Below are 72,089 nucleotides of genomic sequence, written 5' to 3' on the forward strand. Positions count from 1 at the left end.
CGGGGGCGGCGCGCTCCAGCCGGCATGGCCGCCGCCGCCGGCTTTGTGTGCCGCGCGCGGGCTCGGGACGCCCGAGCCTCTCCCGGCCCGCGGGGCCGCTGCTGACCCGCCCCGGCTCCAGCGCCGCGCCCGCCGGGCCGGCCCCGCCTCCCCCTTGCGCCTCCCCGCCCCCTCCTCCAGCCGCCGGGCGGGCGGGCCGCAGCCGCCCTCCGCTCGCCCGCTCCTCGCCGCGCGCCCGCCCGCCCTCGCTCCCCAGCCGGCCTGCCTGCCTGCCTGCCGTGCCGGCGGCGGCGGCGCGCTCCAGCCGCCCCGATGCCCGAGCCAGGCCCCAGGATGAACGGCTTCTCGCTGGGCGAGCTGTGCTGGCTCTTCTGCTGCCCGCCCTGCCCGAGCCGCATCGCCGCCAAGCTGGCCTTCCTGCCGCCCGAGCCCACCTACACGGTGCTGGCGCCGGAGCAGCGCGGCCCCGGCGCGCCCGCTCCGGCCTCGGCCGCTTCCACCTCCTCCGCCTCCGCCGCGGCCCAGCCGGCGCCGCAGCAGCCCGAGGAGGGGGGCGCGGGGCCCGGCGCGTGCAGCCTGCACCTGAGCGAGCGCGCCGACTGGCAGTACTCGCAGCGCGAGCTGGACGCCGTCGAGGTCTTCTTCTCGCGCACCGCCCGGGACAACCGGCTAGGCTGCATGTTCGTGCGCTGCGCGCCCTCCAGCCGCTACACGCTGCTCTTCTCGCACGGCAACGCGGTGGACCTGGGCCAGATGTGCAGCTTCTACATCGGCCTGGGCTCGCGCATCAACTGCAACATCTTCTCCTACGACTACTCCGGCTACGGCGTCAGCTCCGGCAAGCCCTCCGAGAAGAACCTCTACGCCGACATCGACGCCGCGTGGCAGGCGCTGCGCACCCGGTGAGCCCGGCGAGGATCGCCAGGCCTGGCCGGCCGCTGCTAGGGGGCCGGGCTGGCATCCCCTGGGGGCCTCTGGGGCGGCCTGAGGGGAGAGGGACCCTCCTTCGGGGCTGTGGGCGAACGGAGATTTCCCCCCCCCCCCACGCACACACACACACACCCCTCCGCGGCCGTGGTGGCTTCTCTTTTCTTTTCCATCCCTGGCTTTCTTTCACCCCCTTCAAGAACCCCGCCACCCTCTGGTTCCTGGAGAGTTCAGATTCTCAGGGTTTTGCCTGCTTTGGCACGCCTGGGTGCCCCCGATCTCCCCGGCTGGGTCTTTTGTGGTTCTGAGCACCACAAGTGGCAGTGTGGGCATGCTTAAATACCGGGCAGAGACAACTTGGTTCGCGTTGAGTTTGTGTGAGCCGGCGGCCGGAGGCTGGAGGGCCTCAGGGTGAAGTGACCTTGGGCAAGGCGCATGAGCTCAAACCTCTTGTTTCCTTCCTTGTAAAGTCAGGGGGCGCGGCGGGACGGCTTCCAAAATACGTTCCGGTTGTAAAGTGCTCAGCGGGGCCACGTCTGGGCGGCCTTGGAGGGAGCTGGAAGGTCGGGTGGTGTGAAGTTGGACTTCTGGGGCTGAGTAGCTGGCAAGGCGGTCAGGAAGTTTAGCTGGTGGTGGTGAACCTGGAATCTTTATCAGAAACTTAGTTAAAAAAACACAACAACAACAACCCCAAGAGGAGTTCGAATCTTGTGCTTAAACGGCTTGGGGAATCTCTTGACCTTGAATTAGCATTCACAAGAGGACTAGGAAGTGTTTACTGAGAGAGTCTTTTATGTGCAAGGCACAAACTGGGGGCTTGGTTTTGGGGCTAGACATGGTAAGACCAGCAAACCAAACTTGGGTTTTAGTCTCTAGTTACCCAAAAGTCACGTAAGTGGGCAAGTGACGTCCACCTGTTTGTGCTCCAGTCTGGGTATCTGTGACTTCACCCCAGCCATCTAGTAGCAGGATGGTGAAAACACCTGAGGTCATGTCTTCTCTGACATCGGATTGCTTCAGATGAAAGAGCCCCCAGAATAGGTATAATTGGCACTGTTAAGCTACTGACAGGTGTAGTCTTTATCTAAAATGTGTTTGCCTGGCACTTGCAGACTGCCAGCGTTAGTGATTTTTGTCCTCATTCTTGTTCATGCATATGTTCATAAATTATTCTGTGCCTTTCTGGGAAAATGGCCTATCCAACAGGAAAATACTTAGCATTTCATACGTTGCTTATTCACATTATTCTCTGCAAGTCTTGAAGGACTTCGTTTGGATGAAGCTTTCTGAAAGTGGTTTAGGCTGAGGTTGTACAATTCTTGAGACCCCCATGGACTGTAGCCCACCAGGCACCTCTGTCTATGAGAGTATCCAGGCAAGAATACTGGAGTGAGTGGGTAGCCATTTTCTTCTCCAGAGGATCTGCCTAATCCAGGGATTAAATCTTTGTCTCCTGCACTGGCAGGTGGATTCTTTACTGCTGAGCCACCAGGGAAGCCCCCGAGTCAGAATCTACAAGTAGTTAAAAAGTCACCTGTTTCAGTAAAGAGTTTCACATATTATGCTTGTCACACATGATCTAGTAGCTGCTGTTGGTCAAGGTATTAAAATTAAGGGTTGGCATTAGATCTTCTTAAAGTGAAACATAATCCCACCTTGAGTAGGTTATTTGATGAAATTTCTGTAGAACACTGTTCCTATATGTAAGTGTCTAGATTGGAATGAAATATTTTTCAGACATGAGGCAAATCCTTTGCCCTGAATACGCAGGTGTGTCTGTGTTACAAGATACATGAGACATAATTATTTCCCGGAGACATGTGTCATATGTAATTTAATTATGGGCATGGCTTTGAGTAAGGTTAAATTTTGAATTGTGTGATGGGGTGATGTTAGTGGTAAAGAACCTGCCTGCCAGTGCAGGAGACATAAGAGATGTACGTTCAATCCCTGTGTCGCTGGAGGAGGGCGTGGTAACCCACTCCAGTGTTCTTTCCTGGAGAATCCCATGGACAGAGGAGCCTGGTGGGCTATGGTCCATAGGGTCCCAAAGAATCAAACACAACCGAAGTAATTTAGTACACACAGACACACAGCACAAAGCTGAGCACATAGCTCACCTTTGCTCGGAATTTAGTTTTATGCCAGAACTCACATCAAGGTTGATTTACTCACCTGTTAAATAGTTTAGAACTTAAAGGCTAAATGACAGTCTTAGGATTTGAAGAAACCTTACACACCTTGTGCTTTTCAAACTTTTTTGATTGTGACCCCACAAGAAGGAACACATTTTACGTTTTGCATCTAGATCCATCACACATACACGGTTCAGTTCAGTCGCTCAGTCGTGATCGACTCTTTGTGACCCCATGGATCGCAGCATGCCAGGCCTCCCTGTCCATCACCATCTCCCGGAGTTCACCCAAACTCTTGTCCATCAAGTCCGTGATGCCATCCAGCCATCTCATCCTCGGTTGTCCCCTTCTCCTCCTGCCCCCAATCCCTCCCAACATCAGAGTCTTTTCCAATGAATCAACTCTTCGCATGAAGTGGACAAAGTATTGGAGTTTCAGCTTTAGCATCATTCCTTCCAAAGAACACCCGGGACTGATCTCCTTCAGAATGGACTGGTTGGATGTCCTTGCAGTCCAAGGGACTCTCAAGTCTTCTCCAACACCACAGTTCAAAAGCATCAATTCTTCTGCGCTCTATATATCTGAAGCAAATGTCTCGCAAAGCAGTAGTTTTGCCTGTGAGCACTATACATGTAGACTATGTTTTGTTTTCTTTTTCTTTTTCTAAGAAGAAAAAGAATGCAGGCTGGAAAGGACTAAGTTAATTTACCTTCTCATTTATGGACACTGTCCTTTTGCACCCTCATTTGACAGAGGTTCAGGGAAGATCAAGAAGGTCTCCTGACTGCTAGTTTAGGACTGTTTCCACATTACCATGCAGTCTGATTTATCAGATTTCTCTAGAGGTGCATATACATGTCTCAGTTATTTTAATAGGCTAGGAGTTACTTGACTCTGAAGCTAAGCAGTCCCTGAACAGCCTTTCCCCTTGGTCTGCTGTCTGTAGATTTCTGTTCTACTTTGCCTGGAAGATGCCCTCTTCTCCACCCATTTATGACTGTTCAGGTCATGGCCCCAGCAGCAGTACCTCCCACCACATATACCCATTGTTCTGTGGCTGATTAGCTCAGATCCCCTTTTCTTTCTTAAAATGTTACTTATTTATTTTATTTTTGGCTGTGCTGGGTCTTTGTTGCTGTGTGGGCCTTTCTCTAGTTGTGGTGCGCGGGCTTCTCATTGTGATGGCTTCTCTTGCTGCAGCTCCTAGGCTCTTGAGCACAGGCTCAGTAGTTGTGGCACATGGGCTTAGTTGCTCCACGTCATATGGGATCTTCCTGGATCAGAGACTGAACCAGTGTCTCCTGCATTGGCAGGCAGATTCTTTGTCAATGAGCCAGCAGGGAAGCCCCTCAGGTCCCCTTTTCTACTCCCAGTCTTCATGCCTGCCTTGGGGAACTTTCTGTTTCCTGATCCGATGAACCAGGCTGCTCAGAACTCTGATTGGAAAGCCAACCCCATCCTAAATCATTTCCATCTCTGCACTTAGGTTGTTCCCCCAGGAGGACTGTAAGGCCTTCGGGTGCTCGCCTGGCCTTTTGTGTGGGTCCTTTTCCTGTGCCCCTAGTTCTCCATCCCAACTGGATCCTGATTGGGTTCGTGAGCCCCTGGTGTTCCTGCACAGGTGGTACTGTTCCTTCATCTGCACTAATCACGCTGTGTTGCTGTTTCTTGTTGTTTAACTGCATCTCACTGAGTTGGAAGTTCCCTGAGGGCAAAGACTTCCTGTCTTCTGTATTCCCAACAACAGGCAAAGTGCCTTAAGATAATAGGAACTCATTAAATATTTGTTTAGTGGTTTGCACATATGGGCACCCCATAAATAAATAGATTCAAATTTTCCTAATTTTCTTAAAATAAGTTGCATCTATTTTACCTCTAGGATCTGATATCCATGGGCATAATCATAGGCAAAGAAAGGGGTTACAATGTATTGGCTCAAAAAAAAAAAAAATTGTATTGGCTCAAGATCTGATCCACTTTGTATCCACTGTCTCTCGTGCTTGCAACCTTGAAGCATGTCTGTTGAACAACAGAGTAACAGTAACCCTTTTGTATTTCTCTGCATCCTTTCTCCATGCTGATTGGCCAAAATGTTTGCTTGGGTTTTTCAAGATATTATGGAAAAATCTGAACAAACTTTGTGGCCCACCCTCTCTGCATGCTCTAGCCATGGGTCCAGTCCTTCATGGAGGACGTCAAACGCAGTCACTGCTTGGTGTTTCCATAGGTAAAGGTAGCACGTCCCCTAAGTAAGTAGGCAAGTCATCTAAAGGAAGGGTTTGCGGAGGAAGTAAACCTGAAGGCAAGGAAGGTGGCTCATTGCTAGTTGGGCAAGAGGTGATTATTTTAAGCATTTGAAGAATGACTGAAACGTGTGCAGAAGAGAGGTTGGATTTGAAAGGAGGGTATAGACTGAGCTTAGAAGAAAGAAGCTGATGTCTTATACGGTTTGACTGCTATAGCAAAGTACCGTGGAGTGAGTGGCTTAAAAGCAACACAAATTTATCAGTGCTGGAGGCTGAAAGTCTTGAGATCAGGGTGTCAGCATGGTCAGGCTCTGGCAAGAACCCTTTTTCTGGTTGCTAGCTTCTCGTTATGTCCTCACAAGGTGGAAGAGCCAAGGGAATTTTCTTGGGCTGGTTTATAAGGACTTCCCTGGGGGCTCAGTGGTGAAGAATCTGCCTGCAATGCAGGAGACCCGGGTTCGATCCCTGCCTGGGTCGGGAAGATCCCTGCAGAAGAGAATGGCAACCAATTCTAGTATTCTTGCTTGGAGAATTCCATGGACTGAGGAGCCTGGCAGGCTACAGTCCATGGGGTCACAAAGAGTCAGACACGACTGAGGAACTAACACTTTTACTTTTCATAAGGGCACTGATCCCATTCATATGGATTTTACCCTCAAGACCTAGTCACCTTTCAAAAGCCCCACGTCCCAAAACATCACCCTGTGGGTTAGGTTTCAACAGGTAAATTTTGGGCATGGGACACGTGCTTACACTCACATACACATAGACACTGTTCAGCCTACGGGCAGTTGGTATTGGAACAGTGAGAGAGACAGTGGAGAATCTAAGCATGGTGGAGGCCTTGAAGGTGGGGACATGTTTTACATTTGAGTTACTGATGCCCTTTACAAGCATGCTGTGTAGCCAAGCAATTGAGGGAGTGAATTGGAGTCACTTTTAGAAGTATCTGTAGAAAGGACACTATGAAAATCATTGTAAGCTTATTGGAGCGCAGTGTTGTAATCTGGGTTGAGGGGAAGGGGAGTGATTAATCTGTGCAGGAAAAGCTGCCTGTTGGTTAAAGTGGGATTAAGTAGGCGAATTAAGTCTCCTCAACACACATCCTTTTTGGATGTGAGCAGCTTTAGGCTGCAGAATTGGAGCTTGTGATTCAAGAAGGAGTGAATCAAAATCAAGCTGATTTGAAGGTGTAAACCCAAACAAGCAAATAACTCAAGGAATGAGGTGTAATGTAAGTAAAGTGGGGAGAATTTTAGCTGAAACATTTTCATCTAGAGAAACAGGAAAGTAGGGGCATTTGTGAGTCAATTTGTTGTTAGTGTTTACCATCACCATCTACAGAAGTTGCTTCATGCAAAAACTGTGGAGGAGAGAGGCATTTGGTAACATTGTCAGAGAAAGCAACACTGAGAGAGGAAGGTAAATAAGAATTTTCAGGGAATTGCCTGGTGGCTCAGTGGTCAGGACTCTGTGCTTTCACTGCAGGGGCCCAGGTTTCACCCCTGGTCACGGAACTAAGATATCGCAAGCAGAGATGCTGGGGGAAGAAAGGACTTACAGTGTCTAGGTACAAAAGTATTAGTTGCTCAGTTGTGTCCTACTCTTTGCAACCCCATGGACCAGGCTCCACTGTCTATGGAATTCTCCAGGCAAGAATACTGGAGTGGGTTGCCATTACCTTCTCCAGGGGATCTTCCTGACCCAGGGATCGAACTTGGGGCCCCTGCGTTACAGGTGGATTCTTTATGGTCTAAACTGTGACAAGTTACAAAAGACTATTTCCCTTCACTCATTCCTTCTTTCAACGAATGAGCCATTAACCATCAAACACACATACATTGATACTATGGTTAATGTGAAACTTTCTTTTTTGTGTGAGATGGATTAGATTTTAGAGAAACTTTAAATGTGTAGCCATGTGTTGCCCTTTTATAAATTTTCCCTTTGTGATTTAAAGGATCCATATAATTGGAAAATCTCTTGTCTTGGGAAGACTATAATGGATACCCTCAGGTTGTGGGATCTTGAAAAGCACCTGATATTGGTTGTGGATGTTGTTTACATTTATGAGTCAGGATGGATTTCTCTTGGGAAGAGCCAAACAGTGACTAGTTTCCCAAGCAGGTTAAAGTTAATGACCTAACTTCTTTGTTCTCAGTTTTCTCAGAGGGAATTCCATGGTACCATGAAAGGAAGAATGCTCGTGTTTCTACCTTAGTTTCATTGATTAGGGACAAAGTAAACAGAATGTTCTGTGAATGGTGTGATGCGTGAATGCACAGTGGTCTTCCTAGAATGGAAATAGAATAGCAGCTTGACATTCAAGGTAATCAGTGTGCAAATATCCCACTGATAAAAATGTAGCTCTTAAGAGCAGACCTGTTGAGACTGACACAGGCGCAGTGTGTTTCTGTGGCTCGTTGTGGCTCCACTGCCCTCCTCCAGCGCTCTTGGACTGCACCTGGTTCTTCAGTCTGCCCTCCCCGATCCGTCATTGCTGGGTTTATCTCTAGCACAGCCAGATTCTGAGCGGTCGCCCTAATCTTACTAAACCTCACTTTCCCATGGTTTACTTATTTCTTTGGCTGTGCTGGGTTTTGGCTGTGGCATGCAGGATCTTTGTTGTAACCTGTGCGATCTTAGTTCCCTGACTAGGGATCAAACCCAGGCCTCCTGTATTGGGAACTCAGAGTCTTAGCCAGTGACCACAGGGAATTCCCTCCAATGGTTCTGTTTTTCGAGGGGTCTTACTTTCTGCTTGTAAGCCAAGTATCAAAGATCTGACAAGCGTTTTCAGTTTTTGTGTTAATGGTCAATTACTCCTTAATGGGCTTCCTCTTCTGAGCATACTTGTTTTTATTTAGGGCAATATTGGAGGCTCAATGTTATCTAAAATTCAATCTGAAAACTCTACTGGTACAATGGAATATTCATGGAAGGCCTTCCCCGCACCCCCCTTTTTTTCCCTTGAAGTCATTTGAGTGATACTCTTCTGAGGTCACTTAGAGCAAATCCTTAACATCACTCCCAACCTTCTGCTACTGCCTGCCTTTCTGTTGCTCTCTCCAAATTAATAACTACTCTACTCACATGAGGGCTTCCCAGGTAGCTCAGTGGTAAAGAACCTGCCTGCAGTGCGGGAGACCCAGGTTCAATCCCTGGGCCAGGAAGATCCCCTGGAGAAGGAAATGTCAACCCACTCCAGTATTCTTGCCTGGGAAATCCTATGGACAGAGGAGTCTGGCAGGCTACACTCCATGGGGCCTTGAAGGAGTCAGACATGACTTAGCAACTAAACAACAACAACTATGCATATTAATAACCCCATGTAAGACTCCAGAATGTGCCTTCAGGGATTGCACTGTTCATGGTGGTGGCAGATTTACTCTGTCGGATTTTGCTTAACCTATTTTGAGGCCATAATTCTGCTCCACTTCAAGAAGCCTTGGGTACAAGAATCTGAAGTCTCAACACAGCTGTACTTAGGAGATCATTATTTGTGTATTAGAATGATTCCCCCCGCCCCACTGCCCTAGATTGCTTTAAATAATAGGCTTGCTGATTCGTAAAAACTTTAATTTGCAAAACTGAGATGAACACAAAACCTTTTGAACTAGGGAAATTAGTTTTAATTCCAACAGTCCCTCTAATCCGTGTTGTCACCTTGCACAGGGAGGCACTCCACACTCCTGAGCTTTACATTGCATTGTTTTCAAAACAAGGCTCAACTACAGTACGTTCCCTACATAGGAACCTTTAAGCTGGGAACTTTCAAAGATGCGAGCACGCGTTCCATCAACCTCAGGCATGAATGCCCTCTCAGCTTGCCCTCCGTCTCCTATTGCTGATGACCCTTCAGCTCTACCATCTCCCACTTCCTCTCTGTCTCTCGATGCCAGCCCTCTTGTGCGGCTGGTGTACTCTACTCCTGTACTTCCCAAGGTACTGTACTGTAAGATTTAAACGTCTTGTTTTTTGTGTTTGTGTGTGTATCATTTGTGTGAAGAGTATCAAACCTATGACAGTACAGTACTATATAACCGATTGTGTTAGTTGGGTACCTAGGCTAACTTTGTTGGACTTAGGAATGCTTTCCAGAAATGGAACTTGTTCATATGTAGGGGACATACTGTACATGTCTTCTGAGGTGCCTTCTTTAAGGCTGTGTTTCGTGATTTTTAAGGGAGAGTACCTAATGTTTCTGAATTTGCTTCTCTTGACTACACTGAGAAACGTGGTGGACTCTGTCTCTCCAGTGAATCTCAAGCCTGGCTGCATCTCCGCAGCCCTAGGTAGATATTTTTCGTGTGTATGTGTGTGTGTATCTAGACATATGCATGTATGTGTGTCTGTGTGTGTACATGTATAAGGGAACATGAATTCACATGTGTGTGCATATGTGTATGCTTGCATGCAGCCTCGATTGAGTTGCACTCGCCTAGAGACTGTAGTTAAGGATTGGACTCTTTTCAACTCCATGGATTGTAGCCCACCAGGATCCTGTGTCCATGGGATTTCCCAAGCAAGAATACTGGAGGGATTGCAGTTTCCTTCTTGAGCTCTTATTGACTCACGGATCGAACCTGGGTCTCCTGCATTGCAGGCAGATTCTTTGCTGTCCCAGCCATCAGGGAAGCCCTCATTGGTTAAGACTCGAAGAAAAATGAATGCTAGGGAAGATTTTTTTTAATACACTTATACAGTTGGTTTTAGTCAAAGGTCTTTGGTGGCCAGGAATCCACTCTTGTGGACCATGTGAGGGCACACAGCCACGCTCATACTTGCAGGATTCGTGAGCCTCATGGGGACTGAAGCTGGGGGCTCGGAAGCCATCAAGACCCTGGATTCTCACCCTCTCAGCTTCCTCTTTCTGAGCTGGCGTCTCCCATCTCCTCTCTGTGTACCTGCTCCTTCTTTCTACAGCAAACCTCTTCATGCTCCTGATTGCTGCAGATCACCTCACCCCCGCCCCCTTCTCCTTCCCTCAATCTTTCCCAGCATCAGAGACATTTACATGTATAAGGGAAATCTCCATTTGTAAGGGTGTCTTCCAGGCTGCTCCTGGAAGTTGGGAGCAGGTGACCTTCATCATGAATGCAGAGCTCTCATTGGTGCAGAAGGTGATAACTTAATTTGCATTACAACCTCACCTTTGTTTTCTCTGCTTTGCCTCGTGACCTCCCAGAGAGTATCCCACCACCCTCTTCTTTTGCTTTAGCTGAAGAAGGCATTTAAGGTGAGGGCTTCCACTGTTTCAGAGCTACTCAGTTTTCCTAGGTCTTTCCCAGATACACGTGTTATTAAACTTGTTTGCTTTTCTCCTGTTAATCTTTTATCAGTTTAATTATTAGACCAGCTAAAGGAGATCAGTCCTGGGTGTTCATTGGAAGGACTGACACTGAAGCTGAAACTCCAGTACTTTGGCCACCTCATGAGAAGAGTTGCCTCATTGGAAAAGACCCTGATGCTGGGAGGGATTGAGGGCAGGAAGAGAAGGGGACAACAGAGGATGAGATGGCTGGATGGCATCACTGACTCGGTGCACATGAATTTGAGTGAACTCCGGGAGTTGGTGATGGACTGAGAGGCCTGGCGTGCTGCAATTCATGGGGTCGCAAAGTGTTGGACATGACTGAGCAACTGAACTGAGAGAACCTAGAAAGGAAGAAGAGAAAACTTTCCTGCGCCTACAATGATAACAATAATAATAACAGTGACCTTATGTCACATACTCTAGCAGTGTTTTCCACACAGTCAGAGCACGGCGGACAGGGTGTTTTTGTGGTTTAAGACTCAATGAGCATGAGTTTGAGCAAATTCCTGGAGATAGTGAAGGACAGGAAAGCCTGGTGTGCTGCAGTCCTTGGGGTCGCAAAGAGTCGGACACGACTGAGCAACTGAACAGCAGCAACAAGATCCTTAAGAGCGCTGATCACCGGATGCTCAGATCGTGCTGTAGACCACATGCTTTTGCATAGTTGTAGTTTAGTCGCTGAGTCATGTCCAACTCTTTAGGACCCCATGGAGTACAGCACGTGGATCGCCGTTTCCTTCTCCAGGGATCTTTCCCACCCAGGGATTGAACTTGGTCTCTTGTTTCTCCTGCATTGCAGTCCTGTTCTTTACCACTGAGACACCAGGGGAGCTCAGACAGGACACTTAGATCAGGTGTTAAGGAAATTACTCCCTCCCCCATCTCCAGAGATGTAAATAATACCCCAGTCAGGGGAGCTTGGTGTGTGTACCTATAAAAGAGCTGTAAAGGAGTGTTAGTTTTATTTGTGACAAAGGGGGAAGAGCCTCTCTGAATTTCTTCCTCTAAGCTCGAGGACTCTAAATATCAAGCTCTGGCTCTGGAGCGTGGTGTGTGTTAGTATTTTAAATCAGATAGCACTTCATCTACTGAGGTGTTTATATCCCTAAAGGAGATCTTAAAAAGAGAGGAAACCTTACCTGTAATCTAATACCTCACAATTACTTTGCCAACCCTTTCTCTGCTCTCTTCCCTCACCCTGCTGTTTCCAGGCTTAGCTCTCAGTATCGGAACTTGCATTCTGGGTGAAACAAGATATTTCCTCTCTCTCCAGCACTCAGGACATTCTGGTTGCTCTTTATTACTGGGACGACCTTTGATAGATTGTTGTTGTTCAGTCACTAAGTCTTGTCCTTCTCTGTGACCCCATGAACTGCAGCAAGCCTAGCTTCCCTGTGCTTCACCATCTCCTGGAGTTTGCTCCAACTCTTGTCCATTGAGTCAATGATGCCATCCAACCATCTCATCCTCTGTGTCCCCTTCTCCTCCGGCCCTCAATCTTTCCCAGCATCAGGGTCTTTTCCAATGGATTGGCTCTTCACATCAGGTGGCCAAAGTATTGGAGCTTCAACATCAGTCCTTCCAATGAATAGTCAGGGTTGATTTCCTTTAGGATTGACTGGTTTGATCTTCATGCTGTCCAAGGGACTCTCAAGAGCCTTCTCCAGCACCATAATTCAAATGCATCAATTTTTTGGTGATCAGTCTTCTTTGTGGTCCAAGTCTCACATCCATACATGACCCCTGGAAAAACTGTAGCTTTTACTACTTTTGTTGGCAAAGTGATGTCTCTGCTTTTTAATATGTTGTCTAATATCAATATATAGAGTTACCTTTATTTCCAAAAGTTGGTCTAAGGACCTGAATGCACAGATTTCCTTCTGAAATATGAATGCTCCCATGATGCCTGTACCAGAGATCTCATATTGAGTTTTCAAGTCTCTGTGAAATGGAGCTCATTGATAACTTCCACAATATTGATTTACTTCAGAGTGTTAAAACCATGGCACCATGGTGAAACTGGAAACCTGTTTCCAGAAAGCCTCGGTCATTCGCTTTCAGTGCTCAGACTAACAGTTAACTGTCGCGTGTCATTGATTTGCTGGGTCGCTGAGAAGAGTCAGTCACCTCAAGATTACTTGTTAACCAAGCACTGCCTAAATCCTCGGATGGAAAAGGAACACAAAGAACCTCCGATGCTGATTATTAGTTTGTTCCTTTAGTTTATGTTTTTATATCTAAATTTTTTTTTTTTTCTTTTTTGGCCATGATGCTTGGCGTCTAGGATCTTAGTTCCCTGACTTGCGATCCAGCCATAGTCTCTTGCATTTGAAGTACAGAGTCTTAACCACTGGACCACCAGAGAAATCCTCAGTTTACATTTTTAAATGGACAGTTACATTGGAGGAAAAATGCACAGCAAGCCTTTATTCAGAGTATATTCACAAAGAGGGAGTTTGCAGATGATAATTATAACTGCTGGCTAACACCTCCATTATTATGGTTGGTAATCACATGAGAATTCTAACTTACCCAAAACTGTTCTTAGTGATTGTCGTGGACAGAACCAGACCATATGCAGTGATAATTATATTGACTGTGAAGGTCTGTGATACCAGAACAAGATTCTTATACGTTGGTTTAATTAGAGCAACTGGATTTATCCCTGTTGTCATAAATAATGCAAGGATATTTCAAGATCTCTGAATTTTGGAATTCAGAAGTAGGTTGAATTTTTGGTTGCTATGTTATTTAATGATTACTGCTGTCTTAACATTCATACCATTTAAGTATACATATATATATATATATATATATATATATATATATATAAAGCCTTTCATGTGTTAATCATGTCTAAACATTTTATATAACAAGGCCATACAAAATAATTTTTAAACTAACCTGGAGTCATATTTAATTGGGATATATTAGTTTTTTCCTACTAAAAACATCAAGAAAATTCTAGAAAGGTATGTTAAGAACATATGAAGCTAGAATATAATTGCAAAAGAGAAAGTAAGATAGTTTGAGCTGTCATCTAACTGCAGAGGGTTCCCCATCTCTGTCTCCTTCCCTAAAGTCCTGGGGTTCTGGCTGCTTTAGGTCTGCACCCACTGGGCAGTCCTGCGGGACCTCCGACTCATCATATTGTAATTACAGCTCTTCTGGGCTCTGACCTCTCAGCATACTTTGTTTACCTAGCTCCCAGTTGCAAAGTCCCCACTGGTTCCTTCCTCCCTCTCTGTTCATCACCCACAGCTATCTGTCCTTTTTTCTCTTGCTGTCTTGCCCCTGCAGTACTTTAGATATGTGATGATGGGGGCTTGGACCAGAGCGGTAACAGCAGAGGTGGAGGGACGAGCTCAGATATGGATGTTTCTTTAAAGGCAGAAGCAGCAGTATATGCTGGTGCCTGGCTGATGCCACTAGAACAGTTGATTAAGGTTGGGGGGGGCGCGGTGTGAGTAAGTGGTTCAGGACTGGGGGGAGGGGGAGGTCAGGAGTCTAGCATTGGATCCAGTGAGTCTGAGGGGCCTATCAGACTTCTTTTTTAAGAAATAATTTTATTTATACATTTATTTTCATTTCTGGCTGTGCTGGGTCTTTGTGGCTGCATGGGCTTTTTTCTAGTTGTGGTGAGCAGGGGCTGCTCTCTAGTTGCTGTGCACAGACTTCTCTTGTTACGGAGCAGAGACTCTAGGACCCGTGAGCTCAGTAGTTGTGGCTCCCAGGCTCTAGAGCACAGGCTCAGTAGTTGTGGCGCACAGGCTTAGTTCCTCATGGCATGTGGGATCTTCCCTGATCTGGGATGGAACACGTGTCTCCTGCATTGGCAGACAGATTCTTTACCACTGCGCCACCAGGGAAGCCCCGCGCATCAGACTTCTCAGTGGAGATGAAGAGCAGACAGTTGGGTCTAAGTCCAGTTCAGAAACGAAGTCTGGACGGCAGATACATTTGGGAATCATCCCTTCAAAGAGGGAAAGCAGTTAAACCAAAAACAAACTTGGGAGAACTGGCATTGTCCCTGGGGTAGCCCGGCCTCTGCCCACCTCCTTGCCAAGGTCACCTCGTAACAGCCTATTTAGTCCTTTCATCTGGTTTTGCCAGGCCCCTGAACAAACCCAGCATGGGAGGGTCAGATGTTCCGGTGGGTGACTAGTCTCCACAGGAGACTTGGGCTTCCCTGGTGGCTCAGATGGTAAAGAATCTTCCCACAGTGCAGGGGACGTGGGTTTGATCCCACAGTCATGGGGTCGCAGAAGAGTCAGACATGACGGAGCGGCTAACAGTCTCCCCAGGAGACATCACCGTGGCGTCAAGCTGTGTATGTTCTGCTTGCTTGAGTTGTGGCTCTTTGGTCACTTCCTGTCCCTGGGGAGTGATCACTGAGCTTGCCTGCCATCTCTTCTGAGGAACTGGGAGAGCAGCTTGATGGCTCCGAGCTTGCCGAGCTCCCCTAGCAGCCTGCAGGAGGCTCTGCTTGCCCCTCTGTTCTGCGGTCCTCCCAGGGGCCCATCATTACCGTCTGCTTCCAGGCTTCTCCTGGACATCTTCTGCAAACCCTGATGCTGACTCAGATGGACCCGAGTTTACACACCTTGTGTGAAATGTGAGAGTATCATAGTCACTTTAGCAGGATTAAGTATGGTGAAGATGATAGTTTTAATTTGCATAATCCCTCTGCCAATCTATTTCCATTTATTTTCTCTCTTAACTGAAAATGGAACAAAGGTTTCTTTTTTAAAATAAACATTTATTTGTTTATTTGGTTGTGTCGGTTCTTAGTTGTGGAGCTCAGGTTTCAGAGCGTATGGCTTCAGTAGTTGCAGTACTAAGGCTTAGTTGCCCCATGGCATGTGGGATCTTAGTTCCCTGACCAGGGATCAAACCTGTGTCCCCTGTGTTGGGAGGCAGATTCTCAATCACTGGTCCACCAGGAAAGTCCTCGAGACAAAAGTTTCTTGGGGACATTTATAGACATCTTTAACTTCTAAATTCCATCCTTGTATTATTTTTGAGTCATTCTCCCATCCTCTCTTTGACTAAAGGATTGCAAGGCTAATTAATTCACACCCCAGACAACTGGAATCTAAATCTTTCAGGACTTGTCTCTTCCATGAGCACCTCTTTTCTGAAAAGTGCTGCTTGGAATAAAAGACTGTATGTTTATGGGAGAAAAACATGTCTTGACTTTTCTGTGTCTTTATCTGGTATGCCCTTGTCAGGCCAGCACAGGCTGTTCATAATCCACCCCACCCCACTCCCACTGACTGGTCTCCTCTGCACAACCTTGCCAACCAGGCAGCCAGCCCTCTCTCTGCTCCCAGAACTCTGATTATACGTCTGTTCTAGCTCTCATCACTGGGTGTTTGGTTTGTTCTGTCTGACTCCTGCAAGAATGTAATCTCCTTGGGACTTCCCTGGCAGTCCAATGGCTAGAACTCCACACTAACAGTGCAAGGAGTGTGGGTTCCATCCCTGGTCTGGGAAATAAGATCCTGTAAGATGTGGCAAAAAAAAAAAGGAAGAAAGGAGGGAAGGAATGGAGGGAGGGAGGGAGAAAGGAAGAAAGAAAAGAATGTGATCTTTTTGAGGATACGGTCAGACTGACTCTTTTGCTTGCACAGAGACCCCAGTACAACAGTCCTTGTGTTGTACCAAAGACCACTGAGTGTCATCAAAGCAGTGAGGAGAATGATTGGGTGCAGGAGGGGGCGATGGGTGGGCCGTGTTTTTACTGAGGCCTCTTTCTTTGCAAGTTTAAGATTCAGAGTCTTAATCTCCTTTGCTTGCACCACCGGTTATCTGTGGCTGCCCCAGCTTTCCCTGGAGAAGGGCATGGCAAGCCACTCCGGTATTCTTGCCTGGAGAATCCCATGGACAGAGCAGCCTGGTGGGCTACAGTCCTTGGGGTTGCAGAAGGTCAGACACGACTGAATGATGAACACACACAGCTTCCTGTTGAGGTCTCTCTACTGAATGGTGTGTGAATGTCTACCCCAGTCAGGACGGGGAGAGGGGCAACTCAGACCCTGGGGACTGAGGTTCTCCCCACAGCCCACTGTCCCCTCCTTCACATGACTGGCCCTCCTTCTGGAAGACAAAGCTGCCTGCAGGGACCACCCCAAGAAGGGTAACAGGAGTACTTGGAAGTGATGGGGGACGTTTGCCTGTCTTGTTGATGGGCCAGGAGTGGATGCCAGTCTACCTGCTGTCAAAGTGCATGCCCCCAGTCCTCCACACATGTACTGATGACCAGCTGATGTTTTTGAAAGACTTGGAGAAGGTGGTTGTGGCTGCTAATGTTGAGGAATCTGCATCTTTTTCATCTCGGCTGACAATTAAGAGAAAGCAGAATGGGAGAAAAATGTCCGTCCAATTCCGCTGACTCCCTCCCTGTTGTCTTCATTTCCGCAGGTCCTTGAGACTTCTACACCAGCTATTTTCTTCCCCCTTGCCATTTTTTAAGAAAACTTTATTATGATTGTTGTTGTTTGGTCACCAAGTTGTGTCTGACTCTTTGCCACCCCATGGACTGCAGCATACCATGCTTCCTTGTCCTTCACTATCTCATGGAATTTGCTCAGATTCATGTCCATTGAGTCAGTGATGCCATCCAACCATCTCATCCTCTGCTGCCCTCTTCTCCTATTGTCTTCAGTCTTTCTCGGCATCAGAGTCTTTTCCAATGAGTGGGCTCTTGGTACAAGTGCCCAAAGTATTGGAGCTTCAGCATCAGTCCTTCCAATGAATAGTCAGGGTTGATTTCCTTTAGGATTGACTAAATCAATTTGATCTCCTTGCAGTCCAAGGGACTCTGAGGAGTCTTCTCTTTATTATGATATACAAGGCAAATAAAATATTAAACACCATGTCTTTCTCACCCACCTTCAACTGCTATCAACATTCTGCCATTCTTATAGCATCTGTACACTTCAACCCACGCTCCATCTTTACTCTTTTGTCATTATTTTATAATAGGTCTCTCTCTTTTTTTTAAAGGAAAAGTCTGCATCTTTGAAATGCACAAATCTTAGCTGTCTGCCTCCCAGTAACATCCTCGTGCTGTCTGCATTAGCCTGTGATGAGCTAGCTGCAGACACGAGCTTTTTCTGGTGTGCTCTGGTATTGTACCATCTTTGAAGCATGGATTGCCATGTGAGAATAAATTTAAGGAAGGTATTAAATAGATTTAATACCAAATATTTATCAAAGGAAAGGGTTTGGAGTCTTGACCCTTGGTTTCAACACCAGTGTTGTAAAGATAGAAAAGTTGAGGACCCCAGAATGTGTTCCATTTATCTAGAAATAGTAGGTTACAGTTAATATATATATCTTTTTCCTTTTTTGGCCACACCATGTATCTTGTGGGATCTCAGTTTTCAAATAAGAGACTGAACCCAGGCCGTGGCAGTGAAAGCCAGGAATCCTAACCACTAGGCCACCAGAGAACCCCTTAAGGTACAGTTAAAAGATCACTGATCTGGAGCTAAGAGATGGTGGCTTCTAGGCCACCATTGAGATATCCAGTTCCATGGCCTGGAAAGTCAGGTAATGTCTTTGGGCCTCACTTTTTCTCCAGTTATAAGAAGGTGGTTTGCATTAAATGACAATTTTGGTTTAACCATCATTCCTGGGTTGTCTGTGTTGTGCTAAGCACATTTCACTCAATACATTATTTTAATAATCAACATATCTATAAGGTGGAAACAGTTATCTCCACTTGCAGGAGATCCAGATTCAATCGCTGGGTCAGGAAGGTCCCTAGGAGAAGAAAATGGCAACCCACTCCGGTATTCTTGCCTAGAGAATCCCGTGGACAGAGGAGCCTCGCAGCCTACAGTCCATGGGGTGGCAAAGATTTGGACATGACTAAGCGACCAACACACAACAAGATTTGAAAACTGAGGACCAGCAGGCAGGAATGACTCGTCCCGGGACACATGAAGACACAGGTCACACAGAGACACAGGGTCACACAGGGTCACACGGAGATGAGCCAAGATTGTGGACCCTGTCATCTTGACCCTGGACCCTGGGGCTCTGGTTCAGAAATCACAGTATTCTCTATTACTCCTTTACCCAGGTGATGGGGTGGGGTGAGCATCATCCAAGATGCTCAAGACTTGTACTTTGGGATGTGCAAAGGAAATACCAGAACTTATATTTCTGCTTGCTATTTATTTATTCTTAATTTTTATTGGAGTATAGTTGCTTTACAATGTTGTATTAGTTTCTACTGAACAGCGAGTATGCACATATCTCTGTTTTTGGATTTCCTTCCCGTTTAGGTCACCACAGGGTACTGAGTAGAGTTCCCTGTGCTATAGAGTAGGTTCTCATCAGTCATCTATTTTAGACACAGTAGTATATTTTTGTTGGGTTTCCTTATGTTAATCCCAGTCTCCCAATTCATCCCACCTCTCTTTTCCCGCCTTGGTGTCCATACGATTGTTCTCTATGTCTGTGTCTCTGTTTCTGCTTTGCAAATAAGGTCATCTATACCATTTTGTTAGATTCCTGCTATTTTTCAGTGTATGTTTTTGTTTTAAATGTTCATAAGATTTTATAGTGTTTTAAAACAAGTATATATAAGCTTTTATACATCTACACACGTACACTAGGAATACATGTTCTCATTTTTAGGAAAAAGGATGTATGATGAAAAGCGTGGACAGCAGTGCTCTAGATTAATATGGTTGCTTAGTAGTTTTTGGATCTCTTTTCTCAGAATTGTAGGATCTGAGCATGATGAGAAGTTAACATTTTTAGAAGTGACAGTCCTTGGGCACGCTGAGCGTCTGATGTGTGTCAGGTGTTTGGCTAGACACTTGGTACAGTCTTGCCTTGTCACCAGATCTTCTACTTCTACAGTCCCAGAAAGTCTTTAGTTGGCATTTAAAACATGACTGAATACCCTCAGAGAAGTGACTTGCTTCTCCCCGCACACACACCCCCCCCCCCACATAGAATTCAGTGCTTTTGTCTAACGGTATTCTGAAAACAAAACAAACAAAAAAGCCTCCTGAACCTTTGGAAATCAAATGAAAGAAAGAATAGAAATGATTTCTTTCCTATTGAGATGTCCACTCAGGTTCTTCTCAGCACTTGGATTGGATGGTCCTCACGAATTCGCCTTTGTTGTATGGATCCTGCTAAAGTGAAGGTGGCTGAGGATGAGGAAACAGAACCCTTGATAACTCTTGGGAAGCTCCATGATGCAGAGCAAGGACAGAGCAGCCCAGCAGCCTGGGTTTGAAACCTACCTGTGCGTTTCTTCATGACTTGGTCTCCTCTTCTGTAAAATGGAGAAATGATAGTTGTACATGCAGTCGTGTTTGTTATGAGTAGTAAATCAGTAAACGTAAAGTGCTTGTATGTAAGTTTGTTCATATGGATTTTTAAAAATCTGAAAGAGGGAAAGAAAAGGAAAAAGTTTATATCAATAGTAGATATCCTTTATTTTAAAGATTTGAAAAATAGCTTACTGTATTTCTAAAGGGTTTTGTAATCTCCAAAGTACTATCACAGACACAGTCTTTGTTCCTGAGAATAGCTGTATGAGAAAGGCAGGAGAGACACTGTTATCACTACTTGATACAAAGATAGAAGGAAGTGGAGGAGGAGAAAATGACTTACATCACCTGGTGTGGCTGTTAAGTAGCAAGGGCTCGGTTTCAGTATATTTCTTTTGACTTTAAAAATGTTCTAAGGGCTCCCTCTTCAATTTGTTGCCATTAGGAATTACTTCCATGGTTGTTTTCTAATGATTTTGTCAGCTGTGTGCAAATATTCCAGCCACATAGTCTTCTCATGTTTGATGCCACCCTCTTTTAAAGACATATATTTTTTAATGTGACCATTTTTTAAAAGTCATTATTGAATTTGTTACAATAGTGCTTCTGTTTCATGTTTTTTTTTTTTTTCTGTCTGCAAGGTATGTGGGATCTTTGGACCCTGACTAGGTATCGAACTGCACCCCTTGCGTTGGAAAGAGAAGTCTTAACCACTGGACTGCCTGGGAAGTTCCACCCCTGCCTCCCTCCCTTTTTAAAGCACTATTGAGCTTTCTTTCTCATCCTTCTCTTTAATTTCATTCTTCAAATTGGTTCTAAGGAGCCATTATGACCTATTTTAAATAATAGAACAGTGTTTTATTCCCGAGCGTTTTAAAGTTGAACCAGTTTTTCCAATGGAATGGCAGAAATTCTCTTTTTAGATGGAAAGTGAAAATCCTTAAAAACTCATCTGAGATTTATGGACCTGGCCTGGAGGGATAACTACCAAGTGGGGTTCTTATCCTCAGGAGCTTGAATTATCATTGCAGATGGTTTCCTGGAGTCACGTCCCCTGCTCTCCCCCAAGGATATAGGGTGTTTATCACAACCAGCTGCTCAAGAGCCTACTACTTGGCAGTTTTTAACAAGGGTTTACTGACTTAAGCCCAGACTGGATCTGGACAAGTTTCTGTCTCAACAACAAGTATTAGTAAGATAAGTCCTCTGACCCTATTGGAAATCTCTCTGCTTTATGAGTTCTTATCAGGCTCTAGCTCCCTTATAATTTCTTGGAAATGAGAGGGTCTCTGACCCTAGGAGAGGCTCTTGGAGTAGAAGAGTTATATCCACAGCCTTATAGATTTCTTGGCAGAATGGATCCCTGGTGTAAGACAGCATTCATAAGGAAAATCATTTTCAGTCCTTTCCTTCTCCTCCCATGCCACTAAAGTTTAGTCTTCTTGAATTATGGCCAGAGATATTAGACAGCCTGATCATTTCTCTGGTAAACTGTGCTATGTTCTATAAGTCCATTACATTTCTGTGTGTGTGTGTGTGTGTGTGTGTGTGTGTGTGTTAGTTAGTTGCCCAGCTGTGTCCAACTCTGTGACCCCATGGACTGTAGCCCATCAAGCTCCTCTGTCCATGGGATTCTCCAGGCAAGAATACTGGAATGAGTTGCCATTGCCTTCTCAGTGAAGGGAATCTTCCTGACCCAGGGATCAAACCCAGGTCTCCTACATGGCAGGCACATTCTTCATAATCTGAGCCACCAGGTAGACCCGTAGGGTATACAGTCTGATAGATGATCCTTGGAAGGGACATGAGAACTGGAACGATCTGGTGTATCCCTGATGCCAGTTCATGATGCAGGAAGACACTTTGACTTGTTCAAAGCAAAAAAAGGAAAAGGCAATGCAGGTTTCCAGAAGCTGGGTGTATTTAAAGGTCCAGTATTTCTGAGATTTTGCCACTCTTGGTTTTGTTGTTAAAATCTTCTTTAAAATTACAGTTAAGCCGCTTGCATATATGAATGAGTCTTGTTTCAAGAGTGCATTTCTAAGTTCAGTTTGCTTGTAAGTCCAACAAAGTTAGCTTAGGTACCCAAGTAACACAATCGGCTATGTAGTATTGTACTTTAATAGGTTTATAATACTTTCGCAGCATCTTTGAAAGTTTGCAACTTGAAGGTTCGTATGTAGGGGACTTACTGTATTTTATTCCCTATTTTATTGGCATAGGAAAAGAACGGGCAGTTGGGCTCATGTCTAAAATCTAGAAGTCTGGGAGCTACTCAATTGTCTAATTCATACTTCCTTAAGGAAGTTATTTTAATTTCTATCATCAAGTACAAAATTTGATTCATCATAAAGTTCTTAGTATACTTTTATGATCTGCTATCAATTAATTCATCTGTTTAATGTTTGTTTTAGTAATAAGTATCCCAAAGCTTTACCTTAAAGGGTAAAAGCCAGGGAAATGACAGCAATTTACCTCTAACCATCTGGTCCCTGTCTCGCTGCCCACCCTTGCCCCTCCTGCCAGCAACCTGCAATTCCCAGGTAGCCAACAATCTGAATCCTGAATTTATCTTTGCCGGTAGTAATCCGTATTTTTATGTTTGAATGAATACCTTAATCAATATTTGCATATCAACAGTGGAATCCTTCCAAGAAGAAAAGCTTTTCTTCTGTTAAGCGCCGCTCTTTTTAACTTTTCTCCCCTTGGTCCCAATTCATTCATTCTTTCTTTCGTTAATGCTTTTTTTGTTGTGGTAAAAGTCACATAATGTAAAACATACTGTTGTAACTATATTTACCTGTACAGTGGCACTAAATACATTCACATTGTTGTGTAACTCTCACCATCATCCATCTGCTACATTTGCACTTTTCTAAATGGAAACTCTGACCTCATTAAACACTAACTCCCCATCTTCCCTCCCATGTCATTCCCACCCCCAGCCCCTGGCATTCCACCAGTGTACGTTCTGACTATGAATCTGACCGTTCTTGGTACCTCATGTAAGTGGAATCGAACAGTATTTGTTTTCACCTATTGTATACTGGAACACATTTTTAAGATTGCCTTAATATTTGTCCTACAAACAGATTATGCCCCCTCCCCCCGGCCCCGTGCTCTACTGTATATTCTCATTAGTTATCTACTTTATACGTCAGTAGTATATACATGTCAGTCCCAGTCTCTCCATTCATCCTACCCGGTCCTTTGCTCTCTCAGTGTCCATACGTTTGTTCTCTATGTCTGTGTCTCTATTTCTTCTTCACAAATAGGTTCATCTCTACCGTTTTTCTAAATTCCACATTTAAGCACTAATACCAATATTTGTTTTTCTCTTTCTGACTTACTTCACTCTGTATGACAGACTTTAGGACCATCCATGACTCCTCCTTCTTCCCTCCCTCACTCCTTATTTCCTTCTTTTTCTTTATATTTTAATTTTTTTGGCTGCGTGGCATGCAGGATCCTAGTTCCCTGACCAGGGCTTGAACCCGTGTCCCCTGCATTGGAAACGTGGAGTTTTAACTAGTGGACTACCAGAGACGTCGTTTGGTCCCAGTTCTTGCTTGTCATTCCACCCAACATCTGTCAGGTTCTTGGGCACCACTATCAGGTAAGCTCAAGGAGGGCACTGATGGCACCTCCTTCGGATCTGAGTCGCCTGCAGCACCTAACACAGGTGGAGCCTCTCAGTGTCAGCTGAGTTACATTCTTCTTGTAGTTGCTCTGCTCTTTAGCAGGCTAAGTATCCCCAGTTCCTAGGAGCATGCTTTTTGTGAGCTGGTTCCGGATTCCTCACCATCTGGGTCATCCTCTCTGAATGCACTCCTGTTTAGTGACTTTTGAGACAGACCTTGAGTTATAAGAACAGCCCATTAGATGTGGTTTGACATCTAAAGGGAAAGTATCCTGGTACTGTCCCTCCCAGGACCAGACTCATTGGGTGATATGATCTTAACTATGAACAGACAGCCCACTGTTCATACATGTGCTCTTCTGAAAATATTGGATTAAGTTCAGTGATGGTCTTTGTTATATGGAAGTTTTCATTCTTTGAAAGTTCATTTTTAAAAATTATATTCCCCAATTATATCTCTATTTCCAGATAGTCTTTAAAATGACATTTATTTCTAGCTTTTCATGTATGCTCTTTAAGTGTTCTTTTTTCCTTTACAATTGAACATACACTCTCAGTCAGAAGCCAGTGGGCATTTGATGAATGGAAAAAAAAAAAATCCAAGCTTTTGTCCATCAGATACTTTTCATCCTTGCCTCAACCGTATTGTTCATGATACTTCATAATTATTAATGTTAGCTCTTTTCATTTTTTCCATTTCCACTCATTTGATGAAATATAAGCAAAATATACTTAAGCAGAGGTTTGAAAAATCCTTATTTGCTAGCTGACCCCTTTTTCCTCAGAGCTGCTGCTGCTAAGTCACTTCAGTCGTGTCCGACTCTATGTGACCCCATAGACGGCAGCCCACCAGACTCCCCCGTCCCTGGGATTCTAAGTTGAATCCAAGTAGGAAGCCCCACCCTCTTCCCTTGCCTGGGTTCCTGAAGAGCTTAAGATGCCCTCGAACAGAGTCCCTAAATGGTTGCAATGAAATATGCAGCCGATTTCAACAATGGTGCTGAATATGGTTGCTGCTGTCCTTAATGGACCGCCAGCTGGTAGCATCACCATCTAGGATACAGATGTCTACATGGGTGGTCTGGCAGGAAGGTGGCTTAGATTAGGAAGGTGACACTGTTCCTGAACTGATCAGAGCCTTTAGGAGCGTTCTCCACAGGGACTTCCTGGCTCTGCTGGTTCAGGCTCCCCTTCCCAATGCAGGGGGCACAGGTTCAACCCCTGGTTGGGAAACTAAGATCCCAGTTGCACAACTCTTTGCAACCCTATGCACTGTAGCCCACTTGGCTCCTCTGTCCATGGAATTCTCCAGGCAAGAATACTGGAGTGGGTTGCCATTTTCTCCTCCAATGCTTTGTGGTGTGGCCAAACTTTTAAAAATAAGAAGTTGTCGCCACAGCCCCCTGAGAATTTTTGCCTCATTTCAATCTTTTGATCAAATTTAAGACCCTCCCCTCAATTTTTTTTTTCCACCTCACGTGTAAACCAGATCAGGTGTCTAGTTTTTAGTTTCTTTTCCTTAAACCACCTTTGAAGATTTAAAAAATACTTATATTCCTTTCTTTTCTGTAAGTGTAAGCCCCATGCTTTACCCCTCAGTATCTCCTTGCCATTGACCTTGTTAATATTCAGTCTTGACTTTTAGATCCAATTCTTACATGCAACGGCTGCAAATTAGCATCCAGTGGCTCAGAGGATGGCGGCACAGGGCCAGTAAAGTGTCGTCATTGTGCTTCAGAAATGTAGCTGATTTGGGAAGGGCAGAGTGAGGTACAGGAGGGATGGAATCACTTTGAGAACCAGTATGAATAATGTCTGTGTTTCATCTCTTTAAACCACACTCCTCATTTATTTTAAAGAAAATGCCAGTGGGTGTTCATGGAGAGGATACCACAGTAAATAACGTAGGATATCTCATCAGGCACCAAGCTATGCCAGCATGCTGGGGAGAAAACTTAGTAATGCATGGCCCTAGTGGCGAACGACATTTTAATGACAGAATTTAATATTTTTATTCAATAAAATGCATATAATAATACACCGAGAGATTATGACAGAAAGTGATAGTAACCCCTCTTCTTCCTTACCCCCAGCACCCTAGAGTAACTCTAGATAGTATTTATTGACTTTCTGTGGATAAACATGGGGGATTTTTTTTTAGTTATCCAGTCCTGATGACGTTTTATTTTTAAATTGTTATTATTTATTTATTTTTGGTTGTGCTGGGTCTTAGTTGCTGCTCGGGCTTTTGTCTAGCTGTGGCGAGTGGAAGCTACTCGCTAGTTGCCGTGCACAGGCTTCTCATTACAGTGACCTCTTTTGTTGCGGAGCACGGGCCCTAGGTGTGCGGGCTTCCGTTGTTGCAGCTCTCAGGTTCTGGAGCACAGGCTTGATCGTTGTAGCTCATGGGCTCAGTTGCCCCAAGGCATGTGGGATCTTCCCAGATCAGGAATCAAGCTCCTGTGTCCTGCGTTGACAGGTAAATTCTTTACCAGTGAGCCACCGAAGAAGCCCCTAATGACTTCTTACTATTTTTAGTGTCTGATAGTTACTTTTGTTTCTTCGTGGGCCATGTTCATGATCTGAAATTCATAAATTTAAAGTTTATGTCCAGCTCCATCCACTTTAGTCAGTGTCTGAACTCCATTCACCTTCCTCTACCTTCAGTTCCCACAGGAAGTCCTGTCAGTTCCTGCAGTCTCAAGGTTGTCCATTGTTCTCTCTGAATGTGGCTTCTGTTATGCCAGTCTCTTGGATTTTATTTTTTCTTTTGTTGCTCATGGGAGCCCTCTCTTTGTCTAGTTTGGTGTCCCGGGAGGTCTCTTCAGTTTTATTTTCTAACCTATGAGTTAAACTTTCTAGTTCAGCTATCACTTTTTTTTCTCTTTGACTTTCCCTTTTCCATAGCATACTGTTTTTGTTTTATGAGTATATTTCCTCAGATTTGTATCTCTTTTTTTTTTCTTTTAGTATGTTTTTGAAGCCTTAAATGCTGGTCCCTTACTTGCCTGTTCCTCTGAGGACACATTTGGGTGTCTTTTCTTTTTGCTGTGCTATGTACATGTGGGGTCTTAGTTCCCTGACCCAGAATCAAACCTGTGTCCCTTGCAGTGGAAGCATGGAGCCCTACCCCCTGGACCACCAGAGAAGTCCCAGCAGTTGGGTCTTTTGTGCTGCTTGCGTTCCTTCTATTTTGGTAGTTTAGTTTCGTGGTCAAGAGCTTGGTCTGTGGCTCAAACTCAGGTTGAGGCTGGGCTTTAGCCTACCAATACAAGAGACATGGGTTCAATTCCTGGGCCAAGAAGATCCCCTGGAGGAGGGAATGGCGACCCACTCCAGTGTTCTTGCCTGGGCAATCCCATGGACAGAGGAGCCTGGCAGGCTACACTCTATGGTGTAGCAAGAGTCGAATGAAGCTGAGCGTGTGTCCACCAACCCCCTAGCCCACCCACACACAGTCAAGGGGAGAGAATAGAGAAACACACTTTTACTTTGCCAATTTTTATGGCAGTTCTCATTATTAGCCCTTTAAATCTTGTACCAAGTAGTGTTTCCTTGTTAGCCTAGTTACATAACCACTGTTACTATGTTTTTATACCCTGGTTTCTTGGAGAATTTGTTGTTGTTCGGTCACTAAGTTGTGTCCCGCTCTTTTCAACCCCATGGACTGCAAACCGCCTGGCTCCCCTGCTCTTCACTATCCTGGAGTTTGCTCAGACTCATATCCATTGAGTTATTCTTGGAGAATAACCAGAGTCAAACAGTCAAAGACCTGCAAGGAAGAGGCAAAGAGGTGGAAAGGGAAGTGTCTCACGAGCACCTTAGTCTGTGGGTGAGTTTCATGAAGAGGTGCAGGTATATACAGAGAATGTTCCCTGCAGTTTCTACAAATTAACAGACTGTTGGAATAGAGATCATTTATAGTCTCTTCCCTTTAAAAATTTTTTAAATTTGTTTTTTAAGCCATACCATGCAGCATGCAGGATCTGGTTCCCCAAGTAGGAATCAAACCCATGCCCTTTGCGCTGGGAGCCTTAACCAGTGGACTGCCTGGGAAGTCCCTGTCTACAGTCTCTTCTTCCTTAGGCATTCTGGGGATGATGGGCTCTTGCAGACATGGGAAGGTCACTAGTTCCTGCTCCCTGCTGTTAGTGAGTGTGGGTACCTGCATGTTCTTAAAGCTTTGAATTCTGTATGCTAGTTGAGCATCATTATAGGTTTGCGTTATTTTGATGGGCAATGCAGTGAGGAAGATTTTGTAGTTATTTTGCCTTTCAATAACCTTGTCTATCATTGTGCTTTTGATTTCTCCTTTGATTCAGTTATTGTATAGAAAAGTTTATATATGAGAATGAATTTTATGTACATGAAATGAATATCATGGACTATTCCTCCTCTTGGTTAATTGCTTTGTGAAATGGAATATTTCCTGCCGTATCAGTTAACAAGGGATTGTTGAGCCGATGAGCCCTAAGGGAATTCAGGAAGGAGGAGAATATCTTCATCCTAACGGCCCGGAGGTTGCAGCCACTCCCTATGGAAGAGGGGATCTGAAAACACCAGAGGGGTGGCCCAGATAGCTGAGATACAGATAAAAGGAATGATTTCTCTAAGCCCAGATACTTTAACATCTTTCCATACACAGAAAAGCGCTAAATTCCTCTCCTTGAGATATCTGGTTTTCCTTGAATAGCAATAATCTTTGATGTTCAGATTACCTGCCCTTTGTTATAAGACTTTTATATAACCTGACTACCACATCCTCTGTACAATGTCACAAACCTCCCTCCATAGTTCATCAGGTACTCTATCTATCAGATCTAGGCCCTTAAATCTATTTCTCACTTCCACTGTATAATCATAAGGGATTTGATTTAGGTAATATCTGCATGGTCTAGTGGTTTTCCCTACTTTCTTCAATTTAAGTCTGAATTTGGCAATAAGGAGTTCATGACCTGAGCCACAGTCAGCTCCTGGTCTTGTTTTTGTTGGCTGTATAGAGCTTCTCCATCTTTGGCTGCAAAGAATATAATCAATCTGATTTCGATGTTGACCATCTGGTGATGTCCATGTGTAAAGTCTTCTCATGTGTTGTAGGAAGAGGGTGTTTGCTATGACCAGTGCATTTTCTTGGCAAAACTCTATTAGTCTTTGCCCTGCTTCATTCCGCATTCCAAGACCAAATTTGCCTGTTACTCCAGGTGTTTCCTGACTTCCTACTTTTGCATTGCAGTCCCCTATAATGAAAAGGACATCTTTTTGGGTGTTAGTTCTAAAAGGTCTTGTAGGTCTTCATAGAACTGTTCAACTTCAGCTTCTTCAGCATTACTGGTTAGGGCATAGACTTGGATAACTGTGATATTGAATGGTTTGCCTTGGAAACGAACAGAGATCATACTGTCATTTTTGAGATTGCATCCAAGTACTGCATTTCAGACTCTTTTGTTGACCATGATGGCTACTCCATTTCTTCTAAGGGATTCCTGCCTGCAGTAGTAGATATAATGGTCATCTGAGTTAAATTCACCCATTCCAGTCCATTTTAGTTCGTGGATTCCTAGAATGTCGACATTCACTCTTGCCATCTCCTGTTTGACCACTTCCAATTTGCCCTGGTTCATGGACCTGACATTCCAGGTTCCTATGCAATATTGCTCTTTACAGCATCGGACCTTGCTTCTATCACCAGTCACATCCACAGCTGAGTATTGTTTTTGCTTTGGCTCCGTCCCTTCATTCTTTCTGGAGCTATTTCTCCACTGATCTCCAGTAGCATATTGGGCACCTACTGACCTGGGGAGTTCCTCTTTCAGTATCCTACCATTTTGCCTTTTCATACTGTTCATGGGGTTCGCAAGGCAAGAATACTGAAGCGGTTTGCTAGGAGCAAGACCATCCCCATGGAAAAGAAATGCAAAAAAGCAAAATGGCTGTCTGAGGAGGCCTTACAAATAGCTGTGAAAAGAGAAGCGAAAAGCAAAGGAGAAAATGAAAGATATAAGCATCTGAATGCAGAGTTCCAAAGAATAGCAAGAGGCGATAAGAAAGCCTTCCTCAGCGATCAATGCAAGGAAATAGAGAAAAAGAACAGAATGAGAAAGACTAGAGATCTCTTCAAGAAAATCAGAGATACCAAGGGAACATTTCATGCAAAGATGGGCTCAATAAAGGACAGGAATGGTAGGGACCTAACAGAAGCAGAAGATATTAAGAAGAGGTGGCAAGAATACACAGAAGAACTGTACAAAAAAGATCTTCATGATCCAGATAATCACGATGGTGTGATCACTCACCTAGAGCCAGACATCCTGGAATGTGAAGTCAAGTGGGCCTTAGAAAGCATCACTACGAACAAAGCTAGTGGAGGTGATGGAATTCCAGTTGAGCTATTTCAAATCCTGAAAGATGATGCTGTGAGAGTGCTGCACTCAATATGCCAGCACATTTGGAAAACTCAGCAGTGGCCACAGGACTGGAAAAGGTCAGTTTTCATTCCAATCCCAAAGAAAGGCAATGCCAAAGAATGCTCAAACTACTGCAGAATTGCACTCATCTCACATGCTAGTAAAGTAATGCTCAAAATTCTCCAAGCCAGGTTTCAGCAATACATGAACCGTGAACTTCCAGATGTTCAAGCTGGTTTTAGAAAAGGCAGAGGAACCAGAGATCAAATTGCCAACATCCATTAGATCATCGAAAAAGCAAGAGAGTTCCAGAAAAACATCTCTTTCTGCTTTATTGACTATGCCATAGCCTTTGACTGCGTGGATCACAATAAACTGTGGAAAATTCTTCAAGAGATGGGAATACCAGACCAACTGACCTGCCTCTTGAGAAACCTGTATGCAGGTCAGGAAGCAAGAGTTAGAACTGGACATGGAACAACAGACTGGTTCCAGATAGGAAAAGGAGCACGTCAAGGCAGTATATTATCACCCTGCTTATTTAACTTATATGCAGAGTACATCATGAGAAACGCTGGACTGGAAGAAACACAAGCTGAAATCAAGATTGCTGGGAGAAATATCAATAACCTCAGATATGCAGATGACAGTACCCTTATGGCCGAAAGTGAAGAGGAACTTAAAAGCCTCAAAAGCCTCTTGATGAAAGTGAAAGAGGAGAGTGAAAGAGTTGGCTTAAAGCTCAACATTCAGAAAACGAAGATCATGGCATCTGGTCCCATCACTTCATGGGAAATAGATGGGGAAACAGTGGAAACTGTCAGAGTTTATTTTTTGGGGCTCCAAAATGACTGCAGATGGTGACTGCACCCATGAAATTAAAAGACGTTTACTGCTTGGAAGAAAAGTTATGACCAACCTAGATAGCATGTTGAAAAGCAGAGATATTACTTTGCCAGCAAAGATCTGTCTAGTCAAGGGTATGGTTTTTCCAGTGGTCATGTATGGATGTGAGAGTTGGACTGTGAAGAAGGCTGAGCACCGAAGAATTGATGCTTTTGAACTGTGGTGTTGGAGAAGACTCTTGAGAGTCCCTTGGACTGCAAGGACATCCAACCAGTCCATTCTGAAGGAAATCAGGCCTGGGTGTTCTTTGGAAGGAATGATGCTAAAGCTGAAACTCCAGTACTTTGGCCACCTCATATGAAGAGTTGACTCATTGGAAAAGACTCTGATGCTTGGAGGGATTGGGGGCAGGAGGAGAAGGGGACGACAGAGGATGAGATGGCTGGATGGCATTACTGACTCGATGGATGTGAGTCTGAGTGAACTCCAGGAGTTGGTGATGGACAGGGAGGCCTGAACTGAACTGAACTGACCCCACCCCCACCCCTACACCAGCAATTATTTCAGGGCTACTTGAGATGCTCCCTCCCATGCTTGAAGTCCTAAGAATTTCCCACCATATAAAACCTAAGTCTTAACTTCTAGGTTGTGACTGTTTTTTAAGTCGACAGTTTCTATTTCTGTTGTTAAAGTGTAAAACCAAAATATTGTTGACTCATTTGAAAATGTTCTAGTGGATATGATGAATTCTTAAGAAGACTCGCCTTGGCGTCTTCCAGTCCTTGAGGAGCTCAACTTTCTTCACCCTTGAGGCAAGAGATTAGAATTGCTTAATGTGGCTTGGTGGTCCATGCACTTAAGCAGGCAGTTGGCCAGCGGAGGGTGTGTTGTAGTATCTGGTTCTTTGAGAAATTCAAACTGGTTATTTGGCAGCTGGCTCTTCTCATCTTCATTGTACCTTTGCTGAAGAATGTCTTCTGTGCCCAGTCAGCCTCTGCCTGGAAGGGTTGAATAGTTTGCATTCTTCTGAGTCACTCCCAGTCCTTTAACAGTCCTAGTCGTAATGGAGCATTCTTCTAAAACTTAGAATAGAATCAGTCTCCACAAGCAGAGATAGCTTTCCTGACCAAACTGGGAAGATAACTGGGTGAGAAAGGAGGGGAGGAAACGAAAGAGCACAGGTAAGAACAGCGGCCAGCAGCATCTGCGTCTCAGGTTTGCGCTGTGTGTGGTCTGAGCCTTCCTGTGATCGTGGAACCAGTGACTGGTTTGGCTCTGCTGATTTCTGCTGCACCAGGAATTCCCGGGCCTCCAGTAAGGTTTCGGAGCTTCATGATTTAAAGATGAGTGTGGAGTTAGGGGAAGGGCCGGATGACATGCTTAAATACTTCGGTGAAGGGGTCATTAGGCCTCTTGCACTCCTGACTTCATCTGGCTATCAGGGTACTGTGAGACTGCGACCACCCCTCCCTAGCTGTTGTGAGTCTCAGCGCAGAGGGGCTGAGCTCTGGAGGCGAACATCTGATGTGAGATCAGAGCCAGGCTCTACCACCCATCAGCTTCAGGCATTTCCTGTGCAGCCTCATGCGTGCGCGCTCAGTCTCTCAGTTGTGTCTGACTGTTTGTGACCCCATGGACTGTAGCCCATCAGGCTCCTCTGTCCATGGGATTTCCCAGGCAAGGATACTGTAGTGGGTTGCCCTTTCCTCTTTCAGGGTATCTTCCCGACCGGGGGATCAAACTGCTGCATTGGCAGGCAGGTTCTTTACCACTGAATCATCTGGGAAGCCCATCAGCTTTATGGCCTTTGGTAAAAACCACCAGACTCCCAGAACTGCAGATTAGAAGAACTGACCATAGCAACTTAATGGCACCTTGCAGGTTGTTGTTAGAATTAGAGATAAGGTATTCCACAGATCATCATTGCCTCTGAAGCTGAAAGGCTGATACTTTGACCATCTGATGGGAAGACTCTTTGGAAAAGACCCTGATGCTGGGAAGGACTGAAGGCAAAAGAAGAAGGCGACAGAGGATGAGATATTTGGATGGCATCACCGACTCAATGGACATGAATTTGAGCAAACTCCGGGAGATAGTGAAGGACAGGGAAGCCTGGTGTGCTGCAGTCTATGGGGTCTCAAAAGAGTCGGACACGACTTAGCGACTGAACAACAATAATAAAAATCATCTTCAGTCTCCTCCTCCTCATCGTTCTCCTTGCCATGGTTCATCCTGGGTCACCCTTCTGTGTGCCAAGTACTTTCACATGATAAACAGCAGCGAAGCCCCCCACTGGTTCCTGACTGTTGTTCACAGGTCGAAGGGACACCCACCTCCCCTGGGTTAAGCGCCTCTAGGCTGGCCTGATCAAGTGTGGTTTGTGACCTGAGCCTGCAGGGCAGAGTGGCAGTGATGGGGGCTGGGGGTGGGGGCAGAGGAAGCTAATAGGGGCCTAATCCCTTTGGAAAATCCCCTTGGAAAATGACGTCAAAGGGCCTGAAATGCCCCGGGAAAATGCCTGGAGGCGTTGAACACAAGGGGCCATGAGCAATGCAGTGATTTACTTTGGATTTCTGATCTGTCAATTGAGGGGAATGAATCAGGCCTGGATCTGCCTCCCCAAATCTTTCAAATCAGGAACTCTTATTCTGATGCTTATTTATTTTTATTTATTTAATTGTCTGTGCCCAGTCTTAGTTGCAACACTCAGGATCTTTAATTATCATTGAGGTACATGGGATCTTTAGCTGTGGCCTGCGGGATCTAATTTACTGACCAGGGATTGAACCCTGGCCCCCTGCATTGAGAGCGCGAGGGTCTTAGCCCCTGGACCACCAGGGAAGTCTCTCAGGCACTCTCAATTTGGAGTAAAGAGAGTGTACATAATCAGACTGTTAGACTGTAAGCCCTAGGAGGGCATAACCCAGATCTTTCTTTGTTCTTTTACCCTTAGCCTGTATCACCATAGATACATAGAAGTCCCACAGTGATTATTTGAGAAATAAATTATCCCCTGCTTTATCTCTGTCATGGGATAGAACCCAGTCAGCATGGATGTGTATAACCAGTGGGGGCTGGGAGAGGTGGGGGCCAGCTCAAATGACATATTTCTTATACAATACTTGATTCAAATATTCAGTTTATGAGAACTTATAACCTTGCCCATAAATTTTGCTTTGTGCCAGAGAAGTAGCGAGTCTGAAGTTATAATAAAACCTTAATATTTTCATGAACATTTTGGCTATACTGTTTCACTTTTTTTTTTTTGGCTGTGCCTTGTGGCATGTGAGCTCTCAATTCCCCAACCAGGGATTGAACCTGCACCCCCTACATTCAAAGCACAGAATCCTAACCACTAGACTGCTAGGGAAGTCCCTGTTTCACTTCTGTTTTTTTAATATGAGGAATTTTGATATGTTGTGAAAGATGGTGAAAATAAGCTTCTTTCTCAAGGTAAAAATACATACAAACAGAGCTATAGTATTGAAAGCGTTTGTTAATACTTTATAAAAGATTTGTCTATTTTGATTTCTTTCCAATTTTGAATGAAAAAAAAAGTGTTCTTTTGATGAACTTTGCAATTCTGGTGTAAATACTCTCCTTTATCCAAATTGCCTTGACTTAACAGGAACTCACAAACCATGGGAAATTGTCAACAGGGAGTCAGATGTATTAGAAATAATAACGTAGGAACATTCCAGGACTGAGGAGAGAGATTTGAAAGTTTAATATGTTAAAGTACCCGCTGGCGTCTTGGATGGAATTTTGGAGAGATTGGGACTGTTTGAGGTCCAATGGGCTTAAAGAGAGGACAGGACCCAGCTCGGGAAGCCAGTTTGAAACAGGGGGCCGCTAGAGTGAGGGGTGAGCACCGAGAAGCAGACATCTGGAGGTTGTTGATTAGCCTTGCTCAGAGGGTGGAGTACATTTATGATGCTCAGAAGACAGGAAAAGAAGATGGATCCAGCAGCAGATTCCCAGAGCATTGCCTGAATTAGAAGACTCCTGACTGTGTCTGACAGTCCACTCTTGTTTCATTTCCCATTCTTTGGGGTGTATGTGTGGGTGCGTGTGTGTGTGTGCATCAGCGCACTCAGTTGTGTCCGACTCTGGGATCCCATGGACTGCAGCCTGACAGGCTCCTCTATCCATGGGATTTCCCAGACAAGAATACTGGAGTGGATTGCCATTTCCTTCCCCAGGGGATCTTCCTTACCCAGGGATTGAACCAGCATCTCTGGCATTGTGGGCAGATTCTTTGCTGCTGAGCCACCAGGGAAGCCCATGTTTTGTTTTAGCATATTTTAAAAAATATTTATCTATTTGGCTATGTCAGATTTTTGTGGCGGCACACAAGATGGCTCGAACTCGTAATGTTTTAGCATCTTAATCCCAGTGTCTGCCAGTGGGTCCTAAAGTCCCATGTTCCACGTAGCACATGGAATCAGCTTCTTCAGGTGATCCGGCCTTCTCTGCCCTCCCTGAATTCCCATTAGATGCCTGGGGATGGGGGTGGCCTCACTGCGCTACTTCTCCACTGCCTTACATTGGACTTCTCTGGTAGCTCAGATGGTAAAGAATCTGCCTGCAATGTGGGAGACCTGGGTTGGATCTCTGAGTCAGGAAGATTCCCCTGGAGAAGGAGATGGCAACCCACTCCAAAATTCTTGCCTGAAGAATCCCATGGACAGGGGAGCCAGGCAGGCTACAGACCACGGGGTCCCAATGAATAGGACACGACTGAGCGACTTTCACATTCGTTCATTCATTACATTAGATGCCAAAGACTGGTTTATGAGGCTATCAGAACAGATTGGATGGAGTGTATGGAATGGAATGTGGTGAGCTGAATATTTTTTTGTTATTAATATTATGGTACATGATGTTCTTAGTGGGCCAAATAAAGGCTTCCTGTTTAATGATAAATAAGGGCATGGCGTTTGCCTCTGTGTTTTTAGGCTGTGTAGTATTTTAATTAAAATGTAATGTTGAAGTTACCTCAAGGCCGTATTTTAGATGGACTGGAAAAGTAAATGAAGGCTCCCGTGTGGGTAAGACCTATGAGTCACATAGACGCTGTCTGGTGTTTGGAGGCTGCAAGGCTGGCTCCGCCACCCAGAATCCCAAGCCCTCTATCCTTGATAGCCTCGGGGGTGATATTTCAGAATGCAGCCAACCTCTCTAACAGCTGCCCTTGAATATTTAGATATAGAATTGGAATTCTGTGCTGGTGTTACTCAGACGAAATGTGCCACCGAGAAGAGAGGCGTCTGTCTCCATCACCACATCCCGGCCTCATCTTGTGATGTCCCTGAGTGAGTCCTTTCATGTCCCCAAGAGAAAGGATGGCAGAACTGGTGGGCTGTGCTAAGGAGTGGTTTTTGTTTGTAAAAAATTCAGGCAAGGTGGAGAGAAAATGGAAAGGATAAGAAGGTCTTTGTGATTTAAGTAAAACAGAGCTGTCACCCCCATCCCACCTTCGTAAGTGCCACTGAGCCTCCCTGAAGCTGCCCTTGGAAATGGCTCATGAGTAGAATGTTCTACCAGATTTGTAAAAGAACACAGTATTAGTGACATGCATATCTTTAGAATCTTCTTCCTTTAAAAAAAGTGAACTATATTTACTATTTTATTTTTGTAGTAAAATCTCTCTCCCTTTATTTTTTATTTTTTTTTTGGTGTACCTCTTGGCTTTTGGGATCTTAGGTCCACAGTCAAGGATGGAACAGGGGCCCCGGCAGTAAAAGCACCTAGTCCTAGCCACCGGACCACCAGAGAATTCCCTAACGTCTCATTTGGACTTCAGGAGAGCTAGCCTTTCTCCCTGGTATGCTCTAATAAGAAAATAATTAGTAGAAGTCAGATTTAAGAGGATTGTTCACTTGTCCCCCTTCTTTTTGTGACCAGATGTGCATAACATGAAATAGAGTCTTTGGACCAGTTTTAAGTGGACAGTTCTGGGGCATCGAGTCTATTCACATTGTTTGGAAACCATCACCACCATCTGTGTCCAGAACTTTCCATTTTCCCAGATGAAAACTCTGTGCCCCTAAAGCAGAATGTTCACATTTTAAAGCATGATTTATTTCAGAAATGCTTAGGTTGGGCATCTGGATGCACTGATTCCAAATCGTTTTACATTTGTGTTGCAGGGGGATGATAAAAGACATGACTGAGCAGTTACACACCACCCTAGCCTGGATAGGTGGGAGCCCGTTGAACGCACCAGACAGCTAAAGCCTGGAGCATGGCTGATAATTCTGACACCGAACCTGTGCTGCTCCCCCTCCAATGTGCTTGCGCTGGTTTGTGATCTGTGCGACTGACATTTCATCCCCAGTTTGTCCATATCCTGGAGCTATAATATACTTACAGCAGTTATCTTGGTACTTACAATTCAGAGTGAAGTTTTAACCTTTCTCAAAGCTTTTGTTTCCTTGTCTTAGAGTGACCCATCTGTGTGATCTCTGGGGAAGGGTCTTTCCATCCACCTGTCCTGTGAGGAAAGTGAAGTTTCTCAGTCTGACTCAGTTGCTCAGTTTGAGTCTTTGCAACCCCATGGACTGTAGCCTACCAGGCTCCTCTGTCCATGGGATTTTCCAGGCAAGAGTACTGGAGTGGGTTGCCATTGCCTTCTCCAGAGGATCTGCCCGACCCAGGGATCGATCCTGTGTCTCCTGCATTGCAGGCAGACACTTTACCATCTGAGCCACCAGGGAAGTCCCAACCTGTCCTGTAGTTCTAGTTATTTTCATAATTGATGTTGTAAACTTACTATGCTTTTAAGAAGGAGGAAGGGGGGCGGAGAATGGAAGCTCCTGGAAGTCAAGTGAAGAGTAGAGAATACAAGGGAAAAAAGACAGGCACAAAGAAGGAATGAGACCAGAGAGAAAGGAACTGCGATGTCATCAAGGAGGGACTGGGGACATCACTGGGTTTGTCCCAAGGAGGATATTTATTTAACAGACTTCCATTGTGAGTGTACACAAACATTAAGGGAGCAAACAGTAGCAAGCCCAAGCTGATGGGAGGGAGAGAACCAACATTCTGGTTTCAGATTACGTGTCATCTTGTGTCCTGGGGCCACATTCAGTGTCCACTCGTGCCACGTCTGGCTGTGGGCACATGAAAGCAGCCTAGAGGGGGGCACAAAGGGGGGCCATGGGGTTTCACCTGTCACCTCGTTTAATTCTCCCTGTAGATCCAAGGCAAGGTTATAGCCCTTTAGAGCCCGGGAGACAGGACTGCTGGTCACTGGGACTTCCCTGGTGTCCAGCGGTGGGACTCTGCTTCCACGGCAGGGCAGAGGGTTCGATTCCTGGTCAGGGAACTAAAATCCTTCGTGCTGCCCTGTAGCCCCCCCAGAAAATAAACACAAATTTTTTAATTAAAAAAAGATAAGATCACTGATCATGGCAGAGCTGGGCTCCAGTCCTTGAGTTGTCTAATTCAAAGCCTATTCTTTCCTCTAACCCACTGTGGAAATCTCCACCCTCTGTCCACGCCCCAGACCATCACACAGTTGTGACTACATACTCTGAGCTGCTCACAAAAGGCTAATGTTAGTCCAGATTCACGAGAGAATAGCATAAGCTCCACCCAGGTCAAAACTCCAGGAGCCCTATGATTGGGTGCTTGACCAGGTTTGGGACCTCGAACGGTAGTTTCAAGACTCAGCTCACTTCTCTCAACTTTGCTTTCTTGGTTGCAATTTTTCTTTTTTTTTTGCTCTACTTCAGGGCATGTGGAATCTTAGTTCCCTGACCAGGAATTGAACCTTCACCCCTTGGCAGAGTCTTAACCACTGGACCTCCAGGGAAGTCCTGTAGTGACTTTGAGGAGGTTCTTTCTGAACAGTGACAAAGGTGATTCTTGGCAGAAGAGGGCACAGGCGTCCTGGAAGAACTCCTATCGACTGGTCTTGGCTCTAACTCTGCTTCTCCCAGAAGCAGTCACTCTGGCCAAGGAGGTGCACCTTGGGCTTGTGTTCACACCTGCAGCTCCAGGGTCAGGAGAGACATGCTCTGAAGATACAGCAGATCAGAAAAGCTCTCTGTCGGCTGTGGGTGACCATCCACGAATGTCTACTGGACATCTCAGCTGTTGTCATGTAGGAGTTAAAGGGCTTTTGTTGAACTCCATTTTGTGAATCCCTGTGAGGCAGGGCAGAAACTGACCATGTCTTGTGTGCTATGGCTGTTGGGAGAACTCACCTTACAGTGAGATAAAATAATTAGAAATTGATTCTTGGGTTTCTAGTTCTAAGAAGTAACTTCAGCCCTCATATAATTAAATAAGATTTTTAAAAAAAAATGTATTTCCCTGTCCCAGAGATTTCATGAGTTCTGTCTGTCTTTTAATTTCAGCTATGTTTCTTGGGTATGAAATAGGGAGATCCTTTAAGCCAGAGGTCCCCAACCTTTTTGGCACCAGGAACTGGTTTTTTGGAAGACAGTTTTTCCATGGACCAGCGATGGGGGATGGTTTCAGGATGATTCAAGGGCTTTGCATTTACATTTATTCCTATTATTATTACAGCAGCTCCACCTCGGATCATCAGGCATTAGATCCCAGAGTTTGGGGACCTCTGCTTTAAGGCTTTGCGTTGGTCACGTGTCTGTTTCCAATCTGTATTTGGTGTGAATGGGAGTGACATACATTAAATGCCTTTTTTATCAGATGCTTGTGACTTACATAAGCCAGCTCAGGTAATCTTCTCAAAAACTGTAGTGTAGGTGGCATTCTAACCATTTCACAGGTATTTATGCAGCTGTTGGTGGAGGGGTGGGGAGGCCAGTGGGGAGGGAAGACAGCATTTCTTCTAGCTTTTCCAACGTGTTAGATAATTACAGAATGCCAAAAGAGCCCCAATTATCATTAGAACAATTTCATGCACAATTATATTCAAACAAGTTCAAGCAAATTATTCTGTTTTAATTGTAACAGAGCTAAAGAGAGGTATTTTCATATTCTTTAGGACTGTTAACTTTTCCTCTGAAAAGTAATTTTTGTAAAAAAATTAAGTCATGCCAAGTCTTGTTTATTTTTGCTTTGATGCAGAGAAAGAGTATTGTAGGGGAGAGAACAGTCTCTAGTGTCACAAAGAATCATGTTGTTGTGGGACTTCCTTGGTGGTCCAGTGCTTAAGACTCGGCACTTCCAAAATTTATCTTTTGGCTTGGCCGAAAGATAGAAAAAGAATTGTTTGGAAGGTGGTTTTAGACCTGGCACAGATAGCCAATCCCTGTGCTATCATTTGGAAGGAAATTTCTAACACCTAGGATAGAGCGAAATCCCACCGTCAAGGGTAGCTGCTAGCTTACAAAAATTGGATAATCTTTGTCTTTTTTTTTTTTTTGGCTGTGCTGGGTCTTCGTTGTCACTCAGGCTTTTCTCTAGTTGCGGTGAATGGGCTTCTCACTGCAGTGGCTTCTCTTGTTGCAGAGCATGGGCTCTAGGGTGCCTGGGCTCAGTAGTGTGGCCCCTGAGTTTTGGAGCACAGACTTGGTAACTGCGGCGCACAGGCTTAGTTGCCTCACCGCATGTGGGGTCTTCCCAGATCAGGGATTGAACCCATGTCTTCTGCATTGGCAGATGGATTCTTTACCACTAAGCCACCAGGGAAGCCCCCTTGTTATGTTTTGAAATTACCTGAGTACCTGTACGAAAGGCTCCGCTGACCGGGCGTGCATCGTCACACTACTGCGCCCTGGTGAGTTAGGATCTGCTGGAATGCCCTCATTCTGTGTGTTGTGTCATTGTCATCATAGTCCATTGAAGGAAAGGACACATTCCCTTTTTGTTTCAGACATAAGCTGTGATGCGTCTGGTCCGTCTGTCTCCATGGGACCTGGGCCGTGCTGTCTCTCCCAGAGCCTCTGCGTGTGGCTGTCTGTGCTCCTGCAGCTGCTGGCCTGGATGGACACCCCAGCCCCCGTCCTTCCAGCTGCTGGGCTTCCCACACCCTGGCAGGAGGCAGCGTGAGGAGCACCTAGAGGCTTGCCTATCTGACATTGACCTCAGGATGATTAATAGATTTTCCTTATAAGGAGCCCTGAGAGTGTGACTCACATGTGCCTTCCTGGGATGCCCCACAGTTACCTGGAACCCACTGTCTTCCCAAGCTGAACATATTATTTTTTAAAATAATTTACTTATTTATTTGGCTGTACCAGGTCTTAATTGAAGCATGCAGGATCTTTTAGTTGCAGGGATCTAGTTCCCCAACCAGGGATCAAACTTGGTCCCCTGCGTTGGGAGTCTTGGCCACGGGCCTACCAGGGAAGTCCTCAACGTATTTTCTAAAAACCGAAATTCCAACCACCCATGATCTCCTTCTCAACATCTCTGTGTGTGCTCATTTTCTGTCCCTTAACTACAGAATTATCTTCCTGTCTGTCCCTTCCCCACCACTGCTTGCTGCACAGACACGTGATGTGAGCCACTCAAAACATGTCTCGCCCAGCCATTCTTTTCCTTCCGGTGGTACAGCCTGTCACGTCTCCATCCTCTGGGGACTGTGTGCACATTCCCCAGATGCTTTCAGAGTGGGTGACACCTCCTTTGGATGGCCCTGTGCTTTCTGAAGTGAAACGCTCAACCCCACCAGGACAGGCTGCCCTCCGTGTTCTTAGGATGCTCATCTTCCCCTCCAGCTCTTGCCTTTCTTTCCTTGTGTTTTCAGATTTCCCCTCCTGAGTGACTGGCTTCAAGCTTTCGCTTCTGTGCTTTCTGATTTCCTGGCCCCAACTGAACCATTCCACTCACTGTGTTCTGGTGAACTTACTGACTGTGATAGTCATGTTGCCTAAACTTAGCTTGGTTTTAGTGTTATTTCTTGGTTTGAACCTCATTTCCTTCTTCAGTTCCCCAGAGACTAATAACCCAGGAGCTCATATTTATCCTCATCACCTTCACTGATGCTTCCAGTGAAGGAGGCTAGTTTAAATGTTGCATTTTGGCTCATTTTATTTTGTAACCATTGTTGAGAAGGATACCATGAGCACTGGCTCAGAGTTTTGAAACTTTCACAGTTATCATCATCTTGCTTTTCAATGTCCCTTTTAGCCAGATTTCCTTGGTCAGAAAAAAGGAAACAATACACTGACATCGCTTACCATTAAAATTTTTAATTGTCTCAAACAGCACCCATGCAGCAGGTACTTGCTTTAAACTGTGTTTCCTTTGCGTTCGCCACTGGAGTTAAACAACCAGTGGAAAGCTGTTTGTGAAGCATCAGTATAACATTTAGAAAGCCTAAACCTACAAAGGTGCATTTTAAAAAAGGAAAAATAAGCATGTGTCAGGGGATGAATGCTTTTTTGTCTCCCTCATAATTAAAGTATAAATCACACATTTGTGGTTTATTTTTTTAACTTTTTAGTTTGTATTGGAGTGTATAGCTGATTAACAGTGTTGTGATAGTTTCAGGTGAACAGCAAAGGGACTCAGCCGTACACATACATGTATCCACTCTTCCCCCCAGGCTGCCCTCCCATCCAGGCTGGCACATAACACTGAGCAGAGTTCCCTGTGCTGTACAGTAGGTCCTTGTTGGTTATCAATTTAAAATATAGCAGAAGTCACACATTCGTTAAGCTCTGGCTACAGAAAGTAGAAGATGGATTTCCCATTTCTGTGACTGAAGGTGAATGTTCCCAGATCATCTATATTTTCTCCAGGGCTGTGTTTACCCACCTACTTCCCTCCCAGCCAGACCTTTTATTCCGAGGCTTTGCTCTGAAGTGTATTAGGGCTTTTCAGTATCCTCAGACCTCATCCTTCAATTAACTTTCACATTACCTTTTGTATTTATCTTTGTCTGATGTCTAAGGGTATTTCTGCTAGGAGTCCTAGCTCTGAAATAGTTGACATGTTGACTTCAAAGTTGGTGGAACTGTGCCAAGCATGCTTCATCTGAAGATAAATGGAAATGCTCTTCACGCAGGGCAGAAGCAAGGCCCGTTAACTTAAACAGGATGCAGTGTGTCTTAGGGAGGCTCAGCTTGGCCATGTTTGTAGACAGAAAGCAAGCTTTATGTTAAAACGAAAACATTTTCCTTTATCAGGGAAGGGAACATCCCCACTGGACACGGTCCCGCTGGTACTCTCAGCCTCTTCCATGAGCACATCCTGCCTCAACTCCTGCTCCTGCTGCCATGCCCTCAGGTATGGGGGTCAGGGCAGAGGTGGAGGGGAGGTGTGCTCCTGGGAACATGTCCTGTATGCTGAGTGGGAACCAGAACTTAACATTTGTGTTGTTGATCTGAGCTCAGCATAGCTGGTCACTGCAAGAAGATGCTAGATGTTTGAAAGAAGCAGAGAGCGAAATTTGTAGGTTTCCAAGGGGTTACCATACACGTGGCATTCCCTGCTGTGGAAAGTAATCATTCAGGGTCATGACTTTCCCCTAGCAAACATTGGGAGACTTTATTCCTTGGGTTGTATTTCAAGTAAATCTTAATTCCCTGACCAGGGATCGAACCTGTGGCTTCTGCATTGTTAAGCACAGAGTCTTCATCGCTGTATCTCCAGGGAATTCCCTGCACTGCATTTTGAGCTTTCTAGTATGTTTTCTCAGAATCCATCCTGACTTTGGCCCCGTTCACTGTGTCATGCAAGTATTTCTACGAATTCACAGGCAAGTGGCTACTGGAGTTCGTCTCTAACTCAAGTGTTTCCCTCTGTGGTCAGTTTCTTCCTCCTTTTTAAACTCAGTGCTCTGTGGTGACCTAAATGAGAGGGAAATCCAAGGACATATGTGTATGAGTAGCTGACTCACTTTGCTGTACAGCAGAAACTAACACAGCATAGTAAAGCAGCTATATTCCAGTAAGAATTAATTTTTTTTAAAAAGCAGGATGGTCAGGATGTCTAGGATTCTGGGGGTTATAACACTGGGGATTGAAGATCTCATGTACTGTGCTTGAGCATGGGACTTAATGGGATCAGAATTTTGGCCTGGGTGAAATTTGAGGGATCCAGTCAAAGAAGGTTTAAGGGGCAGTGGAGACTGTAACCAAGAGGAGACTCAGATGCAGAGGCTGGTGTTTATGTGATGCTCATGCTGAGGATGCTATGAAACTAGGGCCTCCGAATGGTCCTCTGGCAGGCCTGGGGCTCTGACCATCAGCATCAGGACTTCCAGGCTCAGTTATAGCTACAGTGTAAATACAGGTCTTGGCTGTTCTGTCTCTCCACGTGCCAGGGGTCAGATCTGAGTGTCAGAACCAGCTGTGGCAGGCCTGGATGCACCCTTGCAGGAGATGATGATATTCTGACTGGAGACTCTGCTGTAAAATTAATGCATGGACTCTCACCGGCTAAGAGTGGCTTTTCCCTAGAGATCCATGTGCAGACAGTACCTGCTTGCATATTTAAGTCAGGACTGAGGATTTCGTGGGGAGGTCCAGGGAGAGTCTGATAAGAACGTGTGTCTGTCTGACATGCAAATGGAGCTGTAGTTGGCTACAAGCAAATGAAGTGCTTTGTTCACGTGGCTTTGACCCTGCCTGACCTTGAATTTCTTGCCTCATCTGCTGTGACATCCTGTGTCCTAATCACTCATCCTAGATTTAGATCTGGCTTTCTTGTCCCCCACCCCAAGCTTTCATATACATTCCTTGCTTCCCCAGCTAGACCGTAAGTTGCTTGCACCCACCCAGTGTTTTATGTTCATCTTTCTGTACCCCCAGAGGTTCTGTGCTTAGTCCTTAAAGAGGCATTCAGCAACTATTATTTTTAATGTGTTATTTTTAAAACAATAAGCGACATCTTCCAGGTGTAGAAACTAGTCCTCTGCATAATCACCAGGCTAATCGGTCACTGCCAGAATAAGTTGAGCTCTCCTTCTATAATTTATCTTTGTCTTCATCCTGATTTTGACTGCTGTGTTGGAAGCATTGCCAGCAGAGAGTTAACAGTTGAGGCATGGATTCAGTAAAATCAAGATAAGAGTAGTAGGAAGGCTTACAGCAGGAGAGGGGAGCCAGGAAGGGGCCAAGCCTGTGGGTGGTGGGGCTGGGGGAGGAGCCAAGAGTGAGTGCAGAAGAAAGGCATCATGGGCTCCCATGGTGGAGCCAAGAGTGAGTGCAGAAGAAAGGCATCATGGGCTCCCATGGTGGAGCCAAGAGTGAGTGCAGAAGAAAGGCATCATGGGCTCCCATGGTGGTCCAGCAGTTAAGATGCTGTGCTTCGGCTGCAGAGGGCACAGGTTCAATCCCTGGTCAGGAAGGATCCTGCATGCTGCAGGTTGTGGCAAAAAGGAAAAAGGAGGGAGGAAGAGAGGGAAAAGAAGGAGAAACTGGATGAGGAGTTAGGAAGAAGGAGTTGCATCAGGAACTTCTGAGAGCAGACCGCTGGGCGTTGTGGTGGCAGGGGCTGGATTTCAGGGGCTTCGTTGGGGATGAGGATGTGGTGGATGGTGGAGAAGGAGAGATGAGAGATGGGGCTGTCACTTGGAGAAGCTCCTGTGAAGATGGGCCCTTTCTTGGATCCAGAGACTTGGAGATGTGTGTGGTGCTGGGATTAAGATTCTGCATGGGTGGGGATGAAATTTTCAAATTTAGGGGAGGGTGAGGATCCAGCGCTGGGGTGGAAGGTTAGCTCTGGGATGGAAAAGCAGCACCTCTCCCAGACACACGAGGGGGCAAGGGGGGAAGAGCAGACGAAGAGAGCTATTGGGCATAGGAAGGAGGAACGGCCTCCGTGTCTCCGGGTCTGGTGTGTTTATAGCTGAGAAACGCGGAAGTTTACTTGTAAAAGCCTGCCTTTGGGGGTTGAACACATGGAAGAAAAAAACATTGTTTGTGGACTGTTGTAAGAAATCACTTTTGATGTTTTGCTGTCATAATACTCCAAAATAGCAAATTCTAAGTAAAAAAGCAAAAAATCCTGCCTGCCTGTGTCGTGCCACAAAACTGTCCTGTCCAGGCTGGAAGAGCTTAACATCTGTTTTACTTTAGGATAAAAGTTTTAGACTTGGGGATTGCTGATGTTTTTGAGGGGGAAAAAAACTATATATATATATACACACATATACACACACACGTGTTTTTTTAAACTTAATCCTAAGAGCTATGGTCTTCAAATGCCCTGAATTGCATCCAGACTTAGTAACAGATTCGATTTACCATCTCTCTTTTTATCCTTCATCTTTTAATTGAATTTGAGAGCTAAAAGCACTTTAGCATCTGGTTTGACACTTTTTACTCAGTACCAAACAATGGTTAATTTGAGGAATCAGCAAACCCACTGGAGTTTTTAAGTATGGAAAATTTCTAAAGAAGTTTACATACTTTAAGATTCTCAAGGTATTCAGATACTTCTTATTTTGGAACCATTGGTATAGAGGTCATCAATCGTCTACCTTTTTTTTTTTTTTTCATCAAAAACAACATCTTAGTGGTACCATGAAAAGGACCCACTTCAGCCTCCTTATCTGTAAGAGGCAGATGTTTGACCAGAAGCCTCTTAGAGTTTTCCTGAAAACCTTCCATACCTTCAAAGAATTAGCTGCCTCCGAACCCCATCCTTACCTCCCAGGCTTCTCATGTGTTGTCAGACAGTATAATAAACAGGGGAGAGTCCGTAATGTAAGACTAACAGATCTGAACACTTCACTAGCACTTTAGTTTTCAAAGCCTTTTCAAATACAGACTGTAAAGAATGCTTGCTGACTCCATGCAAAACCTTCCAGCAACTGTGCTTCCTAATTTATTCATTTTAACAAACCACTGCCTAATAATTCTAGGAAATTAGAAATGAATATTTGAAAGAAGAAACATTACCTGGTTCTCACTACCTGAAAATAACCATTATTATCCTTTTAATAGATTACTTTCAAGTCCCTTTTCCATATAAATTTTATGCGAAGGAATGTAACTGTGACCCTGTTTTTTGTTGGCTGCTTTTTATGGAACATTTGAACATGAGTTTTCCCCACATTAGCTCTTGATGAGATGCAACTTCTAATGGCCTCATGTTTCCTTAGAAGGTTTGTGTTTAGCACAAAATCTATCATGATTCATAACAGTTTCCAGGAGGGCTGTCTCCATAACTGAAATATCTGGTGAGCTTTTAGAAAATATTTACTGTTGTGAAATATAATAGATAGAATGGTAGCCAGTAATGTTCATAAGATGGTAAATGTTCCGCTTAATGAACTGTAAAAGGAACAGTTGTGACAAGACATAGCCTGTTAGGCAGTCTCTGACTGCTATTAGACATAGACTGTTCTTTGGCAGTCCAGTGGTTAAGACTTCATGCTCCCAAGGCAGGGGCCCCAGTTAGATCCTTGGTTGAGAAACTAGGATCCCACATGATGTGCAGGTCAGCCAAAAAAAAAGATACAGACCATATCCAGTGATCCATAAGCCTCCCCAAAACAACATGCTTCTTCCCAGCCATAACCTATTTCCCCCTCCTCCTGTCCTTAACCACTACCCTGGTTTTTTAAGGCTTCACTTCTTTGCCTTTCTTTCAATTAAGTATCCCTAAGAACCCCTTTGGGGCTTCCCTGATGGCTCAGATGGTCAAGAATCTGCCAGCAGTGCAGGTCAGGAAGATGCCCTGGAGGAGGAAATGGCAGCCCACTCCAGTATTCTTGCCTGGAGAATCCCATGGACAGAGGAACCTGGTGGGCTACAGTCCGTGGGGCAGCAAAGAGTCGGACATGACCGAGCAACTTTCACTCAAGCACCCCTTCGTGGATCACAGCCTTGCTGTGGCGAAGGGGCTTTTGTAACTCTATGAAGCTGTGAGCCAGGCCACGCAGGGCCACCCAGGATGGACTAGTCATAGTGGAGGGTTCTGACAAAATGTGGTCCACTCGAGGAGGGAATGGCAGTCCACTCCAGTATTCTTGCCACGAGAACACCGTGACAGTATGAAAAGGCAAAAAGATATGACACTGAACATGAGCCCCTCAGGTCCAAAGGTGTCCAACATGCTACTGGGGAAAAACGGAGGGCAACTACTAATAGCTCCAGAAAGAATGAAGCAGCTGGACCAAAGTGGAACCGATGCTCAGTTGCGGATGTGTCTGGTGGTAAAAGTAAATAAAACCCAATGCTGTCAAGAACAGTATTGCATAGGAACCACGAATCAAGGAAATTGGACATCGTCAAACAGGAAATGGCAAGAGTGAATATCGACAGTTTAGGAATCAGTGAACTAAAATGGACAGGGATGGGAGAATTTAATTCAGATGACCATTATATCTACTGCTGTGTGCAAGAATCCCTTAGAAGAATTGGAGTATCCCTCATAGTCAACAAAAGTCCAAGCAGTGAAGTTTAATTTGGGCTTCCCTGGTGGCTCAGACGGTAAAGTGCATGCCTGCACTGTGGGAGACCCAGGTTTGATCCCTGGGTCGGGAAGATCCTCGGGAGAAGGAAATGGCAACCCCCTCCAGTATTCTTGCCTGGAAAATCTCATGGATGGAGCCTGGTAGGTTACAGTCCATGAGGTCGCAAAGAGTCGGACATGACTGAGCCACTTCACTTCAAGTTTTTTACACGTGGTATGTTCTGTGTATCTGCTCATTCTGATTGTATCTCATCCATTCTGAACAGGATATCTTTACCATTCATCACCATTCATTGTCCTGTGATGCTCTGTGACACCCCTTGGGGCTGTCTCCAGTCACCCACGAATAGTCCAGAAGATATCTCTAATCCATGGTGAATATATCTGGGGGAGGAATTGCTAGGTCCATGGGAATGTGTCATTATTATATCTTCACTTTTACTTTTTTGCAAAGTGCTTCTGTCTGTCCTCATATCCCCGTCAGGAAAGAATGAAAGTTCCTGTGGTCACATTTTTGTCAACTCTTGGTATTGTCAGCGTTTAAGTTTTTGTTAGTATCACGCTGTGGTTTTCGTTTGTGAAATCTCATTTCATTTTTACTAATGAAATTGAGTTACACTCCCTGCCTTCCTTCCTCCCCTCTCTGCCATTTAGATGTCTTCTGTTATGAAAAAATAATTTTGCAGAGTGCCATTTTTCTGTACTTGATCATTTTTTTCCCCCACTGATGTGTTCTTCGTTTCAGTTGTGAGCCCTTTGCTGGTTCTATGTGTGCAAACAATTTTTACCACTTGCCTTTTTTACTTTCTTAATGATGCCTTCTGAGGACCAGAAGTTGTCTCTCTTTCTTTGGCTGCACAGGGTCTTAGTTGCGGCACAGGGAATCTTAAGTTGTGGCATATGAACTCTTAGTTTCAGCATGTGAGATCTAGTTCCCTGACCAGGGATCAAACCCGGGCCCCCTGCATAGAGGGCACGGAGTCTTAGCCACTGGAGCACCAAGGAAATCCCAAAGTTCTTTATTTAATCTAATACCAGTTGTCATATTTTCCACTGTTAATAGCTTGTGTTTCGCATAGTGAAGTTTTCCAATGAAAATGCTGAGTTGTAAAGTGTTTGTTGTTAAGGCTATGGGTGTCTGTGTGTCAGAAGTAGGATTTGTTGAGATTGGCGCCAGGTGTGTCCTGATGCCCCTGAGTAGAAATTCTGAAAGCTGAGCATCCTTCAGTGAAAAGTTCAGGCTGCTCTATAAAGACATTTCAAGGAGGTCATGATCTTGGAGATTGGACAGAGTCAGGGCACTCAAGAAAAGGCTGTCCGAGTAACTACACACCCATCTCTGTCCTTTGCGCCTGTGCCCAGCGCTCCTTTCCTCATTGAGTGCAGCCCCCGAGGCCCATGAAACAGGATGTAAAACAGTGTCAGGTTACTGAGAAAATAAGTTTGACTCTAATAGTTAGCTCCCTACTATTGATAGGTTATCCTGTATGGTTCTCATCATTCTGCAGATCTGATCAAAGAAGGTAAGAGTTAGTCTGATGCCATTTTAATCTGGAAGTCCTTTACTTTATTTTTTTACTTCTGGCCACACCCTGTGGCATATGGGATCTAGTTCCCTGACCAGGGATCAAACCCATGCCCTCTACAGTGAAAGCTCAGAATCTGGACTGCCAGGGAATTCCTCTTTTACTTTTAACTTTTAATATTAACCATCTCTTACTCCTCTCCCCTTCAATAACTACCTTCAGTTTTTATTTTTTTCTTCCTCTTATTGTTTATTATTTAGTTGTTTATAATCGATAGCAAAATACCCTGCCACAGAGCTGGCCAGTGTGGAAAGAGGCTACACTTCAAATGTGGGGGTTGCAGGTAGTCTTATCTCCAGGTGCCTTGTGATGCCCTGCAATCCACCCCATGCAGCATCCAATGGCCCTCATGCTTTGGGGTGTCAGAGCCTACTTTAATGAAAATTGTGGAGGGAGAAGAAGACCCCTAATCTTAAGTATACTTCCCCCTCCAAGGGACTTTGAACTCTCAGTTAAATCCTACTGAAATGGACCTCCCTGTCCATCAGAGAAGGAACTCAGTTGTGGTTCCTGTGGAGGGAGGTCCTCCCCAGGATAACTTCCCTTCAGTCCATAGCATCTCTCTAGGGGATGGTCTGTTGATGAATGATAACAGAGTCCCTTCCTGACACCTCCCAAGATTTCATCCTCGTTGAAGGGATTCGTGTTTTAAATTTGTGGATTTAAGGCAAGAAATACTGGAGCCATGAGTTCCTTCCTCAAAACCATTCATCAAAACTCTTTTTGCTGACCTGTCTTATAAAAAGACATATTTATTTGGCTGCATCAGTCTTGGGTGTGGCATGTGGGTTCTTCCTTGCAGCACCCAGGCTTAGTCTTTGCAGTATGGCACTTAGTTGCTCCTTGGCATGTGGGGTCTTAGCTCCCCAGCTAGGAATCAAACCTGCATCGCCTGCATTAGAGGGCAGGTTCTTAACCACTGGACAACTAAGGAAGTCCCGCTGATCCTTTTTTTAATCACTCATTCTTCCAACTGAAATGAATCCCAGGCAGGAACGCCAGACAAGACTTGCATCTTGGGACCCTCTTCTTCTACAAGCACAGTTGTGTTAGGTGGTGTCAAGTTCAAAGGCCTGGGGCCACACAGAAACTGGTTTTTTTGGGGTTTTTTTTGCTGCACCAGGTCTTAGTTGCAGCCTGTGGGATCTAGTTTGAACCCGGACCCCCTGCAGTGGGAATGTGAAGTCTTAGCCACTGGACCACCAGGAAAGTCCTAGTTGTAGGAGTTTTGTGAGTTTATGACACTGTGGTATTTGGCTCCCTTGGTCTCGCTGCCACATGTCAGCTAATGGCCCATGCCCTCTGACTTCTCCAGGTATGGCGTAAGTCCCGAGAATATCATCCTGTACGGTCAGAGCATTGGGACGGTCCCCACGGTAGACCTGGCCTCCAGGTATGAGTGTGCTGCGGTGATTCTCCATTCGCCTCTGATGTCTGGATTGCGTGTGGCTTTTCCCGACACCAGGAAAACGTACTGCTTTGACGCCTTCCCCAGGTAAGCTCACTGCTGTACAGTAAGTAGGTACTAAGACATCCAGTGACCCAACTTCAAATCAGAAGCCGCGGTTCATTGTGGGTAAACCTCTCCTGAATGCACCGGCCATCAGCCCCTGTGCTGGGCTCCTCCGGGGACGGGAGGCAGATGTGGCACCTGCACCGACCAGGGACTTAGTCCTCTGGGCCAGACTCATTTGTAAAAAAAAAAAAAACAACCTGCCAGATGACATCCAAGGACCTTGCTTGTCCCGACATCCAGGATTAATTGATTCAGCTGGATGTACAGGATAAAAAAAAAAAACAACAAGTGCACACAGGTCTTAAAGGAACTTCTAGTACAGTATTCATTTGTTCACTCAGATGGACGTGTATTGTTGAGTCACAAGAACTAAATCAGAGGTCTAGATACTCAAATAGGTCTTCCCTGATAGCTCAGGCTTCCATCCCTGTGTTGAGAAGATCCCTTGGAGAAGGAAATAGCAATCCTTTCCAGTATCCTTGCCTGGGAAGTTCCATGGACAGAGGAGCCTGGTGGGGCTACAGTCCATGGGGTCGCAGAAGAGTCAGACCCAACTTAGTGACCAAATAACAACAGACACTCATATAAAAACTGTAAGCATCCCCACGTTTGAAGTTTCTCTTATGTTTTTGGTCAGACCCCTAGGTAAGATGTAAGCTATGCCAATGATGGGCGTCAGGGACAGTGTTAAGTCCTCCATACAGCCCTAGACACCTCCTGCTGCCCACCTGTGCCTGAAGCCCCGCTTCCCTGCACAAGAGCCCATGGCCAGGCCCCCTCCTGCCAGCACCCCAGGGGCAGCAGAGCTCCTGCCAACCTAGCCTCTGCTGTTTTCCAGTCCCTGAACAGAAGGAGGAAAACAGGCAGCTGTATTATACAAGCAAAAGCAGTGGGCACATTGCCTTCTTGAACACCTCTATTTGAAAACCTCTGCTTAAAAAAAAAAAAAATCTAAGCTGAGGACGGGCTTCACTGGTGACTTAGATGGTAAAGAATCCACCTGCAATGCAGGAGACCTGGGTTCGATCCCTGGGTTGGGAAGATTCCCTGGAGGAGGGCATGGCAACCCACTCCAATATAATTGCCTGGAGAATCCCCGACAGAGGAGCCTGGCAGGCTACAGTTCATGAGGTCGCAAAGAGTCAGACACGACTGAGCGACTAAGCACAAGCTAAGGAAAGTATTTAATAAAGATTATTTGCCCAGGGTACATCCAAAATTCTGACAGCAGGACACCCATGGCCATGTTATAGAAAACCTCAACAGAAGTATGTACAGTTTTTGGATTTTGATCAACACCTTCATTGCTGTCATTCTGTTATTATTGGGAATGAGAGTAGGGGGAGCATCATTTGGTTGCATCTGTTCCACAGATGGGCTTAGTTTCCTAAGAAGAAACTTTCTCGTAACACCTTGGGTGAACTCTGTTGTGCAGCCTGTATGAGGTTCAGCTTCATGGGAAAGTTAAGCAAGCTGCAGATTTCTAGTGGCATGGCTGAGAATGCTAAGCAGGGACCCTGTGCATCTCAAATGTGGCCTTATTTGTGCTGAATGGGTAATGAGAGGTCCATTTGTTGAAAGGGAGATATTTAGCGTGTTTGTGGAAAGCCACACAAGGGGTTACCCTGGCAACAAAACAAATAGGTTTTCCCCTGACTCTTAAATTAGCAGATACCTTAAAATACAGCCACAGCAACTAATTGCAGCTTATTAATTAACAGGAAACCCGCATACTACTCTTACTCGGTTTGAGTGATCTGCCAGGCATGGGCTAATCATTTCATGCTCCTTATCTTGAAAGACTCATTTTACAGTGAGGAAACTGAGGCTGAGAAAGTTAAGTGGTTTAAGCAGCTTCATTAAAGTAGGTGAGTTGGAATAGGCAGAAAAGGCCATTCTTCCTGTTCAGTACCATGAAGTATCAAAATGAGAGACTTCAAACCATCAATAGTCACATGAACTGTCATCACTAATTGAACTTGAGGAATGTTTTCTTAGGGTGTCTGTTGCTACCAAATGCACACTTGTTTCTGTGTCCCTCTCTTTAAGGAAGGCACTTTCCCATTTCTTTTTTAATACTGAAGAATAGAGGTAAGGAACTTTGCTGGTGGTCCAGTGGTTAGAGACTCCAAGCTTCAATCCCTGGTTGGGGAACTATTACGGGATCACACATGCCATACAGCGTGGCCAAATCATATATTATGTATATATAGAGAGATAAGTAATCCTAATCATTACTTGGTTGGTGGTTTATTCTCTCTTGCCAAAAAGTGAAAGTGTTAGTCACTCAGTTGTGTCTGACTCTTTGCAACCCCATAGACTGTTTGTAGCCCGCCAGGCTCCTCTGTCCATGGGATTTTCTAGACAAGAATACTAGAGCGGGTTGCCAGTCCCTTCTCCAGGGGATCTTCCCGATTCATGGATCAAACCTGAGTCTCCTGCATTGTAGGCAGATTCTTTACTGTCTGAGCCACCAGGGAAGCCCTTATTCTCTCTTGCCTCCTTTATATTTAGAATCAAGATGGTGGCATTTAACTTAAATACACCTTCCAGGCTATAGAGAGTCCCCTAAACCATGCAGCATGGAACTGTCAGCAAATAGATTTTTAATGGAATATAATTGGACTTTTGCATACTGAGAAGAAGTCACTTTAAAAATTAAATATTAGAGGATAATAGATTTCTAAATAAGATTCCTAATCTGCCAAATTGACTCCTGCCACAGTAGCCCTGATCTTGGCAAATGACACGGCCAATGAGGTCTTGCATTCTTCCTGGACATTGTGAGGTGGTTGGCAACTTCATGAGCTGTTAACGAGGCTCCGTGACAGCTGTTTGTAGATCTTTGGAATGTGTGATGGATGTTAGGGTCTGTATAGCTCCACAGCCTCATGCCTGTTCTTTAATAATCTTCTTCAGGCTTCAGTTCCCTCCGTGGTTTAACAGAGACAGTCTCTCTTTAACTGTGTCTCACTGAAGATGAACAGCATTTCATATATCAAGTGCAAAGCACCTGGTTGTGGTCCATGTTGAATGAATGTTTGTTGATGTTTCATTGCTCAGGCATATCTGACTCTCTGTGACCCCAAGGGCTGTAGCCCACCAGCCTCCTCTGTCCATGGGATTTCCCAGGTAAGAATACTGGAGTGGGTTACCATGCCCTTCTCCAGGGGATCTTCCCAACCCAGGGGTCAAACCCGAGTCTCCTGCATTGGCAGGTGGATTCTTTACCACTGAGCCACCAGGTAAGCCGTCAATAAATGCTAGCCATGACATAACAAAGTGACCCCTGTGGGTAGGACCAGCTGATCCCTCTGTAACTTTGACTAGGATCAGATACAGAAAGTCAGCAGTAAGGGGGTCTCTGGCAGGAGGCCAAACTGGACAGGGGGTCACCTCTATGTGTTTGTAGGGGAAATGACAGTGACCTCCAGCAGAGAAGTCACCCACGCACCCAGCCTAACAAGCCTTACTAACTTCTCAGTTCCTCTTTGGGAAATGCTTTCAGAGCCTGTAGTATATTCTTTTGGAGATCCTCAAATATTCATCCTCTGTGGGTAGATTGGGCTTCCCAGGTGGTGCAGTGGTAAAGAATCTCCCTGCCAAATTCAGGAGATGCAAGAGGTGCGGGTTCAATACCTGGGTCAGGAAGATCCCCTGGAATAGGAAATGGCAACCCACTCCAATATTCTTGCCTGGAAGATTCTATGGACAAAAGGACCCTGGCGGGCTACAGTTCATGGGCTCACAAGCTGAATTTTGGGACTTCCCTGGTGGGTAGATTTGATTTTTGTAAACAGAATTCATTCAAGATCCAATCTAGGCATACATTAAATTTCCAAGCTAAATAGTACAGTTTTTATTTAAGGATGAGGTTTTCGTTTTTATGAAATGAGGCTTCTGACAACCTTGTTAATCAGTGCTGAAGATGGCTTACACACAGAGAAAGTCCTGAAAACTTGAGTGGCTGTGTGTTCAGTGCTCAGCTTTCAGGAGACATTCATTCCAGTATGTTAAGTTCTAGCTTGTTTATTTTTTTAAAAAAATCCTCTCTCCAAAATATGAACGTATCAGAAATATTATTTACCAGATGGGTAGTCAGATGACATTTAGAAGTTCTGTTTTTAATAAAAATGCTTTTACAAAAACACAATGGCTAACGGCATTGTAGTATTCTCAGTTGAATCCTGGAACAGAAATAGGACTTCAGTGGAAAAGTTCATAAAATTCAAATAAAGTCTGGAGTTTAGTAACATACCAATGCTGGTTTTTTGGTTTGGACAAATGGACTACGATCATGTGCGTTGCTGGCCTTTTGGAGAGGGGGTTAGGAGTAGATAGGAGCACTGTGTTATCTTTGTACCTTTCCTGTAAATCAAGAGTAATTGTGAAATGCAAAGTTAATTTTAAAAAAAATGAACTACTAGAAAAGTGAGGGGAAATTCCTCCAGGGCACATGACTTGTTTGCCTAGGGTGCTGACTGGGTTACATTGAGTGTGAAGTCTGTGATCCTTCTTTTTTTTCCCCCTTTCCTGTCTTGAAGTATTGACAAGATCTCCAAAGTCACCTCTCCCGTGTTGGTCATTCACGGCACAGAGGACGAGGTCATCGACTTCTCCCACGGCCTGGCCATGTACGAGCGCTGTCCCCGGGCTGTGGAGCCGCTCTGGGTCGAAGGGGCCGGGCATAATGACATAGAGCTTTATGCACAATACCTAGAGAGACTAAAACAGTTCATTTCTCACGAACTTCCCAATTCCTGAAGACGACAACTTGATCTTACCTCATTGACTGTGAACGCGAGTCCTCCGTTTTACACATGCTTTCACTGGACAGCGGTCATGGCGTGATCACCACAAGGAAGCACGCAGCTTTTCGGGCATCCTCATCAGAGAGCGGAGGACTTCTCAGTCTTTCGTATCCACAGGTTCTACTGACTCACACATCATGTTAAACCGAACAGTTGTGACTTCCAGCTTCATTGCCTTGCAGGGCGGGAATGAGAGCTGAGTGGGGGAACCACTTTCTTGTGCTGTAAAAAAGGATGCTCACACCCCTTTCTCCACCTTACCCGTGTAGGATGCATTAATGCAGGACTCAGCCTCTCTACCCGTGTTCTCAGTATTTGACCTGCAGCTCTCTTTCAGCCACTGGATTCATGGGTGCAGTCCATTTGTGAAGCTGTGATAGTTTAACTGGAAACCATTGTGATGAAAATTCTTTTGTTCATTTTTATTAACATGCTGATCTTTTCCCTCAGACAAATCAATTAAAGGGTAATTTACTGGAACTATGGTGAATGGCTTCATCAACTGGAATCATATAAATATAACTGGAATATTCTTAAACAAAATGAAACTTTTTTTTTAAGTGTAAAGTTATTACTACTAGTCCACAGAGTTTTAATATTTTGATCGTCTGGTTGGTCTAACAAAGAACCTAGCCAACTTTCCTCCTTGTAGGCTTTTTTAAAGTAATGTACATATTTGCAATCACATTGTGCATAGATTCCTATTGAGTAATTTTCTTCCTTCAGGCCACAACAATGAACTGCAGATTCCTTGTTTGTAATGTAAATGATTGAATACATTTTGTTAATATGTTTTTATTCCTATGTTTTGCTATTAAAAAAATTTTATAACATTTCCAAGACAAAAAAAAAGACAAGTTTATGCTTTGAAAAATTTATGTAATTAAAATTTCATGAAACTAATCTTTTTAGTTTAGGAGTTATTTGGATTTTGACACTGGGGTTGCACCAACAGCATCAGAAATGTAAGATGCTTAAAATTGTTACACTACTTCTGTTGATTGGGGGTTTGGGTTTGAGAGTTCTTTGGTTTTATGAAAAAAGCTTTTTTTTTTTTTTTTCCAAATTTAAAAGCCTTAAATGTACTGTAAGCCTCCGATTGTTGTACAGCTGGGTTGCGGGTGACTGCCAGTTTGTGTAGTGTTGCCTGGTTGCAACACAGTGGTTGGTCATGGAATAAAGGATGCATGGATCTGAAAATGTGGGCTCGTGCCATTTATTCCTTCCTCTCTCCATCAAAGGAAGCATTTCGTCTGGATTTAAGAAGAAACCCTTGCAACTTACACACATCTCTACCTTTCTCAAGGTGTATGCTTTTGTTCTGTGAAAGACCGTAGATTAATTTCAGAGAAACCAAGATGAGAAGCACATAGTGGTAACATGCAGACTGAGTCCAAATAGAGAATGCAGTGGGTTCTGGCTGTGAAACAAGGGGGATGAGGGCAATCTCACTGGGACCTGGCTTGGGCTGAGAACAGGCCTGTTTCTTGGGAACACCTGAGCTGAGTCTTTTCTGTCCTTTGATCACTGACCAGAAAAAAAAACAACTGAGGGGTGTTTGTTTGCCAGTGTCAAGAGGATTACACTTCCTGGGGAGAGAAATGATGGAGGAGGGCACAGGGCCGTGCTCCCGGGCTTATGTGTCCCAGCACCTTGCAAGCTACTCCTTGGCCTTAGATCAGTACCTAAAAAGCGAGGCCTTGGAAGGGAGGCGTCCCCACTCACCTTAGGATGCATCAGCAAAGTTCCAGACGTGGTATTGTCCCAGAGGTCTAGGTGACCTTGAATGGAAACACATCCCACAGCGTGCCTGTGGGGTGTGGCAGCACGTAAGCTCGGTTTGTGTGCTGTGTGTGTGTGTGCTTAGTCGCTCAGTTGTGTCTGACTTTGCAATTCCCTGGACCGTAGCCCACTGGGCTACTCTGTCCATGGGATTCTCCAGGCAAGAAGACTGGAGTGGGTTTGCAGAGACCAGATTTCTGTTGCTTGCATCTTCTGTAACCGCCCCCCCACCCTTCCCCTCCTGAACTATTTATTTAGTAAACTTTTTTTTTTTAAGAAAAAAAATGTAAAATCAGCTTTTATCTAGTATATTCTTACATTAAAGAAGCAGTTCCAGTAATTAAAATAAAAGCTCAAATAGCTCTAAGGAGATAAATCCTTCTTTTATGAGGAAGACATTTTTATAATGTGCACAATAGAGTATTGTTACCTTTAGGCAGAATGTTGTGTGGTAGAGCTCTAGAACTTACTTGTCTTGCATAACTGACACTAGTAAACTTACTTTTGTCTGTCAGCTTTCAGCAGTGTTAATGGGAAACTGTCATAAGATACATCTGGTGGCTCAGATGGTAAAGAACCTGCCTGCAATGTGGCAGAGCTGAGTTCGATCCCTGGGTCAGGAAGATCCCATGGAGGAGAAAATAGCAACCCACTCCAATATTTTGCCTGGAGAATTCCATGGATGGAGCAACCTGGTAGGCTACAGTTCATGGGGTTGCAAAGAGTAGGACACAAATGAGTGACTAACAGTTTCACTTTCAATGGGAAACTATAGTAAAACCCACAGTTGCAGAAGCTAAGGGGGCAAAGCCCCTGAAGTTCATTGTTTTAGTAACTTGATGTAGGTGGTTTGTGGTTTATGTCCATTTGAAGTGGCTCATGTCTTCAGACTCCTAACTTTTTCCCAAAAACCGAGGAAGAGGGTTTTGTCTGCTCTTTCCTGAAGTTTGTCATGGGGACAGCCTTTCTCTGAGGATGGCATGTGTGATGACAGTGGGAATCCCAAGAGAGACCCCATTCATGACAGTTCCAGATTCGAAACACACTTGGTGCTAAACCTAAAAGATCTGTTTTCTGCTCTGAGATGGAGTGAGGACCAACTCCATCTCAGTGGAAAAAAGCAAAAGCAATCTAGCACTACTAAATACAATGGAAAAGTCTTAGATGCAGGAACTGCTAATAAAATAAAGATTATGCAGGCCAAAGACCAAGTAAAGACGAAGCTCGTTTCGTCTTGGAAGGAATTTGCTGAACTTAGGTTAACCTGAGCATTGCTTTTCCAGTCTGGTGGAGCTCAGGGAACTGTCAACAAACCATGGAGTGCCTTCCACAGTGGGAAGACTAATTGGAAACTGCCCTTTTTAAGGGAAAATCATATGATCTTCTCCATAGACACAGACAAAACACTGGATGGAATTCAATGTCCCATTCATAATTAAAAACCAAACAAAACTTATCAAACTAGAGCTAGAAAGCAACTTTATGGATAGAGATTATCTCAAAACAAACTAAAAAGCCAAGCATTATACTGAGTGGTAAAACAATGGAAAAATTATTCCATTTTATGTATATTTAAATATTTTATTTACTTTTAAATTATTTTTTAAATTTTCTAAATTTTAAAACATTTTATGGCTCCCCTGCAGTGGAAGCATGGAGTCTTAACCACTGGACTCCAGGGAAGTTCCACATTATTCCATTTTAGATTGGGAATTAGCCATGATACTTCCCATTCTTCAGTTCAGTAGCTCAGTTGTGTCCCACTCTTTGTGACCCCATAGACTGCAGCACGCCAAGCTTCCCTGTAAGTTCCAGTAATTAAAAGCCCAAATACTCTGAAGAGATAAAGCCTTCTTTTATGAGGAAGACATTTTTATTATTTGCACAATACAATATTGCCAGGATGCCCTGTCCATCACCAACTCCCAGAGCTTGCTTAAACTCATGTCCATCGACTCAGTGATGCCATCCAAACATCTCATCCTCTGTCGTCCCCTTCTCTTCTTTCCTTCAATCTTTCCCAACATTAGGGTCTTTTCCAGTGAGTCAGTTCTTCACGTCAGGTGGCCAAAGTATTGGAGTTTCAGCTTCAGCATCAGTCCTCCAATGTATACTCAGGACTGATGTCCTTTAGGATTGACTGGTTGGATCTGCTTGCTGTCCAAGGAACTCTCAAGAGTCTTCTCCAACACCACAGTTCAGTTCTTCAGCTCTCAGCTTTCTTTATGGTACACCTGTCACATCCATACTTGACTACTGGAAAAACCATAGCTTTGACTAGATAAACCTTTGCCAACAAAGTAATGTCTCTGCTTTTTAATATGCTGTCTAGGTTGGTCATAGCTTTTCTCCCAAGGAGCAAGCGTCTTTTGATTCTATGGCTGCAGTCACCACCTGCAGTGACTTTAGAGCCCAAAATCACCTACCATTCTTTTGTTCAAAATTACACAAAGGCCCTAGCAAACACACTAGAGTTAAAGAAGTGAAAAATCTGTTAAGATACAGAAAAATTAAAAGGATAAGTATGTTCTAAAGCCACATAATTGTGGCTGCACAGCTACATTTACCAAAAATCACTCATAATGCTTCAAAGGGGGTAGATTTTATGATATGTAGATCAGGCCATAATAAACATTTTTAAAAGAAACGAAAAATAAAACTTAGATTATGGTGTCTGGATAAAACACCTGAAGGCATCAACGAATCATTAGATGTAAAAAGAATTTAGTTAGGTTGCTGGACACAAAGGCAATATACAAAAAATCCTATTTCTATCAGGTTAAAATGTTTAAAATTCAATTAAATGCAATAATTATTATAACAGCTTTTAATTACATATTATAAATTAAATACATATTAGTATATATTAATTACATATTAATAATTTTATTTAATAATTACAATAACTTAAAATATTGAATAATTGGGAGTAATCTAACACACATTAGACATACTCTGGAAAAAATCAAACTTTTTTGAAGGACATTAGAGAAAAATGAATGAGGACTACACCACGTTAATGGATAAGAAGTCTCATTTTTAATATAGTCTTATCAAATAGGCCTATAGGGTTAAATAATTACAACAAAGATCCCAACAGTATTTTTTTGGTGGGGGGAGGGGGCAAGGTGATCCTATAATGTGTATGGGGGAGCACAGGGCCAAGAATAGCCAGGGCAGTTGAAGGTGAAAAAGAAGCAGAGACATGCTATACCAGGTAAAAGAATTCCAAACGGGCAGTCCCAAGACTGAAAAGGCCCAGGCCTTCAGATTCTGAAGTCTAGAAAGCCTTTCATGATTTCAACTCTGGCCCCTGCCAGCGGCTGCTTCAGTATTCTGTACTCATCTGCTGAGAGCCATATAATTACTGCTTGAAACCACAAAGGAATACATTCGTAATCATAGCGGGACTTCCCTGGTGGTCCAGTGGTTAAAATTCTGACTTTCAATCATGGGGCGTGGATTTGATCCCTTGTTGGGGAATTAAGATCCCACAAGTCACACAGTGCAGCCAAAAAACAAATAATAAAAATTAAACTTTCATGGTAAAAAAATAACATATCTGGTGACAAACTGGGGGAGACATTATAATAAACCATATGACATATAATGTAAAAATATAATAATCAAATGATGAGGCACCCTTTATCAAAGGGTACAGGAGGTGAAGAGACTATCTTAAGGGATTATTGTCCATAATAATCACAGATTCAAATAATCAAGTGATTATATCAAATATCAGTTCAGCTCAGTCATGTACGACTCTTTGCGACCCCATGGACTATAGCATGCCAGGCTTCCCTGTCCATCACTAACTCCCAGAGCTTGCTCAAACTCATGTCCATCGATTCAGTGATGCCATCCAAACATCTCATCCTCTGTCGTCCCCTTTTCTGCCTTCAATCTTTCTCAGCATGAGGGTCTTTTCTAGTGAGTCAGTTCTTCACATCAGGTGGCCAAAGTATTGGAGTTTCAGCTTCAGCATCAGTCCTTCCAATCAATATTCAGGACTGATTTCCTTTAGGTAGACTGGTTGGATCTGCTTGCAGTCCAAGGGACTCTTCAAGAGTCTTCTCCAACATCACAGTTCTTCAGTGCTCAGCTTTCTTTATGGTCCAACTCTCACATCCATACTTGACTACTGGAAAAACCATAGCTTTGACTAGATGGACTTTTGTCAGCAAAATAATGTCTCTGCTTTTTAATATGCTGTGTAGGTTGGTCATAGCTTTTCTTCCAAGGAGCAAAAGTCTTTTAATTTTATGGCTGCAGTCACCATCTGCAGTCATTTTGGAGGCCCCCCCACCCAGTAAAATCTCATGGTTCCTATTGTTTCCTCATCTATTTGCCATGAAGTGATTTGACTGGATGCCATGATCTTAGTTTTCTGAATATTGAGTTTTAAGTCAACTTTTTCACTCTCTTCTCACTTTCATCAAGAGGCTCTTTAGTTCTTCTCTTTCTGTCATAAGGGTGGTGACATCTGCATAGCTGAGGTTATTGATATTTCTCTCAGCAATCTTGATTCCAGCTTGTGTTTCATGCAGCCCAGCATTTTGCATGATGTACTCTGCATATAAGTCAAATAAGAGGGTGATAATATGCAGCCTTGACGGATTGCTTTCCCGATTTGGAGCCAGTCTGTTGTTCCATGTCCAGTTCTAACTGCTGCTTCCTGACCTGCAGACAGATTTCTCAGGAAGCAGGTCAGGTGGTCTGGTATTCCCATCTCTTTCAGAATTTTACATAGTTTCTTGTGATCCACACAGTCAAAGGCTTTGGTGTAGTCAATGAAGCAGAAGTAGATGTTTTTCTGGAACTCTCTTGCTTTTTCGATGATCCAACAGATGTTGGCAGTTTGACCTCTGGTTCCTCTGCCTTTTCTAAATCCAGCTTGAACATCTGGAAGTTCATGGTTCACAGACTGTTGAAGCCTGGCTTGGAGAATTTTGAGCATTACTTTGCTAGCATGTGAGATGAGTGCAATTGTGTGGTAGTTTGAACATTTTTTGGAATTGCCTTTCCTTGGGATTGGAATGAAAACACACCTTTTCCAGTCCTGTGGCCACTGCTGAGTTTTCCAAATTTGCTGGCATATTGAGTGCAGCACTTTCACGGCATCATCTTTCAGGATTTGAAATAGTTCAACTGGAATTCCATTACCTCTACTAGCTTTTTTCGTAGTGATGCTTCCTAAGGCCCACTTGACTTCACATTCCAGGATGTCTGACTCTAGGTTAGTGATCACACCATTGTGGTTATCTGGGTCATGAAGATCTTTTTTGTACTTTGGTGTGTTCTTGACACCTTTTCTTAGTATCTTCTGCATCTGTTAGGTCCATACCATTTCTGTCCTTTATTGTGCCCATCTTTGTATGAAATGTTCCCTTGGTATCTAATTTTCTTGAAGAGATCTCTAGTCTTTCCCATTCTGTTCTTTTCCTCTATTTCTTTGCATTGATCACTGAGGAAGGCTTTCTGATCTCTCCTTGCTATTCTTTGGAGCTCTGCATTCAAATGGATATATCTTTCCTTTTCTCCTTTGCCTTTCACTTCTCTTCTTTTCACACCTATTTGTAAAGCCTCCTCAGGCAACCGTTTTGCCCTTTTGCTTTTCTTTTTCTTGGGGATGGTCTTGATCCCTGCCTCCTGTACAGTGTCATGAACCTCCACCCATAGTTCTTCAGGCCCTCTGCCCATCAGATCTCATCCTTTGAATCTATTTGTTCTTCCACTTCCACACATTATACTTCCGCTGTACAATCATAAGGGATTTGATTTAGGTCATACCTGAATGGTCTAGTGGTTTTCCCTACTTTCTTTAATTTAAGTTTGAGTTTGGCAATAAGGAGTTCATGATCTGAGCCACAGTCAGCTCCCTGTCTTGTTTTTGCTGACTCTATAGAGCTTCACCATCTTTGGCTGCAAAGACCATCTGGTGATGTCCATGTGTTGAGTCTTCTCTTGTGTGTTGGAAGAGGATGTTTGCTATGACCAGTGTGTTCTTTTGGCAAAACTCTATTAGCCTTTGCCCTGCTTCATTTTGCACTCCAAGGCCAAATTTACCTATTACTCCAGGTATCTCTTGACTTTCTACTTTTGCATTCCAGTCCCCTATAATGAAAAGGACATCTCTTTTTGGGTATTAGTTCTAGAAGGTCTTGTAAGTCTTCACAGACCCGTTGAATTTCAGCTTCTTCAGCATTACTGGTTGGGGCATAGACTTTGATTACCGTGATACTGAATGGTTTGCCTTGGGAATGAACAGATATCATTCTGTCGTTTTTGAGATTGCATCCAAGTACTGAATTTTGGACTCTTTTGTTGACTGTGATAGCTACTCCATTTCTTCTAAGGGATTCTTGCCCACAGTAGTAGACATAATGGTCATCTGAGTTAAATTCACCCATTCCAGTCCATTTTAGTTTGCTGATTCCTAAAATGTCAATGTTCACTCTTGCCATCTCCTGTTTGACCACTTCCAATTTGCCTTGATTAATGGACCTAACATTCCAGGTTCCTATGCAATATTGATCTTTACAGCATTGGACTTTACTTACATCACCCATCACATCCACTACTGGGTGTTGTTTTTGCTTTGGCTTCATCCCTTCATTCTTTCTGGAGTTATTTCTCCAGTGATCTCCAGTAGAATATTGGGCTCCTACCAACCTGGGGAGTTCATCTTTCAATGTTCTATCTTTTTGCCTTTTCATACTGTTCATGGGGTTCTCAAGGCAAGAATACTGAAGTAGTTTGCCATTCCTTTCTCCAGTGGACCATGTTTTGTTGGAACTTTGCACCATGACCCATCCATCTTGGGTAGCCCTACATGGCATGGACCATATTTTCATTGAGTTAGACAAGGCTGTAGTCCATGTGATCAGTTTGGTCATATATATCAAATATATATACATTTAAGTAATGGAATACCATTTTATATTATAAAGTGGGTACAAATATTTATTTGAACAGGTTGTTCAATATTTATTTGAAGAGATTATTGCCCCAAGTAATCACTTATAGATTTAATCAAATAATCTAATGGATATATTAAAAAATACATGTAAACAATTAAATGCTAGAAAGGTAATGCCAAAGAATGCTCAAACTACCGCACAATTGCACTCATCTCACACGCTAATAAAGTAATGCTCAAAATTCTCCAAGCCAGGCTTCAGGAATATGTGAACCGTGAACTTCCTGATGTTCAAGCTGGTTTTAGAAAAGGCAGAGGAACCAGAGACCAAATTGCCAATATCCACTGGGTCATCGAAAAAGCAAGAGAGTTCCAGAAAAACATCTATTTCTGCTTTATTGACTATGCCAAAGCCTTTGACTGTGTGGATCACAAGAAACTGTGGAAAATTCTGAAAGAGATGGGAATACCAGACCACCTGACCTGCCTCTTGAGAAACCTGTATACAGGTCATGAAGCAACAGTTAGAACTGGACATAGAACAACGGACTGGTTCCAAATAGGAAAAGGAATATGTCAAAGCTGTGTATTGTCACCCTGCTTATTTAACTTATGTGCAGAGTACACCATGAGAAACGCTGGGCTGGAAGAAGCACAAGCTGGAATCAGGATTGCCGGGAGAAATATCAACAACCTCAGATATACAGATGACACCACCTTTATGGCAGAAAGTGAAGAGGAACTAAAGACCCTCTTGATGAAAGTGAAAGAGGAGAGTGAAAAAGTTGGCTTAAAAGTCAACATTCAGAAAACTAAGATCTCAGCATCCAGGATCACTTCCAGGCAAATAGATGGGGAAACAATGGAAACAGTCAGAGACTTTCCTTTTTTGGGCTTGAAAATGACTGCAGATGGTGACTGCAGCCATGAAATTAAAAGACCCTTGCTCCTTGGAAGGAAAGTTATGACCAACCTAGACAGCATATTGAAAAGCAGAGACATTACTTTGCCAACAAAGGTCCATCTAGTCAAGGCTATGGTTTTTCCAGTGGTCATGTGTGGATGTGAGAGTTGAACTATAAAGAAAGCTGAGCACCGAAGAATTGATGCTTTTGAACTGTGGTGTTGGAGAAAACTCTTGAGAGTCCCTTGGACTGCAAGGAGATCCAACCAGTCCATCCTAAAGGAGATCAGTCCTGGGTGTTCATTGGAAGTGTTGCAGGAAGGCAGACCCCTTCCAGGGACTGAAACTGGGCTCTTGTCTAACAGTGGGAAATGAATTGTCCAAGGAGACACATGTACTGACAAAGCAAGAGATTTTATTGGGAAAGGGCACCCGGGTGGAGAGCAGTAGGGTAAGGGAACCCAGGAGAACTGCTCTGCCGCGTGGCTCGCAGTCTTGGTTTTATGGTGATGGAATTAGTTTCCCGGTGGTCTTTGGCCAGTCACTCTAATTCAGAGTCTTTCCTGGTGGCACACGCATCGCTCAGCCAAGATAGATGCTAGCGAGAGGGATTCCGGGAAGTGGACAGACACGCAGTGTCTCCTTTAGACCTTTCCCAAACTCTCCCAGTTGGTGGTGGCTTATTAGTTCCGTATTCGTTATCAAGATCTCCTGTCATAAAACAACTCATGCAAATGGTTACTATGGTGCCTGGCCAGGGTGGGCGGTGTCAATCAGTGTGCTTCTCCTAACAACTCCCCCCTGAGAGAGTTCGTACTCAAGATTCTTCTTGGGAATTCGGGCAGAGGTCTCTTTCTTCTGTAACTTCTTTCTTCCTGCTGTGCATGGGCGTAGGCCTGCCTAGCAGAGCAGAAGTCTCTCTCTACCTGATCTAAGTTGGGGTGTTCCACATCTGAAACCAGCTGCCACCCTTGTAATAACAGCAATTTAGTTTGAAACTGTTGGCCCCTCTCAGAGATGAAATAGACAAGGGCCAACCAGGAGACCTAACAGGATGGTCATCTCTGGTCCTTGGAAACAGAAGGCAACATTTGGGGTGAGTGTTGCAGGGTTTGTGACCCTTTTTGATTGGTTGGTGGTGAGGGAACAGAGCTGTGCTCCAGGAATCTTGTGTTCAGTCTGAAGTTACCATCCTCCACCTGGGTGGGGGCTCAAAGACATTGTTATGCATATTTCTTTGAGAAGGAACCAGGACTCTGTCTGGAGGCTGTACCAACCTTTGATTGTTTTTCCTGTTTCTGTATCCCCTCCCTTCCCTGATTAGCAATTGTTTGAATCCACCCTTTGGAACTCAGGGAAGGTCAGGGAGGCTGAATGAAGCCTATATCCTACAGACAAGCAATGGAGAACACAGAACAGATCTGTACTGCAGAGCCCCGCAGAGTTCTACTCAGTTTTACTTTAAGGAACTAGGCAACTATGACTGTAATAACTTCCTGTCAAAATGGAGCACAGGACTGCCTCAGCTTGGAGTATGGACACTGAATTGGAAGTATTCCTGAGTTCCCAGTCCTAGATCTGAGCCTTGTATGATTAAAATCTCAATCCCTTGGTCTGCCGTTTTGGTGTAAAAGACCCAGTTAGAAGTAGTTGGAGGAGTGATAACTGGAATTTAGTAGACAAAATAAATCTCATTTCTTTTTAGAAGAATAGGGTCTCAAGCCTATTCAGACCTGGCACTTCAGGGAGACTTGTAGCCAGGTAGCCAGTTGCCTAGTTTTATAAAAAGTAAGGTCACTAGCTTCCAGCAGACATTGTTGAAAATGGCGGCATCCAAGCCTGACACGACTCAGAAAACTCAAGTGTTCAGCAATACAAGGTCTAATCTGAAAGTACACCCATAGCATCACCTAGTTATTTCCCAGGATATCTGAACCACAGCTACTCTATTCTGACTTTTAATTGTAAACTTTTCCTTAATAGCCAAAGCAGATTTCACTGTTAATGACGTCAGTGTTTCTCTAGATATGAGAAGATGCAAGAATTGGGACTCATAAAATCTTCTCCTGAAAAGATCTAACTATCTGAAGGCCTGTTCTGCCAGTTTTTCCCAGAGCACAGAGTGCCTCATCCCTGATTTTCACCATGAACTCCTTTCAGGGGCGTTGAAAGTCAGCAGTTTCAGTGGCCATGATTTAATCTTTGTAGATGCAGATGGCGAGTGTCAGTCTTCAGTTGGCAGAGCCCCTTTTTGCTCATAAACTTGACCATGATTTTGAAGGGGGCATTTCATGACCGTTTTATCCCATGGTGCTGAGAATGTCCATTCTCAGGTTTGGAAAAGATTTTGTTGACAGGCCACTCAATGTGCTGTTACTGGACTAGGCCATAAAACAGTATCCAGAATTCTCTGGACCACCTGTCTTACTAGCTTCTTGGTCCAGGAAAATATTCCCTCTTGTTGCTTCTTCCCATATCTAGAGTTACACTGTTACCATCATCGATCTCATATGGGACTATATATTATTCTATTAGAGGCCTCAGACACACATCTGACAGTGTAAGAAACAGCGGGTTTGTAAAACAGGTGAAATACAAATAACACAGCCAGCAGTATTAGTAAAATCACAAGTAAGACTTAAGTTAAGAGCTTCCATTAAATATAGCCCAGTCATTTCAGATGTATCTCAGGTCATCTGACTTAGCCTGCTCTGTAGAATCTTTATCTTCCAGGGAAATTATATATTGGCACCGTCTATAAGGCACATAGCCCAGTTTTCTAGTGTTACTAGATTGATTGTCCTTAGTATGATTAAATTGTTTCCAACACAGAGGAGACCTTAAGCCTAAATTACTATAGCCTGGTGTTATCTATATAAATCCATCTCATAATTGTGGGAGATTTTTTCCTTCTTTGCTGACACTTTTCTTGTTGCTCTGATTGAGCTTGAGTAATAGAAAGAAGCTCAAATTTATGGCCAGAGTCAGAGCAGGCATTATTAATTGGCCCTCGTGAGGGGATCCCATCTAGTAATATCACAGTAACCTGAATATGACTATAATTTTTAAGTAAATTTTCTCAGGGCCAACCAGTTAGAGTCTTGTAGTAGAGAAATTTAACAAGGTAACCCAGAACTAGACACAGGTAATTGGCCACAAACCCAACAATTGAACTGATTTTTAAAACTAGCATAGGATCAGGCCTATGATAGAAAAGCATTTGACTTATATGCAAAGGTCTAAGAAGTCAAGAAAACATAAATGCTCATACGAAGCAGGTCCAGCATCTCGGGGAGGCTGTCTACCTCTGATGCCGTCCTCTTCTCATCCTGGTGTGGTGTAGTTTCTCCTGATAAAAAAATCCTTCCATCCGTGTTGGAGACAGTGCCTTAAATTATGTCTTTTTCCAGTCCTGGTTGCAGGTCATGAGGCATCTGATCTTCATCCAAAGATAGATTACTGAGATAAGCTTCAGAAACAAACTTAGGTGTCTTTAAGAATTCAATTAAATTTTACATTAATATCACATAACAGCAAAGAACTATCTAAGAGATGAGTCTTACTAGATGCAGACCTCCATTAACAAACTGGGATCTAACACTTTTGAAATATCTTTTTCTCCCTAAAGTTACCCTCATTTTTATCAAATATAACCAAATTAAGGCTAGTTTGTTTGCAAAATAGGTCTGTTCTCACTGATTTTGGTCTGATGATTTTTATAACCATAATTGATTATAGAATTTTTATTTTGCTGAAACATTTATAGAGTCTTAGACTGAACTTTTAAAATAAAACAGGACTGGGAAACTCACACCAAAGGCTTATCACAGATTTTGCCTAACAAATCTAGGTGAATTCTTCCCTTTTTAAGGTCTCAAAAATTGCTTGAGATTTTTGTACCTGTGAGATAACCTTCCTAACTCATTTGATAAACTTACTGGAAACCTAAGAATTTCCAATTTTTGGAGGAGTCAGATAGAGAGAAAATATAATTGTTTTGTTTATAATGTTTAATTTTACCAAAGTATTGTCATAATTAGTTTGAGAGGAAGGTTTTCCCTACTCCCTGAAAACATAAGATTCAAACCCATAATTTTTCAGACAGAAACCATAAACGGTATAAGCATATTTGCTGGTTCATTCAGTCCTTCTGCTAACTTTTGTGTAGTTATCAGGTTTTCCATTAGAATACCAGGATATATCAGAATGTTAAGAACTCCATATAATTTCTAGAATATCTGTATTAGTAATTTTACCATACATTATAACATGAGTGGATTTATTACTCATTTGATAATCTTTTTCATGTAATTTAACCAACCAAATAAACACAGTTTAATATCTTTCTTTGGGATGTTTCAGGGGCCCTCTGAAACACCCCAAAGTTAGCTAGAGGTCAAAGGAACTTCAAAAGAATTCGATTTAGGAAGTTTTATCAAAAAGATCAATTAAAAGGGTTTAGAACATTTGCTCTGATTTAGTCAATGTTGGTGGGTGTATCATTTAGCTTGTTGATATGTCACAATGGGAGTAAATACCAAGGCTCAAGTTCTAGTGAAAGTCAGCTCCACCGTCTTGGACCTAATTGGCTCTAACCAGTTTTCCTATGGCTGTGTCATTCCTAACAAAATCAATTTATCTAACTAATTGTAAATGTCTCAAAATCTTATTTTATTTGGAAATGACCTAACTATTCAATAAACTTCCAACACTTAGCACACTTAGCACAACCCTTAGAAATTTAAGTTATCTGGAGAGACTATTTTAGACAGATATTTCTAAAGAATAATTATCCTTAATAGAGTTTATATAAAAGCTCATATCTCATTTACATTTTTAGAAGTTTCTTCACTCGAGGTAATTTCTTTGTTGACAAACTTGTAACAGATATAATATTTAACTTATATTAAACTTAGGTACAATGAAAATATTCTACTTAATGTTAATTACTCTAAGACATGTCTATATTAGATAGGTCAACAAACAAACATTAATATCAGGTATTTAATACTGAATATTTCCCAGTTCACATGAACCTGGAATTTATTGTTTAATTCAGAATTATTTGATTTGTAAGCACTTACCTTTTTGTAAGCCAATTAAATAGAGCTCATTTATAAATTAACTTCAAAAATATTACCCAGAGACAAAGACATACCACAACATATTTAGACAGACACAGTGCAAGACCTAGCTTCATTTTCTAAGTTTAGTCATCAATTAGATATTACAATATAAAATTTACTAGTTTATAAAAAAACAGTTAAATAAAAATTTTAAAGTCTTTTCCCCCTTTTCCCTCAGTGTCAGGAGTTAAAGATGGTCTAGATAAGTGTTCCTGAGAGCCCTGGTCTCAAGGCACAGGGAAAGAAAATCAAGTTCTAACAAAATAGCGGCAGGTCTAAACCAAATGGTGGCCAGACAAAGCAAAATGGCCATCAAAAATCACAACACAGCACACAGAGTTAAAACACACACAAATAAACCTGGCAGTCCTCATCAGACACTCCCTTAAATACAAGAATACAGTCTCTCAGAAATCCTCCTGTAGAGACACAGAACTTCAGATCCAAGTACTAACATCAAAGATTTCAAGGGAGGAAAGGAAGCCAGGTTGAAAGAAGAAGGGGGAGGAGGCGGGAGAGGGAGGGGCGAAAGGCGTGGCCTTACAGACGTCTCCTGCCACCTGCAGATACCCAGGCATTATGGGACTTTACCCTGGGCCTCCAGAGAAGAGAGGACAGGAACTCGGCCCTACCAGAAATCAGACCAGACCAAACCAGAATTCGAGTTCTCTGCCAAGAGCAGGTGATCAGTCTCCAATCCTCAGCTCAAGCTGAGGGCCCTTCGACCAGACTCCTGCATCCAGAACCAGGGGACTAGAAAAACGGGGAAGGATAGGAAGGGTTAAGGAGAGGAAAGAGAGAGGGAAGGGGAGAGAGGTCAATAAAGTCTCTTGTTCCTTACCGGTCGGGGCACTCTGGCCAAATGTCCGCGTAGAGGAGACCAGGGACAAAAGGGTCCCAGTTACGGCCGCTGGGTCTGTTCCATGGGCAGGCAAGCTGGCCCCTGAGTACCCCGAGTGGTCAGGATGTCAGTCTCAGTGGGGAAGAGGTCCCACCAGAGTTGCCATTCGTTGCAGGAAAGGGGACCCCTTCCAGGGCCTGAAACTGGGCTCTTGTCTAATACTTGGAAATGAATTGTCCGAGGAGACACATGTACTGACAAAGCAAGAGATTTTATTGGGAAAGGACACCTGGGTGGAGAGCAGTATGGTAAGGGAACCCAGGAGAACTGCTCTGCCACGTGGCTCGCAGTCTCGGGTTTTATGGTGATCAGATTAGTTTCCGGGTGGCCTTTGACCAATCATTCTAATTCAGAGTCCTTCCTGGTGGCGCACGCATCGCTCAGCCAAGATGGATGCTAGCGAGAGGGATTCCGGGAAGT

At 44.1% G+C, this 72,089-nt stretch overlaps 1 protein-coding gene across 1 annotated transcript; it reads left to right on the forward strand.

Moving 5' to 3' along the window:
* The first annotated feature begins 312 nt into the window (after positions 1 to 312).
* ABHD17C (abhydrolase domain containing 17C, depalmitoylase) lies at positions 313 to 57,198 on the forward strand. The gene is made up of 3 exons (XM_068991158.1): positions 313 to 902; positions 51,026 to 51,205; positions 55,771 to 57,198. Exons 1-3 carry the CDS (start codon positions 313 to 315, stop codon positions 55,988 to 55,990), a joined length of 990 nt encoding a protein of 329 aa, XP_068847259.1. The 3' UTR covers positions 55,991 to 57,198.
* Positions 57,199 to 72,089: the final 14,891 nt, after the last annotated feature.

This window comes from Capricornis sumatraensis, chromosome 19, assembly GCF_032405125.1.
Source record: "Capricornis sumatraensis isolate serow.1 chromosome 19, serow.2, whole genome shotgun sequence".
Taxonomy (NCBI): Eukaryota; Metazoa; Chordata; class Mammalia; order Artiodactyla; family Bovidae; genus Capricornis; species Capricornis sumatraensis.

Coding starts and splice junctions, on each gene's coding strand:
- ABHD17C (XM_068991158.1), top strand. CDS start 313: ATGCCCGAGCCAGGCCCCAGGATGAACGGCTTCTCGCTGGGCGAGCTG. Junction 903..51,025: donor TGGCAGGCGCTGCGCACCCG/GTGAGCCCGGCG, acceptor TGACTTCTCCAG/GTATGGCGTAAGTCCCGAGA. Junction 51,206..55,770: donor TGCTTTGACGCCTTCCCCAG/GTAAGCTCACTG, acceptor CCTGTCTTGAAG/TATTGACAAGATCTCCAAAG.